The sequence below is a fragment of the Pleurodeles waltl genome, chromosome 1_1, assembly GCF_031143425.1.
Source record: "Pleurodeles waltl isolate 20211129_DDA chromosome 1_1, aPleWal1.hap1.20221129, whole genome shotgun sequence".
In the NCBI taxonomy this organism is placed as follows: domain Eukaryota; kingdom Metazoa; phylum Chordata; class Amphibia; order Caudata; family Salamandridae; genus Pleurodeles; species Pleurodeles waltl.
In genome coordinates, this window is record NC_090436.1 from 542,000,672 (window position 1) to 542,072,760 (window position 72,089).

Sequence of the window (72,089 nt, forward strand, 5' to 3'; positions counted from 1 at the left end):
GTTGCTTGTTTTTGCTAAGGGTCTACCCATAGGTCTCTGTGCCATACAATACACTGTGCTCAGCATCTTTGTGTTTAGAAAGAGGTAGTGATTTGGTGAAGTTTATGGAAGATAGAACCATCATTGCCCACTGCTTTATATTACCATCTTGGTTGTGGTGTAAATAATGTTCTGTGACTGAAGAGACACATTATTTTCTGGATAGATGAAGAGCAACCTTTTAGCAATGAATACATGTGCAACGAAATTATGAGCATCTATGAAAATATTATAGTATAATTAGTGCAGGAGCAACTGGGACATCCAGTTTACAAAAATGTATTTACTGGAAAGTCTTACCAACTCATCAATCCGACATCCTCGTGCTTAGGCCGAATGGATCTTTGTAGTTAGGTGGGACTAACCAAGAGTTGTACATAAATTAATTAATCATCACAGCTTCATTCTTTCTCAGTAAATAATGAGAGTTTGATGGGAGTTCAAAATATTTATTATAGTATTTCTTTATATAGTCTTCTTTATTATGGCAGTATTATTTTAATCAATATCCCATCAAATAATCAATAAGCAGAGTATACAATCAATATTTCATAAGCAATTCAAAAGTGCATTCCATGAAGGAAAGAATCCCTATTTTAAAAGTGAGGATGGTTTGAAGGACGGAATGGGGCATCAAGAAGGTGTTCTATATCGAGAGGTTAAGCATAAAGCTTACATTTAAAAAAAGAGAATAAATCAGAATACAACTTCCCATAAAGAGAGATTCAAGAAAAGTCAGTGGAGTCCCAGTCTGAGTTGTATTGACTCAGTCAGGATAAGAGGCAGGTGAGGATGGTTAGTCTTGAGTCATCTGAATGCAAAATGTTCTCTGCTCTCTGCTTTACTCTACAAACATGCGTTTTCATAAACAGTACAATCTTAAGCTTTTACAACATGTTTTTCTTTTACTCATCAGCCATCCAATCAGTTTGCAAGATGTCTTGGGAACAGAACACTCCTTTCTCTGTTCTCTGGGATAAAATACCACAGTCAACAGCAATATGTAATCACATGCATCTCTTATCATGAAGCGTCCTTATTATTCATGTTGAGCGAATCCATTTCTTCTTAGAAAAATACATTTTGCCTATGGGAACACTCAGCTAATCTGCTAAATAAATAACTTGTTTTATTCTTATTATCTATGACTGTTGTTGTCAGTTAAGATAACACACATTCTTTCTAATACACTGTATAACATTTGGTTAGCATCATTTATTCTCTTCGGGAGTTTGAATCATGAATTCAAGCTTCTACATTACGTCACCAATGAAGAGAAGACTCTATTCATAACTCTACAATGCTTGTTTAATCAGAAACATTTGCAAGGTTACATGTCAGCATTTTACTTCAAGGTAATACATTTTATTGAAACATATGCCTACGTAAACGTCAGGAACACTGCATTTTCACATTCTTGAACTAGTAAGTTGTCAGTAAAAAAATAGTGAAAGCTTTTAGCAAGTCAGGCTATATACATGTACCTGTGGTTATTTCATAGGAATTTTACATTTGCTTTCTAATGAGGTCTACCTGTTAATTCTACACATTAATATTTAATGCATTGTTTTCGTAATTATAAAATTTGCTCTTTCATTAGTGTTAGCTGAAATCAATGCTGCATCTGGGATGTATGCAGCTGAGACTTGCTCTCAAGAAGAGGCTATATTGATAGTGCACTTTGACGAGCAGCGACAAAATACAACAATTCAATTCAAACTAGAAAAATGAGTTTTAATTCCAGGTCACATCAACTCCTAATGGAAATTCTACATCTGCTGACATGCCAGGAGGTCCATTTGCTCAACTTGTGAAGCTACTTTGGAGCATCTTGTTGATACTCGAAGGTATGTACCAAGGCACATCCAGGGCCCTGTGCTGACGTAAACCCTCCTGACTGTGATTCACAAAAACCGTGTAATATTGTATCAACATTTACAAAAGGATGAGAACCAAGATATACCACTGACTAACGCCGCTGGTGGAGCTAATATGGGGGAGCATTCCCCTAAAGGACTGCAATGGTCATGTAAACACCTTTATAAGTACAAGATGTTCTTTTTTTAACACATCTTACCCATAATTTTGAGCAGTTCACTAAATTGAACACACTTGACCGATCTATGAAAGCCAGATGTGAAGATCCCCCTTTGGCCTTAACATATTTCCCTGCAATGAGGTAAAAGTTTAGGCAATGATCAGCAGTGACTATGTCTGGTCTAAAACCCATATTGTACTTCTGTTCAAATGTTATTTTCATTAACCCAGCTCTCCAAATGGGACAAGAGTACACAACACAAAATCTTAACACTGGAGTCCAATAATGACATTGGCCTATAGCAGGATGGGAGGGAACTAGTTCCCTTTTTTGAAATAGGGACAATCATAGGTGTCCTCCAAGTGTCTGGAATGGTGCCTGACACAGCGGATCTAAAAACATTTGTTAGCAAATTAATGTTTGATTTACAAATATCCACTGGGACACCATCAAGGCTAGGTGCCTTCCCAGGGACACAATTCTCAATTGCTAAAATCACTTCTTGGATGCCAATTGGTGTTGTGCGACTTCGTGGATTTTGTTAAATCAAAGTGTGGATCATTCCTGTAATAGTAAAATGTTCTTCAGATTGAAAAATCTTAGAAAAATGGCATACTCTGGAATCAACTGTGATTAAGTATTCAACTTCTGGTGCATCTAAGTCTGCATAAAAGGCTGGTTTATTAGTTCCCAAAACACTGAATTATCAGTTGTCCTCCCTTCCACTACATGGTTTTCCCGTGCTTTATTTACTATTTCACATTTCCTCCGCTCTAAGGTGGACTTCTAGAGTATTCTTGCATCCTTGACCTCTTGTATAGAGCACAGGCTGGATTTAAGAGCCACCTTCAACTGTTTATGGGCATCTGAACAGACCGCATGAAACCACCAATGGGGAGGGAATTCTCTGGGGAGGTAAATTTGTCTGATATAGATAGGCCTACAGATGTTCTTAAACTCAGATTATATGGTATCAGGCCTGATCTCCTCGGTTAGATAGGTTAGGATAGAGGCCATATTTTTACCCACAATATTTCAATTAAAAGCAATAGGCTCAATCTCACCCCATGTAATCCTTAATCATTTATTCTTGGAATAAACAACTCCATCTGTATTTTTGGGATCTTTTGATATGGTGTGATAATTCAGTGAAGTGGTTGGAGGATTATGGTCTCTTGTGCACTTACTATACACTTTCAGCCAATATCACAATGTAATTAGTACTTCTCCCTAAGTGGTTAGCCAAAAATGTTGGACTACAGGTATTTCCAACCCAAAGTATGCCACTAGCAAAAGTTAAGTTATACTTGGAATAAGGGTGTTAAGGGCCTCAGCATAGACTGTATGCTTGAAATGAGTGACATTATCTTTCTTTAAGTTCATAAAACCACACACTACTGTCAATATAGTGGTATGTGATAATCCTAAAATCCCCAACCCATAATATTTAAACAATACAATTTGTTTTCTGATAAAAGTCTTCTAAAAACCCATCAAATTGCTCTATTGCTTCACTCAAACTCTGACTGAAAATATTATGGTGAATGGTAAAAAATAATCAGCATAATATCAGTTTCAGTAGAAAATGATAAATGATTTATAAAAAAAATAGGGAAACTTGACAAGCAGTGATTGTGAACTGACACAAAAGTAACAAGCCCATCCTTTGCCCTTCCTGCCTTTGCCGGCAGGGCTGGCTGAAAGAAAGCATGGTGCGCATCAATATAAAACCTTACTATCATCCAAGCTTCTTGGCAGAAATGATTTTGAAGACATTAAAGAACATAACCCAATCAGGATTTGTGATTTTGGAGCAGGATCCCGCAATCTTCCAAGAGATAAGACTAAGACCATTTTGGGCAGGACAAGAATCTTCAGCTAAGGGGAGCTCTACTTCAATTAGAAATTGTGGAGTACCACAAAGTGAGGGACAGCTTCAAAATTGCTTAGAATTGAAACTAGTTTAAAATATCTAACACAGAGTGGTGGGTATCTTATAAAGTCCCATTCTGGCCTTTCCTTAATTTGGCCCCTTCCCACATAATATCCCCACTGTCTTTTCCATTTGCTTTACCTGACTCAGGGGCACTTTTCATAGAAGATTATTTCCTCAAAAATCTGTTTTTAGCATCCTATCACTTCCTTGGAGGAGGAGGAGGAGGGCTTGCAATTATTGATAATTTTTCTCCTTGTGCACTCTCCGGGCCGAGCCCAGCGTTCATTACTTCAGGTCTTGCCCTAGCAACCTTTGCTCTCACACTTTCCTGGGGCATGGAGGTTCTTGGTATAAGGCTTCCTTTTATTAGTCATAATGACTACTGGTTCTAACAAAATCTTCTTGGCTTGCTGTTAAGCAACATCAGTTGCTAGTAATTGTATGTTACAAATGAAACACAGAATTTAAAATTCCTCCAATTCCGGTAGCATAATTAAAAATTCTGCCCATCCCTAGAAATAAGATCTTGTAACTATCACTGTGCTAAATTTATTAAATGACACAAAAAGGTACACTGTTCCTAACTCTAGGGGGACAATTAAAGTTTCAGGAGCAAGAGCCCTCACACACCCAAATGGGTGTCATGCTTCATCATCGGGAAGCTCCTCGTCAGACCGGCTGGTGCAATATCTGACGGGCTCCCCTTTCGGGGGCTCTTTGCCGGAGATCTTTTTAAGTGTCACGGTGGCTGCCGTTAAGTTCATAGAGGTCAGACACTCTTTATGGCAGGAGAGTGAAAGAGTTTAAGATTGATTAGAAACCCCTAAACAAATCTTGGTTTAATGGTTATTCGAGAAAAGGGGTAACAATCAAGATTAAAAACATACAAAAGTGGAAAAAGAGGATAATGCTCAACCACTTTGGAAAAGCCTGGAGTACTGGGAAATATCACCTAACCCCTAAGGTGTGGTCAACATGTTTCGCTAATGCTTCATCAGGACCTTCATTATGCTAGACTTCTCCTGGCTATATACCAAAGGAAAAAAAGGGAAAAAAGGAAGACACTGTCTCACTTATATGTGTAAATCGGTAACAGTCACTTACATCAGTGTAAACTGTCTCGTCAAGGATCTGAATCAAAAAAGGTCACCCATTCCTCTTTGTGTGGGGGGCCCCTTGGGGAGTAACATGATCCGGCCTATTGCTTTTGTAGCAAGGCGTCCTCTTATGGAGTCACCTACCCATCGCGTACTAGCCCCGGAATACCGAAATAAATTTATTAAAGACACATAGCTGCAAAAACTATGTCCTGCTGAGACAGGCAACACACTTCACATCTTTAAGTACACAACATGTACATTATTTAAAGTGTGTAGTTAATTGTTCAGTCCCATAAACTGTCTTTGAGTACCCTAGTGGTATCGGGAATCCTGCAGCGCCTCAAAAATGATTTTTGCACTTGTGCCATAGTAACACTACAGGATTCAAATTTGTGTTCGGTTTATTTACTACAAAGGTGCTACTTGATCACTTTCTTTTTGTGACACTGGGCTGTGACAGTGATCTGACCACAACTGAATTAACACACATCTGTTCCTGTATTTTTCTCAGAGTGTATATGTTAGAAATGGGGTCTCTAGTTGGCAGTGGTTTCCACCCTGTCCAAGTAGGGACCCTCACACAAGTCAGGGCAAGGGAGCCACACAGCTGTTCAGCCCCTTCATAGCTGGCACGCTATCTCACAGGCAATGTGTAAAGTATTTGTTCAAACACACATGGTAACACAGTCAGTGAACTGCTCTGCCTTCCATAGCTCCACTGGCAAGTAGAGCCCTTCGTTCCTCTGAACTCCTGACCTCTGTCAGGAGTTCGAGGCCCTCCTCCACAAACAGGCTTCTGCCCGCACCTCATCCCTGGTGTCTAGTGGGAGAGCTCTGCTCTTCTACTAGGCTGCCCTCTGCCTCTCTTCTTCTTTTTTCCTACGTAGCCTCTGTTTCAGGCTTTGTGTGCTTTTCCTTCCGTGTTCTGTCCCTTTTGCGTTCCTTTTGCCTTTCGCATTCTGCGTTTCACCCTCTCCTCCCCGTTTCTTTCTCCTCTCAATCTGCTCTCTCTCACTCTCTCTCTCTCTCTCTCTCTCCCGCCGCCGCTGGCCCTGCAGCCCCGCCCCCTCCTCTCTCTTGCACTGCATTCCCGCTGGTGCTGCCCGCAGCCCACCCCTTTTTTTTGCACCGTTTTCCACCCCTGCTCCCGCCTCCCAACTGTCCTCTCCCCCCTCCCTACTTAATGGCAGCTGCTGTGCGGGCGTGCAGCGGGCACACCTAAGGCAAGCCCGGCTGCGTCTGGACCAGCCCAGCGCCGGAACCCCTGGTTCTCGCTCCCCCACCCCTGCAATGCACGATGCCGCTATAACGTCATCACCTTCCACGTGCTCAATGTCGGTCGCTCATCCTCCTGTCACCAGGCCACCCCGTGGCTCACCCGCGGACCCTTCTCAAGCCGGAACTGCACCTTCACCAGCCTCCATGCCAGCGACCTGCCCGCGAACTATGGAACCTACTCGACTCAGCCTCCCCAGACATTGTCTTCCTGACCGAGACCTGAAAGAACCCCTCCTCAGGGCCGACATCCCCATAGCCATCCTGGACGGCTACAACATCACCCGTATGGACCGCACCAACAGAGGCGTTGCCATTGTCAACAGGAATACCTTCAGAATCACAACCAGCACCCTCAGTGCCACCGAACACCTGCACTTCCAGATCCTCACCAATCCAAACACCACCATCAGAGAGATCCTCTTCTGCAGACCCGCCAGACCCTGACAGCAGTTCAGAGACTACATCACCGACGTCGTCAGCACGCATGCCCTCGCATCCACAGACTACATACTCCTTGGGGACCTGAACTTCCACCTCGAGAACACCAACGACAACAACTCCACTATCCTGCTCGCCAACCTCACCAACCTCGGACTCAAGCAGCTCGTCACGACACCCACCCACTCCACAGGACACACACTCCACCCCATCTTCTCCGCCAGCAAACATGTCTCCTTCAGCCACACCACTGAACTCCTCTGGATTGACCACCACTGCATCAACTTCACCTTCGAGAAACCCACAATGCACCAGCACCCGCAGCGGATTCTCCACTGCAGATGGAACAAGGTCACCGAAGACCAGCTGATCACCACCATCTCCCGGAACCCACCAATTGACACCACCAACACCGACACAGCCGCCCGCAACCTTAGGCAGTGGATCAACGACTGTTCCAACACCCTCACCCCATCAAGAAACCTTCAAACAGACGCACTGAGAGAAAGGCCTGGTTCACCGCTGACCTCCAAGAATCCAAGCAAACATGCTGAAGACTCGAGAAGAAGTGGCACCAAGAACAGACACAGGACAACCCCACAGCCTTCAAGAATGCCATCCACTCCAGCTCACCACCGCCTTCGACATCGTCTGCCACCACACCCTTCGCACACGCCTCAAAGATGCAGGGATCTGCGACAGAGCCCTGGACTGGATCACCTCCTTCCTCACTGGCAGAGCCCAGAGAGAGTCCACCAAAATCATCTGCGGTGTACCCCAGGGGTCGTCCCTCAGCCCGTCCCGCTTTAACATTTACATGGCTCCGCTCGCAAACATCGGCCGATCGCACGACCTCAACATCGTTTCATATGCCGATGACACCCAGCTGATCCTCTCCCTCACCAAGGACCCCGCCCCCGCCGTGACCAACCTCACGAAGGAAATAAGGCCATTGCCGAATGGATGAAGAACAGCGGAAATTTGTAATTGAAATCTGACAAGACTGAGGTCCTAATCCTTCGCTCTACCCTCTCCACCTGGAATGATTCCTAGTGGCCTGCCACACTGGGAACCGCACCGGTTATATTATATTATATTATAAATGTTAATGATTTGATTTGATTTTGATTTGACACCCACCAACCACGCATGCAACCTGGGGTTCATCCTGGACTCATCGCTCTAAATGACCCAGCAACTCAATGTCGTCTCCTCCTCCTGCTTCAACACCCTCCACATTCTTCAGAAGATCTATAAATGGATCCCCACTGGAACCAGATGGACAGTCACCCAAGCCCTCATAAGTCGCAGACTGGACAATGGCAACGTCCTCTACGCAGGAACCACGGCCAAGCTCCTGCAATGCATGCAGAACGCCTCTGCATGCCTCATCCTGTACATCCCCGCCACAGCCACATCACAGCCCACCTGAGAGACCTGCACTGGCTCCCCGTCAACAAGAGAATCACGTTCAAGCTCCTCACCCACACTCACAAGGCACAGCACAACACTGGACTAGAATACCTCAACAGACGACTCTCCTTCCACACCCCAACCCACCAGCTTCGCTCCCCTGACCTTGCCCTCACCACCATTCCTTGCATCCACAGAACAACTGCTGGTGGCAGATCGTTCTCCCACCTCGCCGCCAAGACATGGAATACTTTTCCTATCCATCTGCGACAGACACAGGACCTGCTAACCTTCAGGAGACACCTCAAGACCTGGCTGTTCGAGCAGTAGCATCATCCTCCCTCCCTCCCTCAGCGCCTTGAGACCATCACAGTTGAGAAGTGCGCTTTACAAAAGCTCTGATTGATTGAGTGAAAACACTACAAAAGGACTCCACACCAGTTTAGAAAAATAGCCAATATCTATCAGAATGAAAGAATACCAAAATGACAAAAATCCAACATACACAAGCAAAGATATACATTTTTAAAGGTTAAATCTAAAAAAAGTCCTTAGAAACACAATAGCTCCAACTGAGGCTATCACAACCTCATTGATGGAGTTATTCCCAACAGTCCAGCGCTACTTGCAATGGATTGTGGGCTGGTCATGGAGTCGCACAGACCCCAGGCACAGTACCTTTGGCAAACGATTAAGCAAAAATGTTGCACGGAGTCGGGGAGGTGAGGCGTCATTGGAGCTGGTGCACCATTGGTTCCTTACTGCTACCGGGAGTTCAGGCATCAGTTCCATACTGCCAGGCAGGGTCGATGAATCCACTAGGTCAAGATGAGAGGCAGTGACTTTGGGGTGTCGTGATCACACCATGGGGCCACAGGTGCTGCGGCAGAGTCGGTGTCCAGGTGTCAGTGGACACAGCACTCAGGACTCATTCTGTGGTGGTACTATGGAGGTGCTGCCGTGGCATCAGATCTGCGGCATTGGTCACAGTCATCGCACTCCGCAGGGACCATGGCTCCTGTTGCAGGCAGCGGCATGGAGTCAGACAGCAGCACCATTTCCAAAGTCACTCTGGAGTCGATGCCCTTGGTTTCTTCTTGGTTACACCAGAACTTATTCCTATGGGCCCAGGGACTGGATTTGGCACCACTTGGCGAGTCAGGACTTTCAGCAAGAAAGCTCAGGTGCTGGCAGACAAAGGGGGTCATTCTGACCCTGGCGGTCTTTGACCGCCAGGGCGGAGGACCGCGGGAGCACCGCCGACAGGCCGGCGGTGCTCCAATGGGGATTCCGACCGCGGCGGTAAAGCCGCGGTCGGACCGGCATCACTGGCGGGCTCCCGCCAGTGTACCGCGGCCCCATTGAATCCTCCACGGCGGCGCAGCTTGCTGCACCGCCGCGGGGATTCCGACCCCCCCTACCGCCATCCAGATCCCGGCGGTCCGACCGCCGGGATCCGGATGGCGGTAGGGGGGGTCGCGGGGCCCCTGGGGGCCCCTACATGTATTTCACTGTCTGCTGCGCAGACAGTGAAATACGCGACGGGTGCAACTGCACCCGTCGCACAGCTTCCACTCCGCCGGCTCGATTCCGAGCCGGCTTCATCGTGGAAGCCTCTTTCCCGCTGGGCTGGCGGGCGGTCTGAAGGCGACCGCCCGCCAGCCCAGCGGGAAAGTCAGAATTACCGCGGCGGTCTTTTGACCGCGGAACGGTAATCTGACGGCGGGACTTTGGCGGGCGGCCTCCGCCGCCCGCCAAGGTCAGAATGAGGGCCAAAGTCTTTGATATCCCTGAGACTTCTAACAGGAGGCAAGCTCAGTTCACCCCCTTGGAGAACCTTGTAATGCAGGAGGTAGAAAGCAAAGTCCAGTCCTTTCACTCCCAGGACAGATGCAGCAAGCAGAGTGGCAGTCCCTCCTACTGCATCTAGCTATTCTTTCTGAATGTCCTTAGTCCAGAAGTGTTCTGAAGTTGTAGTCTCAAAGGCCCAATACTTATACTCATTTCTGCCTTTGAATTAGGCAAACTTCAAAGGAAAGTCTTTGTAGTGCACAAAACCCTTCCTTCCCTGCCCTGGCCCAGACACACTACAGAGGGTTGGAGACAGCTTTGTGAAAGGACAGGCACAGCCCTATCCAGGCAAGTGTCAGCTCTTCCCTCCAGTCTAGCCCAGGTTATGCAGGACACACCTCAGCTCCTTTTGTGTGACTGTCTAGAGTGAATTCACAAACAGCCCAAATGCCATTCTGGCCCAGACATGTATTCCACAGCCAGGCAGGAGCACAGAATGGATAAGAAAGAAAATGCCTACTTTCGAAAAGTGGCATTTTCAAATGTACAATTTAAAAAACAACTTCACCGAAAGATGTATTTTTAAATTGTGAGTTCAGAGACCCCAAAATCCAAATCTTCTTCCAATGGCAAATTACACTTAAAAGATATTTCAGGGCAACCCCCATGTAAACCTCTGGGAGAGATAGTTCTTGTAATAATGAAAACAGAATGTAGCAGTATTTTATTATCAGGTCACGTAAAACACACCAGCACATGTCCTACCTTTTAAATACACTGCACCCTGCCCATGGCCTACCTTAGGGGTGACTTACATGTAGCGAAGGTTTGGGCCTGGCAAGTGGTTGGACGTACCAGGTTGAACTGGCAGTTACAACTGATAACACAGACACTGCAGTGGCACGTCTGGAATATGTTTACAGGGCTACTCATGTGGGTGGCACAATCAGTGCTGCAGGCCCACTAGTAGCATTTGATTTGCAGGCGCTGGGCACACCACACTGTGTGCTGTACTAGGGACTTACTAGTAAATCAAATATGCCAATCATGGATAAACCAATTACCGATACAATATAGAAAGAAAGCACTTGCACTTTAGCACTGGTCAGCAGCTGTAAAGTGCCCAGAGTCCTAAAGTCAGCAAAAACGAAAGTTAGCACAGGATAAAAAAACAGGAGGTCAGAAGAGGTCAGGGGCAAACAGGCAAGGGGAACCCTGCAGAAATGGCCACATCTAACAGTATATATTACTTTTTCCTAAATTTGCTGTAAATAAGTAGTAGTGAGTGTTATCGGCAGGGACCCAATCTTGGAGAGCCTGAAGCTGCGGACTTCATTGTGTTTTTCCATTTATTTCTGATGTGATTTAATGACTCTTAATATGACTAACCCAATGATAATTTAGTAGCCCTACTTGCCCTTCATGCTCAGACATACTGGCCACTGTATTTCAAACATTAAAGGTTTTGGGGCAACAACACTGATCCTCCCAAGATAGAGGAGATTACAACTCTTTTTGAACTGAGAGGTTGCCCCAGGAGGAAATCTCCTTTGAGGAAATCCTTGTTCTGAATCACCAGCTGTATTGCTTTCTGAGATATGAAGACAGAGTTAGAGGTGGCAAAATCAGTGCAAGGAACTCTTGTGTAGCTATTCTAGCCATGATTTAGACATGTTATTTTAGCAAACTTGGCCTGCTGTTGTGCACTTTAGCCCAGTTACATTTTGTTCAGTATCACTTTGTTTTTCTAGCATTGGCCACATTTGCGGTGTTGTTTATTTTCTCTATCTAGTTGTCCTTTCACTTAGGGAAGCACAGCATTCATTTCACTTTGTGCTTTCCTCAAGGCTGCAGTCAGATTGGGTGCTGGCAAAAGTGACACGCTGTGTCTCTGACATTCACAGTGCATCTCTGACATTCACAGAAACATACACATCCTTACGTGCGGACATTTTCTCACAGCATCAGTAGTTTTTTTATAAAAACATTTGTCTGTCCCATACATGTTAGAGGGAGATTCCAGCCAGATGACCATGACTGCATGCTGACTGTTGAACGTCTTCACAATAGCTGCTTGTTTAGACTGCTGAATCCTTGGCCGATATGGGGACTATGGGCCTCATTCTAACCGAGGCGGGCGGCGATTGCCGCCCGCCTGGCGGGAACCGCCATATGGCCGCTCCGCAATCGAAAGACCGCTGGGGCCATTCTGACTTTCCCGCAGGGCCGGCGGGCGCTAGCCAAAATAGCGCCCGCCGTCCCAGCGGGAAAGCGGCCTGCATCACTGAAGCCGGCTCCGAATGGAGCCAGCGGTGTTGCAGGTGTGCGACGGGTGCAGTTGCACCCGTCGCGCTTTTCTGGCAGACAGTGAAAAGCTTAATGGGGCCCTGTTAGGGGGCCCCTGCACTGCCCATGCCAGTGCCAGTGGCATGGGCAGTGCAGGGGCCCCAGGGGCCCCAGGACACCCGTTCCCGCCAGCCTGTTCCTGGCGGTAAAAACCGCCAGAAACAGGCTGGCGGGAAGGGGGTCAGAATCCCCATGGCGGCGCTGCTTGCAGCGCCGCCATGGCGGATTGGGCCAACCGGGGTTAATCTGGTGGGAAACCACCGGACCCGGTTTTCTGACCGCGGCTTTACCGCCACGGTCAGAATGGCCCAGGAAGCACCGCCAGCCTGTTGGCGGTGCTTTCCGTCATTCGCGGCCCTGGCGGTTTTTACCGCCAGGGTTGGAATGACCCCCTATGTCTTTTTAGACAACAGGCTTCCTTGCTCAGGTATGAGAGATGACGTCTTCCCGGGGGGGGGGGAAGCCTGAAGGGTAGATTAGGGCTTATCATGCTGTGCTCTAACATAGCTTAGGTAGGAAACAAATATATTATTCATAGTGACAGTATGTTGGGACTGTTTTGTGTTTCACTCTCCTCATCACAATTTTGCTCCTAGCGTGTTTTATCACCCAGTTATTGCAATACATGCCATTTTATCTGAGATGCAGTTACTTCAATAAACCTTATTGAACTATACTCGGTTTCTGTTTGTCTTTGCCTGTGTGAGACTAATGTAACTGAGAGAAAGGGATGAGATTTGATCGACCACGATTCCTCTGGGCAGTCCTCTGTATGATACGCCCAGTTGCCACATTCATCCCCGCTCTTGGGTGGAGATGGAGCACTGTTAGTTGGCCAGAAAACCCAGATTAGGTCGACAGGTGTCACGTGGTGTTAGATGGTACTCAGTATCCCACAATTCAGGTGATTCTGCCGCCCAAATCCATTAGTCTCATTAGGATAATGAGAACTTATGCGACAGAAAAGAGTGGCAACTCATCCTTATGGATGTTGGTTTGGGCTTCACTCTGCTTTCCCTCAACCTTTTTATTACACTAACAGTGAATAATGTTTCATTGTTCAGTGTTAGTGTATTTCAAAATCAAGTACAATTGCCTTTCGTGACAGCTGAGGTAAGTACAAATAGTGCTTATAAATGTTGGTTGTGTCCGTGCTTGCGGGTGAGTGCACGTTTAAGTGTGTGAGAGAGTATGTGTGTAAGTCTAAGTGTGGGTATGTGTAAGAATGTGCATGTGTGTGTGTGAAATTAAAGGTCAAAAGGTGTGGTGAATTGACATTCATGAAGGTGACATCAGGGAAAGAATAGAGCAAACCCCTCCCTCACTCAGCGTGGCTTGTGTGAGCAGTAGCTACTCAGCTCCACTCCTGTCTGAGTGCCTCGTCCTCTCCGCACAAGACGCAGATGAGAGAGAGGTCATATTTTACTGATATATTAGTAGCATAGATGTTAACATATGGTGATTAATTAACCTACATATAAAAGCCTAATAGAAAAAATAATGTGAACTGTAAAATGTGCATGTTTGAGTCATGGTGAACCATGTGACCACCACTTGTAGTGTGCACTGCGTTAAGATGAGTTTTGTAGTCATATTAAATGAAGTACTAATATGAATAAATATTAAAAGTGTTATTGAAAGCATTAAATTAATATGAATTAATCATACTTATATTGGTTTAGATGGATTTTATTATTATGAGCTACATGTGTGCAGAAAAATAAATGCACATTTAAAATTAGTTCTAACATGTCATGAATAACGTTTACAATTAAATAATTGATATGAATTGTAAGGTGCGCAATAGGTTTAATAATATATTAAACGTATTAATGTGTATTAAGGCTTCCTAGCTTGACTAGGACTGAAATAATTCATTTTGCTGCCGTAATGTAAAAACACTTGTTTATTCTTTCTCCTCTGACCTGAATTCTTTTCCTAGGCTGTTAATGTGAATGTTGAATGTCCTATTGTATTGTAGGCAAGAGACATGTTTTAGAGGCAACAATGTAACACTATTTGTTCTAGCTGTCAAACAGGACAGGAAACGTGTAGTTCTCATGTGAAAAGTATTGTTTTTGTTTATTGTGTGCCATGAGAAAGGATCGCAAGTAACAAATAACTATAGTATGTAATATTTTGGTAAAAAAGTATGAAATTATATAGCTGGCAATGCACTTTTGCTGAGAAGATTCAGAAAAGTAAAAGAATTCAGTGGTGCCATCTGCAGTGATTGGATGTTGAAATTGATGTCCGAAATGCGCCCACTTGAAGGACAAATGAAAAGATCATGCATCTCTCTAATTAGTGAGGAACTTTGGAAACTGACAGTTAGTTTGTGTTGGTGTGAGCTCAAGTCAGTCCTGACATGCTGAAGATGTCCAGCTGCTTTCTGCTTTTTCTGAATTCCTTCTAACTTTTAGTTGCTTCAAGAATATAATCATCGGATTACGACCCTGATCATGACCCTGGCGGTCTTAAGACTGCCAGGCCCCCAGTGGCAGTTGGACCACCGCCAATGTGGCGGTATGACAGCCACATTATAACAGTGATGCAACCGCTACTGTCAGACCACCAACACTGCCAGTTTTCTCCACAGGAAGGGTTGGGGCACTGGTGGTCCTAATCCGCCGGGGCAGCGCTGCATGCAGTGCTGCCCTGGTGATTATGAGTCCTTTTTCTGCTGGTGATTGAATGGCAGTAGCCTGGCCATGTGAGGGCTGGAGGAAACAGGGTGCAGGGAGCCCTGGGGGGGTCCCCTGCACTGCCCATGGACTTAGGGCACCACTAGCCAGCCCTGTTGCGATGGTCACTGTCTGCTTTGCAGACAATAAACATTGCACACCAGCATTGCCGCTGGCTCTATTATGAGAACATTGTTTCTGCCCACCTATTGACCTAGCAGTAAAGACTTAATGGGGCCCACGGGAAGGTGGCTGCACTGGCGGCAACCTGCCCGTCGGGACTTCAGCGGACAGGCTTTTCCATCCGCCGAGGTCATAATGACCCCCATAGCCCTAACTGCCCTATTCTGTTATATGTTTCAGTACGAATAAGGCCAACTAACCCTGAACTTCTGATTTGTCCTATATACAGCCCGTGTTGTGCACTGTCTTGATGTTGCTGTCAACTGACTCCGGAAGAAGGTGACTGTCCTGCCTGATGAATTACTACTGTCTGCTGTTCCATGAGGAGAGGTATAGCTAAATGTGGTTTTGTGTTTCCATTTCAGTTAGTTACTTACACCAACATATGTTATAGTGAGTTAATCTAGTTAGATGTTTTTTCAAATTAGTTTTGTCTTCTTTCATTTTGCTTTTGCCCACATGTGTTAGCCCATTCCCACACATGCAAGTTCTCATTCGTGTTAGTGATATGAATTGTCTAGCTCTGCAACCTGGTATGTGAAATTGAATGTTAAACTATATTTTGATGATTTACTGATGTCACCATCATCTTCTTTCAATTGTAACAATAATGTGCATATTGTATTTTTGCTAATCTACATTATCCATTTGGAATGTTTAACAGTATTGATGTTTAGTAGACTAAGGGCCATATGTACGAACACTTTTTCCCATAGACACAGAATGGGTAAAAACCTTTGCTACATCTGGCCCTAAATCCTTTCAGATGTTTTGGTCCGCTTATGGTTTTGATGTATGTTTATAACTTAGTTTTGCGCACCATATATGTGACATTGTTTTTGGGATTGTAATAAAGCTTTGAAACTTTGTTTGGTTTGGAGTCTGATTGAGTGTTAAATTGTTTATGGTGTTTAGTACTGTTTATGATATTGATTTGTGATTTAGTGATTCTGATTCCTACACTCTTTGCCAAGCCCAAAGATTCAGTCAACCTCTAAAAGTGAGATTCATAATGGTGTCTCACCCATGTACTAGTGATTGTTGAACCCGGAACCGGAGAATAGAGATTCTATTCCGGGGCCCCAGCAGCTCTCCCTCACAGAGTTTCATAGAAAGACACTGACACCCCCTATACGTTGGGGCTTTGGTTTGCACTGCCTTCTTTACAGCTTCTTTATGAATGAAAGTCTGAGAATTAAAAATATAAAAAAAATAGAAATTTGCACTGCCATATTTTTTTCATCTGCCTTTTTGATATATAGGTTGATTACTGTCTTCCCAGATATCTCCAGAATCAGAAGGCTGCATAAACTTTGTACTATTCATTTTTACCCTGGCACATTGGTTTGCGATTTATTTCACTCACGGAGACGAGCATTTCTGTCTTGAAACTGATTTTTGTTTGAAATGCATTTCTATCAAACTGCTCGACCCGGACTCCAGCTGACTAGTTTTTCTTGAAGAAGCTGCCCCGGGAACCCGTGCTGAGAGCATGACTGAGATGTAGCAGGATCTGAGCAGCAGACCGCATGGTGGGCTCAGAGGCTATCTGCTGGCATGACAGCTGTGCCTCAGCAGAAAATCTAACCATTGAAGTCTGCACATAGCATCAGAGCTGCAACGTGCAGAGACTAATAATAAGGCTTTCCACCCCAGCTTCCTCAAGAGGGGCTTAGCTTCATTTAGAGGGCCTCACTGAGCGGGCCCCACCCATCCTTACAGAGGGGTCCCTTCCTTATTCCTCTTTCTCTTCCCTATGCCTTCATCTTTTCCAGTGCATTCCTTATATGCAAATTAAATTATCTTACACCTCTTCTATTTTTAATGCCTTTCCCATTCTCTCTGCTCTTTTTTAACCTCTACCTCTTTGCACCACGCCTAATACTTCGCCTCTTCTGCATAACATTTTCCACCCACTTTAACCATAAAACCTCCTGATGAACGTCTCCCCTTTCTTCTCTAATCCTTTCTTTCTCCTTTGTCATTCTCTCTGCCTTGTGTCTGCTCCACCCATTTTTCACTCATATTTTCTCTACATTATTATCTTGTTTTTCTCTGTCTCCCTTCTCTCTACTACTCATGTTCTCCCTTCTTTTTAAACTGTTCGCCTCTTTTCCATTCAACTCTCTCTCCACTCTCTACATTCTTCTTTTCATCAATATTTATCCTCTGAAGAGTATTGACCAGCTATTGGGCAAGAACTTTTGTGTTTTATTTATCTATTAGGAGGTACCTACTGCCTGAAAAGGTGCCGCCATCTGTGCCCTTCTCTTCCGTCTTGCGTTCTGCTGCAACAGCAGGGGTGGCTCCTCTGCTAAGGCGGACAAACGTTGCCCCACTGGATTTGGAGAAAGGAAAATTAACATGATAATAGCTCACTGTTATTATAATCTTATTTTTTCTGGGAGGAAGGGGTAGGGTGGGACTGGACTGGAGGAAGGGCTGGTTACTTGGCCTCCAGATCTACAAACATTTTGACTCGGATTTGTGTCACAAAAATGAATGTGTTTTTGGATTTCAATGTCGTTATTGCATTTCACGTTTTACACTGGAAAGTTATCTCACAGTAATGTAATACTGTGAAAAGAGCTCGTTTGTGTTACTCTGAGTCAAGGGAGAGTTCCATGATTGGTACCTGAGCATCCCCAAGCAAGCACCCATAAGAGTGATATAAACCCCCAATTACAGGGCTTTGCACCCCAAAAACACACCACTTTGATGTAGGCATAACAATGAGAAATGCTTTATTTCTCCTAACTTTTCCCACTTTGGATGTGTACGGCACTGTACAGTGAAGTTGGAGAAGTTATAACATTAATCTAAGTGTAGTATTTTGTACTATTTTGTACTCCTCTAGTGCAAAACTTATGCTAGAGATGATGCAGACACTTTTGCTCCGAGATGCAAAGGTGTGTGTGTGGTGCTGGGGAACCTGTTTGTGCAGTATTGCTAGGCAGGGAGCAGGATAATGCCATATATTAGTAGATATGACACTTTCCTGCTCTCTCCCTCTCATGCAACGCAGAGCAGCAACTTCTGTTTGAGTTGTGTGACACCTTTGTAAATCTGGCACCATGTTTTTTTTATTAATCCTCTGGAAACACAGATAACTGGCATAAGCAAAGCTTACTGTACCTCTGTTTTCATGTATGTCATATGGAGCTTATGGGTGGCTCCTGGACACGTGCATCAATGGCTCTCTTTTCATTGAGGGCGTTTTTAATGCTGTAGTATTTTTCTTCATGGTCTGCAAGCCATTTTCAGTGTCAGGAAAGTAGTATGTCTCTCAATGCTCATGAGCAATGCCCTTAGGAATTTGTGGAGGGAAAGAGAGACATAAATCTGTGAAGTGTAACATAACATTTTCACAAGAGATGGCTAAGAGATAATGCAAGCAGATGCAGTCAAATGAGTATTTGCACATGTAAGATAGTGAATGCCTTCACTGTGATTCATTCTGCAATAGTGAATGTAGTTCCTGAATGAGCTCTAGTGAAACCTTTCTTGTGAGTCTGTTTGAGAGCTGGTCCATAACTTAGCTGATGTAAGGTGAAACTCAGCCTGTAAAGCCTCTCCTTTTTCCCCTTTTGTTCCTTCTCTTCAACCTGAAAGCAGAAGTGTCATAACATCTGGGACCATATTACATGAAGTGTCCTGAAAGAACAATGAGCGTGTGCACCCATTTTCTGCTCCCCCGAGGCACTTTGGTATTACAAAAGAGGCCACAGATGATTACACAGTATCTTCTCTAATACCGATTGTGCTAATTCACTTACTGCAGCAGCATGAGTCCAAGGAATTGCTCCCCACTTTAGACTAGGGGCATTTCCCCATGCCAATGAGGAAAAAACTTGCCTATGCACACGGGCCTTCTGAAGGCGCAGGGGTGAAGAGGCCATCGGAGTGCTTACTTGCATCTCAAAGAGGTGGCATACAGTCAGTGCACATCCGAGTGTGACCCGTGCAAAGGAGGAAAGAGAGTTCTCTTGGCCTACCAGATAATCCCATGTAGGAAGAGCAGTCATTCACTGCACCCGTCCACACAGGAATCTTTGTATCCCTTTGTAAAGCAGGCTGGGTTGCTGCCTCCACTGAGAAAAACAGACTGTCTGCTTTAAGCAGTCAGACTGCCTTTGTGCATTTCCGAAGTAGCTACGAGTTGACTTTTGACTTGTATGCAGCACAGTATCTACAATAGGGTGCTCTGCCTCTTTTTGTGCTTGTGCACCAAGTTAGAGGTGCAGCATGGTATAAACACACACAGTGCACCCTTTGTAAAATATGGCCCCTGGAGCATTGGTACATTGATGCAGCCTCATTAGGTGCACATGACGCAGAAAAGCAGCACATCACAAATTGTGCAGAAAAAATACTCTCCAATACAGTGCAAAGTAAGTGACAGAGCTGTAGGACCTCATAACACTTCCTCGAAGACACATTTACTGTTGTAAGATGGTGCATAGTTTTTGAACCTCACTCGAGTATGTGATCCTCATTATGACATTAGCACTAAATCCCGCTAACCGCTGTGGTGATGGCCGCCAACATACCGTTGTGGGAGTGGACATCTGTTCGCCATATTATGACACACACACACTAAACTGACAGAATACTTCCACAAATACAAATCTGCCAGATCAAAGGTAAGTGTTAAACTGTCCGAACACCCACAGCACCAGGCCAACAAAACAACGCCCTCCACACTATGACCCACGAATCACCATGGCGGACATTCAACGGTGGTAAACCATTGGCGGTACACACCGGCGCGGTCAGAATGGCCACCCAAATACAGAACAACAGAATATTGGCCAATACCAAAAGGATACACCTGACACAAATACACGCACCACACCCACCCACCAACAGCACTATAAAAACACACCCACATTACCTACATCCCTTTACGGACATGCAAAATAGCCATGAGACAGACACGCAAATCACAGACACAACAACACACACCACTAACACCTAGCCATCCGTTACACACCCCACCACATTTTTCAACACGCACTGCACAACACATACCACACAACACCCATGTCTCCACAAAGGCACCCCCATTTCACAGATGAGGAGTTGCGGGTCATGGTGGAGGAAATAGTTAGGGTAGAGCTACACCTGTTTGGAGCACAGGTACAGCAAGTATCCATTGCAAGGAAGATGGAGTTATGACGGAGAATTGTGGACCGGGTGAACGCCGTGGGACAGCATCCAAGAACAAGGGAAGACATCAGGAAGAGGTGGAACGACCTATGTGGGAAGGTACATTCCATGGCAGCAAGGCACCAGCTCGCCATCCAGAGAACTTGCAGTGGACCCCTACCTCCTCCCCCACAGCTGACAGCATGGGCGGAGCAAGTCTTGGCACTACTGCATCCTGAGGGATTCGCTGGAGTAGCCAGAGGACTGGACACAGGTGAGTCAAAATGTACTACCTATCACCCCCCCATACCTGCATGCCATCTCACCCCTCACCCTGACTCCCATCACTCCACTCCATCCCACACAATGTGTTGCGAAGCAATTTTAGTTATAGCTCCATGCACATTATTTTAGCACACTAGGCCTGCTGCTGTGCACTTTAACCTAGATATATTTTATTCCGCTTTGTTTATTATTTTAACAATGGCCACATTTGTGGTCTTGTTTTATTTCTTCTATCTAGCTGTTCTTTGCCTAGGTCAGCACTCTGTTCTTAAACAAGACATTTCTTTCACTCTGTGCTCTTTTCAAGGCTGCAGTAAGATAAGTTGCCGGTAAACGTAGTAACGCTTTGTCTCTGGTATTCATAGAAACATACACATTCTTATGTAAGGACATTTTCTCAAAACATCAGCTGTTTTATTATAAAAACACTACTTTGACCCATACATGTTAGAGGGAGATTCCAGCCAGATCACCACGACTGTATGCTGATTGCTGAATGCTTTGCTACAGCTGCTTATGCAGACTTCAGGCCTCTTGCTCTGAAATGAGGGATGATGTCTTCCCAGGAGAACCTGAAGGGCAGAACTAGAGTTTAACATGCTGTGCTCTAATATAGCCTAGGTAGGAATTATTTTAATAATTCTAGTGACAACATGGTAGCGTTATTTTTATGCTTCACTCTCCTTGTCACAGTTTTAATCCTGTCATGCTTCATCGTCCTGGTTATTGCAGTACATGCTTTATTATTTAAGATGCAGTTGCTTCATTAAAACCTTATTGAAACAAATATTGCCTCTGATTGTCCTTGTATATGTGAGACTAATGTAACTGAGAGAAACGAATGCGATCTGAGTGACCACAATTTCCCTGAGGAGTCAATTGTGTCATGCGCTCAGCTACCCAATCATCCCTACCCTTGGGTGAAGATAAGGCACTGCTAGTTAGCTGGAGCAAAACCCGGATTAAGCCGATAGGTGTCACCTGTAGTGGGTTGGACTCAGTCCCCCACACCGCATGCGATTCTGCCGCTCAAATGCAGTAGTATCATTAGAATAATGGGAGCCTACATGACAAGTGCACCTACATATATGACTAACCCCAATGCCAAGCCCTGCATGACATACCTACTGCATGTACAGCCCTCCCAGCCCTGCATGTACATTCACCATCTATGTATGCACAGCACTGAGAACTAACAATCACACAATACATAACCATACACAAACAAATGTGGCAGGGCAACAGCAACGATATAGGGGAAGCTAGGGATGTACAATATGTCACAGACATGATGCATAATACATCACTCACATCCCCACAGGTGCCCAAACCAATCCCAGCGGCGAGGAGGTGCCACAGCTATCCAGTCCCCCCAACAGAAGATGCCCCCAGTGATGACAATAACTCTGGACATCTGGATCTGGATGAACTTCCTGGCCCATCAGGGACCACTGGTCTGTCGGCCTCCCTAGCCCACTCCCAGTCCACCACAGAGTCTCCCCCCTCAGCTTCCAACTCCACAGCACCCACCCAATGCCCTCACACCTCTGTCCCCAGAACACGTCAATCAGCAGTGTGCCCACCTGTACAGGGACCTCAGTCCACACCTCACAGCCAAGACAATCAGGGTCCTGGGGTCAGTGGCAGTGGGCACACCTTTCAGGGGACACAGGACAGGCACAGGGGGACAGGGACACTGGGAGAACAGCTGTGCACCAGGGGGAGGACAGGCTCAGGAAACCGACTGTCCTGGAGGCACTTACTAATGTCCTGGTTTACCAACAATCCCAGGACAAGATGGGCAAGATTCTTGACACCATGCAGGAGAACCAGCAGCTGCAGGAGGTACACCATCAGGAGATCAGGAAAGATTTCAGGCCATCAACACCACCATGGTCTCCAAAGCAGAGGTGCTGGCTGACATGGCCAACATAATGAGTGAATATACAGCAAACCAGCGGGCCCACCGCATCTGCTACAGCTAGTGGACAGGATGCCCTGCCACGGGACCCACAGGACAACAGCACCCCTCCCCCTGCAGAAGGTGAACCACCCCGCAAACAGTTCCTGTGACCCAGACAGATACCAGAGACACTTGCCAAGACTACCAACAGGAAATGAGACCATCCTGAATGTCCCCCTTGTGTCCCACTCTGTCACCTTCTTCACTATGAACTGCCTCCCCTTCCTATGGCCCCTTGGACACTGGACCTGTGCTACAAACAGACTGGACCAATCCCCTGGACTTACCTCTACCGTCACCCATTTACATTCACTCTTCCATCTATAAATTTCACTACAATAAACACCCTTGAACACAACTTGAGTGATAGTGCTTTATGTGAAGAGAATGTGGAAATATGGCAACAGTTACATCTTTTACAAATTACCTGAACTCTGTGATAGCATACACATAATGACCTGTGGCTGTCTGTAGTCATCACATCAGTACACAGTAGTTATAACACCAACATCTGCAAAATGAGAAGGCTTAGGTGACAGTCAGTTGAGATGCAAAGGAAATGACTGCCATCATGCTACAGCCACACTGAAAGGACAAATATTCAGAGGACTGGTCAGTTCCACTGTCTCACCTGAGTGTCAATGGAAGTACTGCCGTATAACTGATTTTCTGTTGTCCACATCCTCATCCTCTGCCTCCTCATCCTCACTGTCCTCAGGGTTCACTGCTGCCACAGGGCCAATTCCAATATCCTCCTCCTGCAGATAAGGCACATGTCATCTGAGGGCCAGGTTGTGCAACATGCAGCATGCTACAACTATATGGCAAACCTTCTCAGGAGAGTGGCACAGGGATCCACCTCTCAGATGGAGGCATCTGAACCTGGCTTTTAGGAGCTGAAGGTACGTACTATGATCAGCCTGGTTCACCCATGTGCATCCTTATAACTTTTCTCAGCCCCTGTCCTGGCATTCCTCACATGGGTCAGGAGCCACAATAGGTTTCGGTAGCCAGAGTCACCTGCAAGTATTGAGGGACAAACATTAGCCTTACCTAATGGTATGGGGGATGACTCCTGAAGGCACACACTGACATACAGTAGGTGGTGACTCTGGCTCACCTATTAGCCACACCCTGTGCCTCTGTAGTTGTTCCATTACATTTGGGATTCTGCTATTCGTCAGTATACCTCTTCATTGTGCCGGGTGGGGGACAAATGCAATATGTGCTCCGTCAATTGCCCCAAAATTATTTGGTATTGTCCCATTGCATAGAAACCAGCCTTCACAGTGGCCAAATCTTCCACTTGGGGGGAAGCAATGTAGCTGTACATGTGTTTGGCCAAGGCAGACAACCCTTGCCAGCACTATTGAGAACATTGGCTGTGACATTCCTGCTGCCAAGCCCACTGTCACTTGGAAAGAACCAGTTGCCAGGAAATGGAGCACTGATAGTACTGCACAAGAAGGGGGATCCCAGTTGGATGAGGGATAACTGATATCGGATCAGGCTTCAATTGAGTACACAGCTCTGTGATTGTGGCCCTGTCCAGTCTATAGGTCAGTATTATGTGTCTGTCCTCCATTGTAGCCAAATCCACAAAGGGCCTGTACACTGGCTCTTGTCTCCTCTTATCTCCTCCAAGAGTGAGTAGGGTGTCACAGCCTGAACAATGGAACCGCCACCTCAGTGTACATAGAGCATGTATGTAATCTGACACTGTGAATGGCAATGTGTGTGCAATTTATAGCAATGATGCAGTTTACTATTTCTGAATGTTGTCCACCACCATAAAATGGCGACCGCCTGTCCTGTAAGTATGGACAGGTGGACGTGATGTAATTCCACCGGCATTGGGCATCATGGCGGAAGGCGGTCTTGCACCACTATGCTATTCCTCATTGGCTAAAATGGGGGTCTATGGAGTAAAGTGTCCACTGGGGATTACCAGCGGCAGTGACGGTGTACACCGCCGTGGACGTGAACGCCATTTTCTGTCTAAAAGCTCACTTTAGTGTGCTGCTGTGACCTGTGACTGGACTCTGCCATGGCCCGTGTGACAGGGGAAAAGGCCCCTACCTTCCCTTCGGAGGAGTTAGAGTGCCTGGTGGGTGGGTTCCTACCCCTGCATGGACAGCTGTAGGGGCCTCCAGACCAACAGGGGAGTACACCATGGGCATGATGCATATGACAAGGTTGCATGGAGATGTGTTTGCTAGCAGTGTGTAATCTGGTTGGGAGGTATGTCTGGTGGTAGTGTACATGCAGTGCTCCGGATGATGTGTGTGCCAATTGAGGGGAAATGGTATTTGTGGGTCATATGTGTGAGAGGCTGGATTGTATGGTTAATGGTGTCCTCCTGTCTGTGTTACCTCTGCAGGTCAGTGCCCATCAGAAGAAGGGATAGTGGTGTGCCATCGCCGAGGACGTGTGGATCCTGGGGGTCTATTGCAGGCAAGCACCCACTGTAGGAAAAGATGGGAGGACCTAAGACGCTGGGCCCAGAAAATCACAGATGCCCAGTTGAGGATGGCCTCCCAACGAGGGCAGAGTGCCCGTCGGAACCTGACCCCCCCGATGGCCCGCATTCTGGCAGTGGCCTACCCAGAGCTGGATGGGAGCTTGATGGCAGCACAGCAGCCACAAAAGGGTGAGTACAGTGAGTGTGACAACAGTTATATTTTTGGGTGGCATGGGATCCTGGTGGTGGGTTTCAGTTAGTGGGTGCCCCTTAAAGCCAGCACAGGCTTTGCTGTGTGATCCAGCTCAAGGTAAATGGGGGTATAGCACAATCTGGTAACCTAGATAGTTAGCATTCCATGTCTGACAGGGCTTAGTGGGTCCCATCCTGCTGTAGCACTTAGCCAATGTAATGCAATGTGATCTATAGTGCTCAATCCTTATCCCTGTGTGTGATGGTAATGTGTATGCCAACTGTGGTGTTGTTGCTGTCATTGACCCAGTGCTCCCTTTCTCTCTCCCCCTGTATTATCTTCTGTCATCCTGTCCATGTGTGCATTAGCATCTTCTGGTGGAGGAGCAGGGGCACCAGCAACTGAGGAAGCTGCATTCCACAGGGCCCAGGAGGCAGAGTCCACTGATGCCGAGAGGACAGTGGGATGGAGGTTGAGGGGAGCACCATGGCGGAGACAGGAGGTGACAACACTGACTCTGATTCCTCCTCTGATGGAAGCTCCCTGGTGGTGGAGGACACCTCTCGAACCACCCCAGCTACAGGTATAGCTGCCACCCCTGTACCAGCACCGCCCTCCCACTAGCCCCCTACCAAGTTGCCCGTGCTCGCTCACCCAGGAGGGTGGACATCTCCTTCGCCCCAGGCACCTCAGGCCCTGCCCCAGTCAGCCCTGCTGCCCTCAGTGAGGAGGCTATTGGCCTCCTGAGATCCATTTCTGTAAGGCAGTCAAGCATAATGAATGCCATCCAGGGGCTGGCATCCCAGATGGAGAAATGCAATGCAAACGTGGAGGGCATGCACAGTGGGTTGGCGGCCCTACAGAGATCGTTTCAGGCTTTGGCCTCCTCTCTGATGGCAGCCATTGTCCCTGTTCCTACCGTCCTCCCTCCAACTACCACTTCTCACTCCAGTCACCTCAACCCCAACCCATCCAAGGCACAGATATGGACAAGCATGCACACAAAACATCACACAAGATGCACTCACACAGACACTTGCACACACAACCACATCCACTGCCTCCACTGTCTCCCCCTCCTCCCTCACAGTCACATCCGCACTCACACCTGCATGCACTGCACCAGCAGCCTCCACCACCATCACCACATCATGCAGTACACACACCTCACTTGCAGACACCTCCACAACATCCATCCACACATCCCCTTTGTCCTCTCCCACCCTGTCTGCACCCCCCTCCTAAGAGACACAAATGCACACACAGACCCAACAGCCATCCAACTCACACGCTCACACTGTCCAAGCACCTGCACCCAAATCTAGCAGATGTACACCTCTGACAACCACTCCCTCGACTCCCATCCCTCCTCCCACATCCTGCCCCAACGCCCCTAAGAAGCTTTTCCACCCCCCCTGTCCTGCCCGTTAGAGCAGTGTCCCAATGACCCAGCCCAGAACCTCAGCCAGTCTGCCACTGCTCCCATCAAATCATCAGCCGCTGGCACAAAGGGGCCCCAGAGTATGGTGGCTACCACTCCTACTGAGAGCACACCTCTGGCTCAGAAAGGGAGGACTAGGGTAGTGAAAAGCAAGAGACATGAGAAGGGGACAGTGGAAGCACCTCCTAGTCCTGGAGACAAGGACACAAATGACATGTCTAAGGCCTAGGGAACCCGTCACAAGAGGGGACACATGGATCCCCCTCCACCAGCAAAGAAAGCGAAGGTTCACAATCAACCACCAATGAAAGTAAAGGTTCCCACTCAACCACCAATGAAAGGCAAGAGGCCCACTCAACCACCAATGAAAGGCAAGAGGCCCACTCCACAAGCAGAGGGCAAGGAGCCTCCACCTCCAGCAGAGACACAGAAGCCCTCACTTCCAGCAGAAACACAACAGCCTCACCTCCAGCAGAGACACAGCAGCCTGTACCTCCAGCAGAGACACAGCAGCCCTCACCTCCAGCAGAGACACAGCATCCGTCACCTTCAGCAGAGATACAGTAGCCCTCTCCTCCAGCAGAGGACAGGAACCCCCTACCTCCAGCAGAAACACAGCATTCTTCACTTCCAGCAGAGACACAGCAGCCCTCTCACCCAGCAGAGGGCATGTAGGCCACCCTCCAGTGACTGTTGTACAAGAAGCCCCCTCCAGAACCAGTGGGCAAGTTCCCCACTTCAGTGACTGTGGCCTTGCACTCCCCAGCAAAGCCAAATGGGCATGGAGCCCCCGCCAGAACCAGTGGGCCTGACCTGGTCAGTGAACTGCTCTGTCACCGCGTAGCTCCACCCCAAGTGAAGCCTTTCTGTACCTGAACTCTGACCTCTGTCAGTAGGTTGAGGCCCTCCTCCACCCACAGGCTTTTCCCTGAGCCTCATCCCTGGTGTCTAGTGGGAGAGCTCTGCTCTTCTGCTGGGCTGCTCTCTGCCTCTTTTCTCTTTTCTCCTCAATTTTGTTTTTGTGCCTTTTGCTTTCTGCGCTTTCCTCTATCTTTTCCTTGTTTTCTCCTCACTCCTCTCTTTCTCGCATCTCTCTCCTCCCTCTCACTCTCTCTGCCGCTGCTGCCCATGCAGCACCACCCTCCCTCCTCTCTCTCATTCTCTCTTCCCGTCGCTGCTGCCCCTGCAGACCTGCCCCCCTTTTTCATGCCATTTCCCTCTTCCACTCCTGCTCCCCACGACCCGACTGTGACCAGTGCCAGGACCCCTGGTCCTGCCACCCGCCGCCTCTACGCATCAGCATCACTCGTCGCACTCAACCAAGGACGTAACAACAACTGCAAACAAGCATCTCCAGCTAACACCCACGGTCCCTTCAGTTGCCTCCGTTGCCACCAAACTTACACCACCACCAAAACCTTGGACCCAGCACAACCTACCTGCAACAACACTCCAACCCCAAAAACTCTGAAGTGCATTCTCCTCAATGTCTGTTCCCTCCATAAACACGCTACAGAAATCTGGGACCTCCTTGACAGCACCACCCCAGGCATCGCGTTCCTCACCGAGACCTTGACCAACACTATTTCAGACCCGGACATCGCCATCCTCCATGGATACAAGATCACCCGGAAAGACCGCTGTAGCTGCCCTGGAGGGAATTGCCATCATCCAACCTCCGCCTGAATACATACTCTGAAGACTCTGAAGAATCCTCAAGCCTGATGGAACACTTCCACTTCAAGCCACATACCAGCCCGACATGCACCATCAGAGGAACCCTCATCTACCACCCTCCCGGATCACGTACACCCTTCGCCGACTCCATCATGGACTGCATCTCTGCACAAGCCATCGCATGTCACCAACTACACCCTGCTGGGAGACCTCAACTTCCACCTCGAAAACCTACAAGACCTCAACACCGCATCCCTCCTAGGCAACCTCCACAACATAGGAATTCGACAGATCGTGACGGAGCCAACACACTCAGCAGGACACACCCTCGATCTCATCTTCACAACAGGAACCTCCCCCTCCTTCAGTCACACCACAGAACTCCCATGGACAGATCACTGATGCATCCATTTCACCTTTAACACACCCACCGTCATGAGACCCCAACACCAACCATCACATAGAAACTGGACAAGAATAACCAACAATCAGCTCACCGCTGCTCTCGCCGCCCCACCATCCCACACAGCGATGACCCAAACACCGCAGCACGCACCTTCCACGAATGGATCACCGACTGCGCCAACACCATTGCCCCCTTCAAAAAGAACAATAGCACCCACGCAAAGAAAGCCAGCTGGTTCACTCCAGAACTCTGAGAATCTAGGCGCATTTGTCGCCGCCTCAAGAAAATCTAGAGAAACACCAAATCCACAGAAGCTCATAGCAGCTTCAGAGCCGTTTAGAAATGCCAGAAAGAAAACTATAAAAGACAGAGGCCCTGATTCTAACCCCGGCGGTCTTTGACCGCCAGGGCGAGGGTCGGCGGGAGCACCGCCGACAGGCCGGCGGTGCCCCGCAGGGCATTCTGACCGCGGCGCTTTGGCCGCGGTCAGAAAGGGTAAACCGGCGGTCTCCCGCCGGTTTACCGCTGCCCTCAGAATCCCCCATGGCGGCGCAGCTTGCTGCGCCGCCATGGGGGATTCTGACCCCCCCTACCGCCATCCTGTTCATGGCGGGAAAGCCGCCATGAACAGGATGGCGGTAGGGGGGGTCGCGGGGCCCCTGGGGGCCCCTGCCGTGCCCATGCCAATGGCATGGGCACGGCAGGGGCCCCCGTAAGAGGGCCCCGCAAGGTATTTCAGTGTCTGCCATGCAGACACTGAAATACGCGACGGGTGCTACTGCACCCGTCGCACCTTCCCACTCCGCCGGCTCGATTACGAGCCGGCATCCTCGTGGGAAGGGAGTTTTTCCCTGGGCTGGCGGGCGGTCTTTTGGAGACCGCCCGCCAGCCCAGGGAAAAACTCATAATACCCTCCGCGGTCTTCTGACCGCGGAGCGGTATTATGGGGGCGGAATTCTGGCGGGCGGCCTCCGCCGCCCGCCAGGATTAGAATCACCCCCAGAATCTCCTCATACGCACACAACAGCAAGGAACTCTTCAGCATCATCAAGGGGTTCGCCCAACCCAACAGTGAAACAATGGACATCCCATCCTCACAGGACCTGTGACAGACTCAACACCTCCTTCCACCTCAAAATCAAGACCATCTACAACAGTTTCAGCAAGGACAACCTTTGCGCAGAACCCCTTCCCTCAGAACCTGACATCAACAAACCAATAATCACCACCTCTACCCTCTCACCACTGAAGATACGCTGAGAACAATGAGGTCCATACACTCTGGGGCCCCCACGGACCCATGCCCCCACCACATTTTCCACAGAGCTGCAGACACCATCACCCCCAAGCTCCACCTCACCATCAGCCGCTCACTAGCTGCTGCCACCTTCCACGACGACTGGAAACACACTGAGATCAAACCCCTCCTCAAGAAACCCTTGGCAGACCCCACAACCTCAAAAACTTCTGGGCCATCTCCCTACTCTCATTTCCTGTGAAAGCCATCGAAAAAGCAGTCAATAGCCAACTCGCCACCTTCATAGAAGACCACAACATCCTCAACATCTCTTAATCTGGATTCAGGAAAAACCATAGCACCAAAACAATCCTCCTGGCCGCAACAGACAACATCCACTCCCTGCAGGACAAGGGAGAGGTGACAGCTCTCATCCTACTAGACCTCTCAGCGGCCTTCGACACAGTCTCCCATCACACCCTGATAAGAAGACTCCATGAAGCCGGCATCAGAGACAAGGCCTTCAACTGGATCCAATCCCTCCTCTCCAGCAAAACTCAATGAGTGAGACTTGTCCCCTTCCTCGCAGACCCCACACCCACCACCTGCGGAGTGCCCTAGGGATCCTCCCTCAGCACCACGTTATTTAACGTCTACATGGCCCCGCTAGCCACCCTTGTCAGAAGCTACTGAATCAACATAATCTCCTACACCAACAACACCCAACTGATCATCTCTCTCTCCAACAAACCCAACAAAGCCAGACACAATTTCCACAAAGTCATGGAAGCAGTCGCCAACTGGATGAGAAACAGCTGCCTTCAACTCAACGCAAACAAGACAGAAGTAATCATCATGGGCCCTTAACCTAACATGTTGAACGATTCCTGGTGGCCACCCACTCTCGGAAACCCACCCACCCCCACCAGCCAAGACTGCAACCTCGGACTCATTCTAGACTCCAACCTCAGCATGAACCATCAAATCAACTCAGTCACCTCCACCTGCTTCCGCACCCTCCGCCTCCTACGTAAGTCTTTCAAGTGGATCCCCCTCGAACATAGAAAGACCATCACACACGCCCTCATCACCAGCAGACTGGACTATAGCAACGCACTCAACGCCGGAATCAGCAAGAAACTCACCTGCAAACTACAAAACATCCAGAACACTGCCGCCAGATTGGTCCTTGACTTACCTCAACACTGTCACATCTCGCAACACCTGCGTACACTGCACTGGCTTCCCCTAGAGAAAGGAATCACCTTCAAGATCCTCACCCATGCACACAAAGCCCTCCACAACACCAGACCAGCCTACCTGAACCAGCGACTCAACCTCCATGTACCCCACAGGACCCCATGCTCAGCCCAGCTCTCTCTTCAGAAGTACCCCGCATCAGGAAAACCAGAACAGGAGGACGCTCCTTTTCCTACCTCACAGCCACCGCCTGGAATGCCCTCCCTCTCCATATCAGACAAACCACCTCCCTCCTCAGCTTCACGAAGGAATTGAAGACATGGCTTTTTTAAGATCCACCTCACCGGTAAACGCTACACTTCCCCCACTCAGCGCCTTGAGACCCTAACGGGTGAGTAGTTGCGCTATACAAGCACTGATTGATTGATTGAGTGGGCAAGTTCCCAACTTCAGTGTGTGTGGCCTTGCACTCCCCAGCAAAGACAACTGGGCATGGAGCCCCCGTCTGAACCAGTGGGCAAGTTCTCCACTTCAGTGACTGTCACTTTGCACTCCCCAGCAAAGACAAATGAGCATGGAGCCCCCTTCAGAACCAGTGGGCAAGCTCTCCACTTCAGGTGAGGTGCCTCCCAACCCCTACCCCTTCCCTCTGAGGTGCCTGCCCATTTCCAACATGATGCTCCTGAACAGTGGATTCCGGAAGTTGTCAGGATTCAAGTTGGGCCTCGGACTGTGCCCTGTGGCCATGTGGCCCTTTTGTTCTTTGGACTGGTCATTGGCCCATTCTGAACATTGTTGTCTGCATTTGGAATTGAATGGACAATATGGTGATTGTTGGCATCAAATTTCAGTGTTTGCTGATTCTCATAGCATCTGGTTCTGTGTATTGTGTGTGCGTGAATGGTGTGTGTTGTGCATGTGTGTGTCACTCTCCTTTCCTCCCTCCCTCCCTTGTGTGCTAGGTGGCTGTACTCACCATTATCGTCTTCGTCGATGTTGGTGTTTCATGATGGCCATGGTGTAGAATAGCATTCGGAAGATTCGAAGTTCCGGTTCCATGGCGGCGGCGGAGTCCTCTGTGTACCTGTTGGTGAGTCTTTTGTTTACTGTGTTTTGTTTCTGGAAGGCTTTTGATGGCAATGGTACCGCCCCGGAAATCGTGGCGGTTTGCTATCTCATAATATGGTAGGCGGTACCTTGGCTTCTGTCTGGTTGTTGATGGCTTCCGCCGTGGTCAGTGGTATTAACGCCCTGGCAGTTGGTGTGGTACATTGGCTGTCTATCAGAGGTATCACCTCCATGGTCATTATTTGGCAGTATTTACCCCCAGCCTGTTGGCGGTTTTACCACCACTTTAACAGTCACCACCAATGTCATAATGACCACCTGTTTGTCCCAGCAGCTGCATCAGTAATGCATCAGTAATGTGGCTAACCTATGCTGGGACTAATGAGTTCCTTTATTAGTAATTCACCACAGGCCATGGAAATTGGGGATAGTACTCTTCAGAATTCACTGAAGGGGCCAACAAAGTGTCTATGTCATCTTTTGTGATACCAAAGTGCTTTGGGGCACAACAAATGGGTCCAAGCATCCATGGCACACTTGTGTGATGAGACTATGGGATGAATGCTACCTGTTTGGGAACTAGGGGCATAATGTATCAAAGGTGTTGGAAATGGCTCTATCTACAGGGCCTCCACCAAACTTTTTTTGCCTTCCTCTTCCACATTTCTGACCTCATTTGTGCTCATTTGTGGCTCTGTGCACTTTACCACTGCGAAATCGCTTGTGCTCGCTCCATTAAAACCTGGTAACATTGGCTTATGCCCAATTGGCATATTCAGCTTACTTAGAAGTCTCTAGTACAGTGCACTGCATGTGCCCAGGGCCTGTAAATTAAATCCTGTAGCACTGATTGTGCCACCCTATTAAGTAGCCCTCTAACCATGTGTCAGGCCTACCACTGGAGAGCATGTGTGTGTAGCTTTACACTGCCATGTTGACCTGGAAAAGTAACCTTTTTGCCAGGTCCAAACTTTCCTTTTTAATACATATGTCACCTCTAAGATAGGCCTTAAGCAGTCCCAAGGGCTGGGTGCAGTGAAATAAAAAATGTGGACATGTACTTTTCAATTTTACATGTCCTGGTTGTGAAAAGCTCTTAAATTTGTTTTCCACAACTGCAATGCCTATCTCTTCCATGGGTTACCATTGGAATTACCTTATTGCAGTCTATAAGTGTAATTCACAATTTGGAGGAGATAGTTTTTCTAGTTTGATGTCTCTGGAATCACAATTTAAAATCACAACTTATGGTGAAGTGTGATTTTAAATTATAATTCTAAAGATGACACTTTTAGAAAGTTGTAATTTTCTTACTTTGCCATTTGATGCCTGCTGCCTGTCTCTGATCACTTGTCTGTGGTGGGTGACAGCTGAGCTTTGTGTATTCCCCCCAGACATCCACAGACAATGGGAGCTCAGGTATGACTAGATCGGCCATCCACATCCTGATGGGTCATCCTGGGCAGAATGGGAGGGAGAAGCTGGGCACAGCCTCACACGTACACCTGAATAGGCTGTGTCCTCTCCCCACACAAAAGGCTACATAACCTGTCAGCCTCCTAACTTTTCACAGGAGTAAAATGTCCACTAAAAATTCCCTACATTCTCTGCAAGCCAAGTAGACTGTCAAAGGATGATCAAGCCTGACCTACCGGGATGACGGGATGACAATCTGGTATATGTGGACACCAGGCCTCCACTTGATGGCCTTTGGAATACCTGTCATGTTCAGCTTTAGAAAATAACAACAGGATTCAGTGCTCAATGATATCAATTAAATAACCAATACCATATGGACCACACAGTGTGACCCAATAATAATTACCTAGTGTCCCTTCCTCCTTCATTTAATTTAATGGTTGTTTTCAATAAGGATTCACTAGTATCTGCAAAACAGAGCTACACACGTAAATCCTGGTTACTCCAAATGTGAAACACATATTTATCTTTCTGAGTTGTAAATTCCTAATTTCTCTAACACCTACCTAGGCTTACCTGTAGTGAACACCTTTAATTCTAATTTGTTACCTATCTATCTATCTATCTATCTATCTATCTATCTATCTATCTATCTATCTATCTATCTATCTATCTATCTATCTATCTATCTATCTATCTATCTATCTTTATGTATATATATAAATGGAGCAATCTAAATCTTTCTTGGAATAATGAAGAGGTCAGAAATACACTATAAATAATATGCAAGCTATTGTTCGTCTTTTCAGGGTGTTGTTGATGCATCCACGAGAAAAGCCAAGCTTGACGAACCTGACGCAAGAGATGAATCTGATGTACCAACTGGAGAGCTGGACAAGAAGCAGTTGGGGATTGAGCTCTACTGCAGAGGAACACTGGAGCAGACTGTTGGAGAAGGAGGCAATGGAACAGGTAAGGCACAGAGAAGGCTCTCAGAATGATGGGCAGTCGTTCTTGGTGCAGCACGCAGCCTTATAGGTTACGCACTCCACCCATTAACGGAGCGGCTTCAGTCGGGACATTGCACCTGCACCGCACCCGACGTAACCCCACATATTGATCCTGAAGCCAATGCAGGAAGGGAAGGACCTCTGTGCACTTCAGAGGTCTGTCTTTGACGTCTCCCCCACTTCAAAGGCCAAAATGGGTTTAGTTCCAGGACCTCTGACACCACCAAGACAGTACACTTCTGGACATGTGGATACTCTACCAGAATGAAGGACTGTTGTGCCTCTACAAGGACTGCCACTCTACCGGACTGCTGCTCTGCTGGTCTCCTGCTTTGCTGTGGTGACATGCTGCCCTCTTGCCTGGGAGGGAGAAGTACTGGCCCTACATCTCTCTAATACAGAACCTAGAGCAACTCCAAAGACAGCTGCCTGGTCTCCTGATTGAAGTCTCAGGATCATAAAAAGACTTTTAACTCACCTACATGTACAATTGGACACTGCTATCTGTGAGTATACCCTGCCAAGTGGTGCCACCCCAATCTTGGACCCTTGGAAGTATACTACCGTTAGACCAGGCATCTTGGTGTAGTTTCCCCTGACTTTTTGTCTTCTGACCTCCTGTTTTCCAACCTCAATTTTGCTGGCTTCAGTGTTCCAGGCACTTTACCACTGCTGACCATTGCTAAAGTGGAGGTGTTCTGTACTCTAAACATGGTAACATTCCAGTATAGTGCATTGTAAATGCTACTAGTGGGCCTGCAGCACTGATTGTGCAACCCACTACAGCAGCTCTTTAAACATGTCTCAGGCATGCCACTGGAGAGCCTATGTGCAGTTTTAAACTGCCATGTCGACCTTGCAAGAGTACCCACTTACCAAGCCCAAACCTTTATTTTTATTACATGTACGTCTCCCATAAGGTATTTATTTATGTATTTAGTTATTTATTTAAAACATTTGTAAAGTGCATATGACCAACAAGTATCAAAGCGCTGAGAGATAGAGATAAATCCAGAAAGGAAATAGCAGGCTGAGTTACCCTACCCCCATAAAAACATTAAAAAACAGAGCAATTGAAAACAGACAATACAAAGCGAGCCATCCCAAGTTGTGGGGATCTAATGACCTGGCCAACCAGTAAACAGCAAGGTCTTCAGCTGTTTCCAAAATCCAAAGTACTCCTCATTGCAATGAATGTCTTCCGGAAGGGAGTTCTATAGTCTACTGTCTGCTACCTTGAAGGCCATTTCACCCCTTCTAGTTTTCCTAAACCGGGGTATCCACATCAAGTAATAATCCGCTGATCTTAACTGTCTTCTAGGGACATACAATTTGACAGAAGCCATCAGGTACCCGAGCCGCATTCATGCAGGTTTTTGTGCATCAGACATTAGGCCTAGAAGGAAATTAGATTCCTCATGGGCAGCCAATGAAGTTGTTGTAATCCTTTCAAAATAGAGGCTTATTTGGGTAGCCCCAGGACTATTCAAGCAGCAGCATTTTGGATTACTTGCCATTTGTCCAATGAATGCTGATTAATATTCAGGTATAAGGTGTTAATAATAGTCCTGCGGGAAGAGATAAGGGCCAAGACCACAGACACACTAAGGCCCTCATTATGTCACTGACAGTAAATCCTGCTTACCGCCACGCCGACGGCCGCCAACTTACCGCGGCGGTGGATAGTGGTTCACCATATTATGACACACACTCACACCAATCTGACAGAATTCAGCCACAGACACAAATCCACCAGACCAAAGCTCAATGCTAAACTGGCGGTCCAAAAACCCACACCATTATGCCAACAGAACAACACCCACCACATTATGACCCACGAATCACCACGGCAGACATTCAACGGCGGTAAACCAATGGCGGTACATACCGCCGCGCTCACAATGGACACCCACAGACAAAACAACACCACATTGGACAATTCAAACAACACACACCTGACACACATACACACACCACACCCACACACCCACACCACTATAAAACACACACCCACAGTACCCACAATCCTTTACGAATACAAATCATTGGCACAAGACTGACACCAAGACCACTGACACAACTACATAGACATACCACATACACCCATGCAGCCCTCACGCACCCCACTTCACACACCACAACACATTACCCAACACACCCTCACCAACACACATCACATAACACCCATGACACCACAAAGGCACCCCCGTTTCACTGAGGAGGAGTTAAGGGTCACGGTGGAGGAAATTGTTAGGGTAGAGCCACAGCTATTTGGAGCACAGGTGCAGCAAACATCAATAGCCAGGAAGATGGAGCTATGGCAGAGAATCGAAGACAGGGTCAATCCCATGGGACAGCACCCCAGAACAAGGGATGACATCAGGAAGAGGTGGAACGACCTACGGGGGAAGGTACGTTCCATAGCAGCAAGACACCAGCTCGCTATACAGAGAACTGGCCGTGGACCCCCACCTCCTCCCTCACAACTCACAGCATGGGAGGGGCAAGTCTTGGCATTACTGCATCCTGAGGGCCTTCCTGGAGTGAGAGGAGGACTGGACTCTGGTAAGTCACCTTTCTACTATTATCACCCCCTACCTGCATGCCATCACATACCCTTACCCTCACTCCCATCACTCCACTACATCCCACACACTCCACCATCACATCTCTCTAATCCCAATGCCAAGCCATACATGCTGCAACAATGCATGGACTCCCCTCACAGCCCTGCATGGACTCTCATCACTAAAGCAAGTACAGCATAGAGAACTAACAATCCCACCATACACCAACATACACAAGTAAAAGCTGGCAGGGTAACTCCAACCGTAGAGGGGAAGGCAGGGATGTACAATATGTCATACACATTCACCATAACACATCATTTACATCCCCACAGGTACCCCAGGCAATGTCACCGGAGAGGAGGTGCCAGCACTATCCAGTCCCCCAAGTGAAGAGGCCCACAGTGATGACAGTAACTCTGGTCTTCAGGATCTGGATGATCTACCTGGCCCATCAGGGACCACTGGACAGCCAGTTACCTAAGCTCAGTCACTAACCACCACAGAGTGTCCCCCATCAGGAAACAACTCCACAGCATCCACCCAGCATACCCACACCTCTGTCCCCAGGACACCTCAATCAGCAGTGTTCCCACCTGTACAGGGACCCCAGGCCACAACATGCACACAAGACAATCAGGGACCTGGGGTCAGTGGCTGTGGGCACACCGTTCAGGGGACAGATGCACAGGCCAACAGGGACACTGGGAGGACAGGACCAGGGAACCGACTCTCCAGGAGGCACTTTCAGAGATCCTGGGAGCCTACCAACATTCTCAGGACACAATGGGCCAGATCCTTGACAACGTGAAGGAGAACAAGCTGCTGCAGGAGGGACAGTATCAGGGGATCAGGGAGGACTTGCAGGCCATCAACAACACCCTGGTCTTCATAGCAGGGGTGCTGGCAGACATGGCTAACATTTGAGGGAGGTAGTGTCACACCAGCGGCCCTCGTCACTAGCCAGTCATCTGAACAGCCTTCCACTTCTGCTGCCGCTAGTGGCCAAGAGACCCCGCCAAAGGACTCACAGGCCACCAGCATCCCTCCCCCTGCAGAAGGTGAACCACCACGCAAATGTTCCCTGCGATTCAGACAGAAGCCGGAGACACTTACCAAGACCTCGCCAGGAAATTAGACTCTCCTGATTGTCCCTCTTGTGTCCCACTCAGTCAACCTGTCCACCTTGAAATGCCATTGCTCCCCTTCCTATGTCCCTTTGGACAATGCACCTGTGCTACAAACAGGCTGGAACAATACCCTGGACTTTCCTCCATCATCTCCCCATCCCATTGCACTTCCCCCTCTATATATTAGCACTACAATAAACACCCATGGATAAAAATCAATTTCGAGTAAGTCATGTTTTTCAAATATGTATTGATTGAAACAAGTACAACCATTGCAAATGAACTGTACATAGAATGTGCATAGAATCAATGACCTGTAGCTGGCTGTTGTGATCACACCAGGAGTATTTGTCAAATCACCAACATTTGCAAAATGATTAGCCACAGGTAAAAGTAAGTGGGCATAAAAGTGGGAAATACCAGCATGCCAATGCCACACAGATTACAACCAAAATAATTGAAATGTAAAGTTGCAGTGTCTCACCTGTGTGTCATTGGAAGTACTGACAGATTACAGATGTTCTGTTGTCCACATCCTCATCCTCTGCCTCCTCATCCTCACTGTCCACAGGGTCCACTGCTGCTACAGGGGCATCTCCAGTCTCCTCCTCCTGCAGAAAAGGGAGATGCCGTCAGGGACTGGTTGTGCAACATGCAGCATGCCATCACTATCTGGCAGACCTTCTTGGGTGAGTAGCACAGGGATCCACCTGTTAGATGGACGCACCGGAACCTGGCATTAAGGAGGCCAAAGGTCCTTTCAATGATCCTTCTGGTTCGCTCATGTGCCTCATTATAACGTTCTTCTGCCCTTGTCCTGGCATTCCTCACAGGGATCAGCAGCCATGATAGGTTTGGGTAACCAGAGTCACATGCAGATATTGAGGGACAACATTTAGCCACACACTATCCCATATGGCCAACACCATAGGCATACACCAACATATACTGGGTGGGAACCATGGCTCACCTATCAGCCACACCCTGTGCCTCTGTAGTAGGGACATCACATTTGGGATGCTGCTATTTCCCAGGACAAAGGCATCATGCAATGACCCAGGATACTTAGCATTGACATGGGAGATATACTGGTTCGCCAAGCACACCATCTGCACATTCATAGAGTGGAAACTCTTATGATTCCTGAACACCTGTTCATTCTGGGTAGACGACAAATGCAATATGTGTTCCATCAATCACCCCTATTATATTGGGGATATGTCCCATTGCATAAAACCCGGCCTTCACAGTGGCCAAATCCTCAACCTGAGGTAATGCAATGTAGCTGCACATGTGTTTTATCAGGGCAGCCAACACTCTTGTCAACACATTTGAGAACATTGACTGTGACATTCCTGCTGCCAAGCCCACTTTCACTTGGAAAAAACTGTTGCCAGGAAATGGAGAACTGATAGTACTTGCACAAGAGGAGGGATCCCAGTGGGGTGACAGATACCAGATATCAGATCAGGCTCCAATTGGGCACACCGCTCTGTGATTGTGGCCCTGTCCAGTCTGTAGGTAAGGATAATGTGCCTGTTCTTCAGTGTAGCCAAGTCCACCAGAGGTCTGTACACAGAGGTATGTCTCCATCTCCTATTCACCCGCAGCAGTAGGTATCTAAGGGACAAAGAGTGAGGAGGCTGTCACAAATTGAACAATGGAGCCATAACAGTAGTCTGCAATCTGTAAACATGTTATGGGACATTGTGAGTTGTCAATTATGTGCCTATTTCTCCTGTGACGCAGCAATATTCCATAGGCCTGCCCCCCCTGAAATGGCGTCCATCTGTCCTGTGTGGAGGGACAGGTGGAAGTGAGGTACTGCCGCTGACGTTGTGCGCCATGGAGGGAGGTGGTCGGAAACCGCCATGCAATTCCTCATTGGTTAATATTGGGCCGTATGGGTTACAGTTCGCAATGGTGATCTATGCCGGCGGTGACGTTATGCACCACCGTGGAAGTGAATGCCATTTTCTATCTGATTCCTCACTTGTTTCCTTACCTTATAGAGGAGAGGACCTACACTGCATGTGCTGCTGTGACCTGTGTCTGGAACCTACCATGGCCTGTATGAATGGGGAAAGGGTCCCAGCCTTCACTTCAGAGGAATTGGAGAGACTGTACGGACTGCTGTATGGGCCTCCAGACCAACAGGTGAGTACACTGTGGGCACGATGCATGTGGCATTAAATGTATGGAGGCGTGTGTGAAGGCATCGTGAAAGAGGGGAGGGATGTCCTCTTGGATGGGCACTCTTTGAGTGCTGGGCTGTGTGTGTGCCAATAATGATGGAAACGGGTACGGTGGGTCATTCGTGTTACAGGCTGGACTGTTTCTCTAATGGTGTTCTCCTCTCTGTATTGCCTCTGCAGGTCAGCTCCCATCAAAAGAAGGATATTTGGCGCGCCATTGCCAAGGAGGTGCGGACCCTTGGGGTCTATGGCAGGCGGAGCACCCACTGTTGCAAACGGTGGGAGGACCTGAGATGCTGGCCACGGAAGACTGCGGTGGCCCAGCTGGGGATGGCCTCCAATGAGGAAGGGGTGCCCATCGAACCCTGACCCTCCTGATGGCCTGCATACTGGTGGTGGCCTATCCAGAGCTAGATGGGGGCTTGAGGGCATCACAGCAGCCACAAGGGGGTGAGTACAATGGCCATCATTGAAGGAAATGGCTGAAGGGGTGGTATCCGGGTGGTGAGTGTGTGTCAGTGGGTGCCCCTAGGCCACGCCAGACATAGCAGCTCTGGTGGCTAAGGGTCTGAAGGGGAATTACTGCCTACCTAGCTTGTTAGCATCCACTTCTGGTCAGGGCTGTGTGGGTCCCAGGTGTGCTGCAGTTGGCGGTGTGTGCTCCTCCTCATACCTTGGTGGCTATCAATATCACTGGTAGTGCAATGCATTGCGCGTAGGCCTGTTCCCTGTGTATGAGGGTGCTGTGTACGCCAATGTTGGTGTTGGTGCAGTCAATGACCCAGTGTATCCTTTGTTTCTCTTCCCTTCTTTCTTGTTTTGTCATCCTGTTCTTATGTGCATTAGCATCATCTGGCGGAGGATCAGAGGCACCAGCGACGGAGGGAGCTGCATCCCACATGACCCAGGAGGCAGAATCCACTGACGCTGAGGGCATCAGTGGGACGGAGGGTGACAGGAGCACCATGGCAGAGACTGGAGGGGACTATACAGACTGATACCTCCTCCGATGGGAGCTCCCTGGTGGTGGGGGACACCCCTGTGACCACCCCAGCTACAGGTACAGCCACCACCCCCCATACAAGCACCGCCCTCCCAACAGCCCTTCAGCGAGTTGCCCGTGCCTGCTCACCTAGGAGGGCGGGCATCTCCTTTGCCCCAGGCACCTCAAGGCCTGCCCCAGTGAGCCCTGCTGCCCTGAGTGAGGAGGCTATTGAGATCCATCTCTGTAGGGCAACCAACCATTGTGAATGCCATCCAGGGGCTGGCAGCCCAGATGCAGCAATCTAATGCATTCCTGGAGGGCATTCACAGTGGATTGGCAGTCCAACAGAGATCGATTCAGGCTCAGCCATTGTCCCTGTTTCAACCGCCCCCCTCCAACTACCAATTCCCAGTCCCATTCTCCTCAACCCCAACCAATCCCAAGCACACAGCCAGATGAGCATGCACACAGGACAACACCCAAGAGTGTCACAGGCAAACACAAGCGTCACACTTCATCCCACCGGCACTCACACAAACACCATTCATTTGCAGACACAACAACATCCACTATTTCCACTGTCTCCCCCTCCTCCTCCCCATCCCAGTGACGTCCACACTCACACCTGCATGCACTACATCATCAACCACTGCCTGCATCATCAGCACACCAAGCAGAACACACACCTCACTGCCAGACACCTCCACAACATCCATGCACATGTCCCCTGTGTCCTCTCCCACCATGTCTGTCCCCCCTCCTAAAGTACACAAATGCAAGCACTAAGACACCCAACAGCCATCCACCTCACAACAGCATACAACCCATGCACCTGCACCCAAATCCAGCAGACAAACACCTCCAACAACCACTCCCTCATCCTTTACTCCCATTACTTCTCCCTCTTCCCACCCCAATGTCCCTAAAAAGCTTTTCCTTTCTCAGATTGACCTCTTCCCTACCCCTCCCCCCATCCTGCACGTATGGCCAGGGTATCAAGGACCCAGCCAAGCACCTCAGCCAAATAGTCCACGAGCCCAGTTTCATCAGCACCTACCTGTGGTGGAAAGGATTCCAGGCCACAAATACTGAAGGGTAAGGAGCCTGCACCAGCCAGCAAGGAGGGGAAGGAGCCTGCAAGAGCCAGCAAGAAGGGGAAGGAGCCTGCACCAGCCAGCAAGAAGGGGAAGGAGCCGGCACCAGCAGCTGTCACTGAGCCCCCACCGCCAGCCGTGGTTGTGCAGCCATCAGTGAGTGCAGGGGCTGAGCAAGACCCTCCCACAACCACCATCACCACAGTGCAGCCATCAGAGGTTGCAGGGGCTGAGCAGGAGCCTCCCACAACCACCAACACCACAGTGCAGCCATCGGAGGGTGCAGGGGCTGAACAGGAGCCTCCCACAACCACCACCACCACAGTGCAGCCGTCACCGCCGGCGGATGCCATATGATCCAACCTCCATGGGCTGCTGTGCGGCCTGCCACCACCAGAACCAGTGGGCAAGTTACCCACCCGAGAGTCTGTGGCCTACCAATCCCCAGGACCAAGCACAGGGCGTGTTGCCCCCTCCAGAGCCAGTGGGCAAGTCACCCACTCCAGAGACTATGGCATTGCACTCCCCAGGACCAAGCACGGGGCATGTTGCCCCTCCAGAACCAGTGGTCTTGTTTCCGCAACCGGCTGAGGTGGCCCCCCCTCCCCCTGAGGTGCCTGCCTGTTTGCCAACTGATGCCACTGAAGTGTTCTCTCCATATTGGTGCAGGGATTGAGTGGGGCCTTGGACTTTTCTCTGTGGCCATGCAGCCCCTGCTAACTGTGGACTGGGCAGTGTCCCTTTTTTGTAAATTTTTTACATATCTGTTGCATTGCCAAATTGACTTATTATTTTTTATGTTGATCTTATTACAATCACCTTAGTCCATTCCTGATGTCCTTGCATTGTTCAGTCAATTTTCAGGGATAAACTTTTTTCTTGTGCAGCTGGTTGTGTGTATGGTGTGTGTGGTATGTGTTGTGCGTGTGTGTGTCACTGTCGTTTTCCTCCCCCCCTTGTGTGCTAGGCAGCTGTACTCACCATTGTCGTCTTTGACGGTATTGGTGTTTGTGGTGGAGCATAACTTAGAAGATCATCAGAAAGACTTGCAGTTCTGGTTCCATGGCAGCGTGATTCTTCCCTGTGTCTCCAGTGGTGAGTCTTTTGACTTCTGAGCTCTGTTTCTGCCAGGCTTTTGATGGCGTTGGTACCGCCCCAGAAAAGGTGGCGGATTGCAATATCATAATATGTTGGGCGGAAGTTTGTAGGTACATTGGCTGTCTTTCAGAGATATCACCGCCATGGTCATAATTACCGCCAGCCTGTTGTCAGTATTACCGCCACTTTACCACCGACCGCCAGGGTCGAAATGAGAGCCTAAGATCTTTGGGCAAGAAAGGCAAGCTCTTCTTCAGGATTCGGATTATCCAGAAGCAAGAGCTGATGGTTCTGTTCACCTGCGTGTGAAAATCAAACAACACTCCCATATTTTTGGCCACGCTAAAGGTAAAGGGAGAATTCTGTGATCTGTAGACGACTAGCATTCCAACCAAATGGAGCTATCTCTACCAAAACAACAGTCTCTGTTTCTATAATTCAGCTTCCGAAAGTTTCTGTTCATCCAACAATGAATTTCCTGCATGCAGGCCCGAAACCTATCCACAACCTCCTCCCAGTTATTCGTGCCAGACAATGATCTCAGTGTCATTAGCAGACAACACCTAGAATCCAAAAGATCTAACAAGCCTTGCTGGAGGGGCTACATATAGGTTGAATAATGTAGGACTTGGAGAGGACCCCTGAGGAACACCTCATAGGAGCTGAAAGGGAACAGCCCTATAATCACCACAGCTCACTGTAATCGTTCTAGCATATAGAAAGATTCAAGCAACCTCAGAGCCTCATCTCTCACCCCTACCTGCTACAGCCTTTGCACCATCTGAGCAGAAGCAATAGTGTCAAAAGCTGCAGAGAGATCTAGCAGAACCAGAATAGCAAAGCCACCCTGGTCCACTTGTCTCCAGATAAATTCTGCTTTGGCAAGAAGGGCAGATTCTGTACTATGATTCTTCCTGAATCCATTCTGAGAGGGATCCAGGAGGTCATTGGACTGGAGGGATACCTCCTGGTTAAGATGCCGTTCCAGGATCTTGGCTGGGGTGTAATAGAGAAATAGGACAAAGATTTTTCAAATTACTAGAGTCCCTTTCAGGCTTCTTCTTCAGCGGGATCACCACCGCTTCCTTCCAGATCTGGGGAAAAAGTTCTGTCTGTAGTACCTCTGAATAAGTTTCTTCCAGGACGTCCGCAACGAAGTCAGGAACTGCATGAACTTCCTTGGAGACTAACTTGGGGGGAAGATCGAGGAGCCTCAAATATCAGTCTGTTTTATTACAGAACTCTTTGGAGTTTTCCAAGTCCATCTGCACCTATGGGACATGAGGGAGCATACCGTATTAAACATTTCTTAGGGCCATTCAAAGATGTTCTAATCTTCTGGGCAAAGAAAACAGATTTGGCTTCTCTAATAGCCAATTTATATTTAATGGTGAGCTCTCTCTATCTAAGTTTCTGGTCAACCTCCATGTGCAACTTCCATTGCTTTCCTGCCTCCTGCATTGTCTTTGTAATTTCTTCAACTCCTCAGAGTATGCCCTAGTCCATCAATGTCTCGGAGTAGGCCCTAGTTAACCCTAAGGGCAGGGAGCAATGTATTTAAAGAGTTGGACATGTACTTTTAAGTTTAACATGTCCTGGTAGTGAAAAACTATCAAATTTGTTTTTCACTACTGCAAGGCTTATCCCTCTCATAGGTTAGCATTGTCTTAAAACATCTTTTAAGTGTAATTTCCCATTGGGATATGATAGGAATGTGGAGTTTGATGTCTCTGGACTCACATTTTAAAATCAAAACTTATGGTGCAGTAGGATTTTAAATTGTAAGCTTGAAAATGCCAAAAGAGCAGATGATGGACAGAATGCTGAAAAGTGTCAAACATTCACCCCCTGCTAGAGATCTGGGCCTAAATCCATAGTTTTTTTTGCTTGCCATGACATTTCAGTTTCAATCCAGCCATATGTAAATCAGTCTTGTGAGCATGCGTTTTGCAGTGTCATGTAAATGCTTTTATCATACAGAGAAGTTGTAGTGCCCCTTACTGATGCAATTGATAGGCAGAAACAAGAGTACTCTTTAGTGACAAAATGGAGGCATGAGATCCCTTTAGTGACCTGACAGCTGAGCATGTAATTCGCTGTGAAAATTCCACTAGCACACCCATCATTTTTGTTGGGTTTGAGGACAAGGAGTTTCTCCAAATTGAATGGGACAGATTTACAAGAAAGTGGTGCCTCAGCTGTGATGCACCACTTTTCTTGCCCCCCCCCAACGATACCATGTATTTCCAACACCGCGCACCATGGAGCACGTTAGAACAATAGCGTCTATGAAGCTACTGTGGTACTTTGCAGGAATTTTGCAGGTTTAGCGCTATAAATTGCGGCTCTAATCCTGCATAGTAAAGGGAGGTTCTTTAAAAATAATGAGCATGTCATTTTAACACCTGCACTGAGCAGGCATTAAAAATTACGGTAAAAATGGTGCAGTGAAATGTTGTACATTTCACTGTGCCATTTTTACGGGCCTCCCTGTGGGAGAACACCCCTTGCATACATTATGCCTGCCGCAGGCATAATGTGGTGCAACGGGGTGCAAGGTGGTATGGTCAAGGAAAATGGCCTCCTAAACGTTACATTAGCATAAAGAAATTGACACTAGTGTTATGCTAAGAGTTGCTAGGGCCTTGTAAATCTGGCCCTAAATATTTTTTCCACTGCAAAAGTGTTGAGGCGCATCTGGACATTATGTACGACTGTGAGCAATCACATGTTTTAGAACTGGGGTAAGTGGTAGGCATACTAACATAAACTTTTTATTTGAATAGATAAATGTGTAGTACCCAATTGGCACCTAGCCTTCTAAACACAAACCGGTATGTGGTTACTTGATTTCCCATTCAAAGGGGACATTGCCAGGCTGCCTGTGGTGGACTGGTCCTTCTGGGGGTGTGACATAGACCGATTTGCATGTAGTTACTCCTCATCGCTAGTGGTAGAGTGAGCAAAATATGTTGGACTGAAATGTGCTGACAACAATTCACAGAGGCTAAAACCTCTGCATGTATTCCCTATCACCTCTTTTTGTTTTAATTGGAAGGGAGTTGGAGTCAGTGGAACTATAGGAGAAAGGTGGATTTCCTGAAACAGTGGTAACACCATTACTGATGCATTTTTCAGCCTTCTCAGGAATCAAATGCTTCACAAAGGTCAACGGACCGTTGGACCCAGAAAGCACTGTGGTGAACCATCAACAAAATTTCAACCAAACCCCACGCAATTTAGACACAGTGACCAATGTGGCCATAGAAGGAAAACTCCAATCACGAATAAAGTTAAAAGATTTATTACAAACAAAAACTCAAAGTCATGTAGACAATGCACAAAACCGAATTACAAAGATACATAATCAGCAAAGATTAACAAACTAACATTAATGGAACTAAGCATTCAAGAAGAAGAATACATAAAGTCAATAAGAATATCTGAGACACTGAAATTACTTGTTATTCAGAAGTTACAATCATTAGTCAGTTCAAATTTCAGCAGTCAGTGATCTTTAGGTGGGCACAGATCAACCCTACAACTAACCAAATCAGGGAAATACATGTGTGAAGAGGAAGACATGCAGGAAAAATACAAAAAGTATAAAACGGCTACAAATTATTTGGAAAAAAATAATCTCGCAAAACACTAAGGTGCTTATTATTAGTTTGGCAGGAAAGACCACCAACTGCCATGCTGGCAGGCACCAAAAGATCTCCAGCACGATGGTTCTCAGACTTCCATATTACAACTGCGGATGGCTTTTCGACATTTTCCAGGTGGAAAACTGCCAACAGCCATACTGGTGGTCGGCGCTGTAGTGGCGGTTGCACTGCCGACATCGGTGTTGGCGGGGTGCTGGCAGCGGTGCAAGCACCAGGACCCGTTCCCTCCCGGTCGACTACCTCGATGACCAGGTAAGTTGACCGTCGGAAAGGGGGAGAGGGGTGTGGTGTGTGTGTGTGGGTGTGCGTCTGAGTGTGTATTTGGATTGGGGAGTGTTGTGTGTGTGTGTGTGGGAGTGTAGGGGTGTTGTGAGTGAGTGAGTGTCAGAGTGTGTGTGTCTGTGGGTGCGTGCGTGTATGCCGAGAGGTGGGGGGTTAATACTGGGAGCGGAGGGAGGGAATGTTCTAAGGGAAGGGTTTGGGGGGCTCTTGGGTGAACGGAGGGGTGGGGGAGTTACCTACCGGTGAGAGGAATGCAAATTCCTGTCGTCTGTAGCCTTTCCGCCAAAGATTTCGAGGCGGTGCTACCGCCGCAAAATCCCTGGCAGAAAGGGGACTCATAATACCGCCAGCGGTCTGTGGTGGACCGCCAGATCGGAGATGCTTATCTCTGGCTCCATGGTCCGACTGCCCTGGCGGTGGGAACGGGAAAGTGGCGGTTTGGCACAGGCCAAACCGCCACACTCATAATATGGTTGTCCACACAGCTGGCCAGTCAGACTCCCTAAGAGGGCCTAAGTTTGAAAAAAGATAAGGTAAAAGAGAAATCATCAGCATATCAGAAGCTCAGACATAAATCTTCTGAAAGGGCAAAAAGAATCACTAAATCTAAAAAGGACATTTCAGGGGTAAGGGCAGAGAGGAAGATTCCTCTACAAGGCATACAACATTCAGGGAATCTTCAACAGCAAAACATCAGGATCAGCAAAGCATCTGCAAGCATCAGGTGCTTTCTGCAAGCTCTGAGAACAAACTTCTCAAGACTAACTAAAATTCAAATGCTCATTGAGATTTCAAATTACAGAAACTGATTTTATCCGGCAAAAGTGTCAGTTCATGGTATGTTGAATAGACACCAACCGATCAAGAACTTTCGGAAGACTGCACATTTCAACAAGTGCGTCTCTTCACAAGAATGTCATGGGAACTTCTCATTTCTGTATGACTCCAAGCATATTTTAAACAAATGTATATGATCTCAGTCCATGTTCCTGCAATGCAATGTTTCCAAGGACAAATGGGTACATCTCTCCACATTTAAACACTAAACTTATTACAAGAGGAACTTGCTTCTCATGGGAACAAAGGGCCAGATGTATCATCACGGCCCTTTGCGATTCGGTAATAGCGATTTTTAAGAAATCGCTATTACCGAGTCGCAAAGTGCCATGTATCACATTTGCGATTCGGTAATAGCGATTTCTTAAATATCGCAAATGCTATTACCGAATCGAAAATTGTGATACTGGCCCCATTCGCAGCTATGGGCCCGTTGGCCCATAGCTGTGAATTTTTTGCATTTCCAAAATTGCGAGTTCTGAACCAGAAATCGCAATTTTGTAAATGCAAATCCCCAGGGTGCTGGGGGCCTATGGCCCCCTCTGCTGCACCCCAAAAATGTTTTATGGGACATGTAAGGTGCACACATGCCAAAAGGGCATGTGTGCTTTACATGTTCAATTTAAAAATGCATTGTAAATGCATTTTTACATTTTGCACCAGGTTACCACCTGGTTACAGTCCATGGTATTTTGCATGTGCAAAATGCCATTCTGAGAAAAATCACAATTTGAGATTTTTTGCAGCATCGCCTTGCAATGTGGTTTTGCGAATCGCAAATTGCGATTCGCAAAACCCAGGTCGCAACGCAAGAAATCGCTATTTTTGCGATTTCTGCTTTGTGGTCTGCGAATGCCTTTCATGCATTGCGGCCGAATTTTGCGATTCGCACTGTTTGCGAGTGCAAAACATTTTCATACATCTGGCCCAAAATCTGAAAGAAGACTTCATGTTATTAAATGTAATTCAATGTTTTTACATGACTGAAAATGCAAAGCTCTGTAGGCCATACATATGCTAACACAAAAATCATAACATTACATTCAAATAATATGTTTTAATAAAACACATATAAAATACATACTAATAAATTTAGCATTATTAAGGCGTCATTAATATGAATAATACATTTCAAGTTAAATGGGAAAGCTTGGTTATTGCAGTCCATTAAGTATAACAGAGAATTGCATTTTTCATTTCTACACATATTTTCAAACTCATTATTCTTTAATTAATCACAAGAAATTCAATATTGTGTCTATATGCACTGTTAGTTTAGAGTCTATGTTACATTTTAACATAAGTTTTATCATTCTAATGTGATTTAATTCAAGAGGCACCAAAATCAAACTGTGAAATATAAGCAATTGCACATTTAAAATGCGTGTCAGTGCAGCTTTCTATGCTAGTTGTTTCTCTCTTTACATCCATAAACTTAAACTTGTCAGACTCTGATGACTAAAATGTATGCTCTATCACCATGCCAAACCAGCTTTGCACCATTGCCTCAAGTTTTTTGTTAATATAGTCCTTATCAGCACTCCCTCTAAGTGAATAGAGCGAGGATGGGGCTGGTGCCTGTTAATAATGCTGTTAGATGATGAACAAAGGGCACATCTCTGCTAGGCACATGGTCAGGTCACCAGCAATTCAACTAATCTTTTTACTGATGCTAAATATTATGCATTGCTAACATTTTAACTGTATACTTGCACCTGGATCATCCCATAACTAATGAGGAGGAAGTGCAAATGAGTGCAGGTTCCTCTCCTGTATTGAGCCTACTAGTCAGCATGTTTTCTCCATACAGAGACATCAAAGCCACAACAAAGTGCCCCACTTTCCTCCACCTGCTATTCCTGTTCCTGCTCCACTGCTATTTCCTCTGACCGATCCAGCATAGGTAGAGAGTCATGCACTGGTCCCTCTATCAACAGATTGGAGCAACTTGTATGAGACTGATCTTTAGGCACAACACCAACCAATGTAAACTGAATGAGTGTTCAAACAATTCAGTAGGACATGCAACCACCATCCAGACTAGGTGTGAGGGGTCAGCCAGAAAACTGTAGAAAGTGTATGCCGCTTTTTTATCATTTTATATTGGGTCATGTTAGGTATATTTCTATTTTTTTTTTTGATGGAGGAGTGCTTTTTTGGATGTGAATTGTTAGGAATAAAATTTCTAACCAAGAAATAATTAAAAAATAAAGTTAAAAACGTACAAATAGTTTGAAAATTAAAAAAAAATGTGGAGCTGTAGGCCTGTATTTTGATGTAACTCAGCTTTGGCAGACACATTGAGAAGGTCGGAATTCGAAAGCATGTCCTACAGAGCTGTAGGTTGACAGTAGTATGAGACACAAAGCTCATGCTTCTACCATCTCATTTACAGGTTTGTAGCGGATCGAGGAAGCGTGTACTCCTACGGTGACTATTGTGGCCAACACAGGGCATGCACATTAATATTTCAAGTTGTAACGCAAAAGACATTGAAAGCACCATCAGCTGCAGTTATCCTTTTACAAAGCTGTCCAGACGTTAGCAATTTTGACTTCACTTTCCGCTTCTTTCTCCTTTGTGTCAAATATCTTGCTTTAGACCTGCCAGCCTTAGAGGGGGGTCTTCCCTCAACCTTTTTGAGTAATTGCCTCCAATTTGTGCTGGTGTTACTTTTGTTGGCCTTAGGATTCTGTGGAATTCAGCACTGCTAACCAGTGCTAAAGTGGTTGGTTTGATTTGCGTATTCCTAATTGGCATATTTAATTTACTTGTAATTCCCTTGTAGAGTGGTATACCATATACCCAGGACTTGTAAATTAAATGCAACCAGTGGGCCTGCATCACTTATTGCGCCACCCACCTTAGTAAACTCCAAAACATGTCCTAGGCCTGCCAATGCAGCCTGAATGAAAGGTTACACTGCCAGGTCGACTTTGCATTTAAACCCCTTTGCCAAGCCATTTTTATTGCATAAGTGGCAGCTCTAAGGTAGGCCCTAGGTAGTCTATAGGGCAGCACGATGTGTATTTGAAAGATAGAGCATAAATTTAAGTTTTACATGCCCTGCCAGTGAAAAACTCTCAAAATTGTTTTTCATTACTCTGAAGCCCACCCCTCCCATTGAAAACCATTGGGGATTCCTTATTACATGCAAAAAGCTATAATTTCTAATTGAGAGAAGGTAACTATGTCATGATAAACCTTCTTTAATGTCCGAGTTTTCATTACAATTCTGAAAATGTCTCTTTTAGAAAGTTGCAATTTTTCTGCCCTTAGCCCTTTGTGTCTGTAGCCTGTCTTCGGTCACATGATTGGGTGTAGCCCAGTAGTTTGTTCTGAATCCTTCCCAGACAGTCACCTCAATAGGCCATCAACTGACAGGATAGGGGGTAGGTGGTGCTGAGTAAGCCCCACTTGCCCTGAATACAGTATGTCCTGTCTCCTTGCAATAGGCCCAACAACCCCAACAACCCTGTATTGTTCAGCCAACTTGGAGCCAAAGCAGGAGAGTCAGTAAATTCTGAGAACTTCAAAGAACCTCTCCAAGACTTCTTCTACCTTCTAAGAGAAGGGCACCAGGGTATAAAAATAGGATGTTCAGACCCACTCTTGAGTTCACTACTGGAACTGTGGAATAACTCTCAGAGAACTGCCTGCTGCTGTGACCTGCTGTGCACTCTGCCAGACTGTTGCTATACCTGTAAGGACTGGTTTGCTGCCTGGATCCTCAGAGGCCAGCCCTGCTGTTGAGCCCTGTATCTGCACCTGCACCTGCACCCAGGACTACCAGAAGTCACTCTAAGGGCTAATTTGCTGTTCTCCTGTTTAGAGTCACAGGGACATAACAGGCTGCCACCATCTTGAACCCACACACGGACCCAGCTTGAGTGAATCATGAACAGCCTAGAGGTCACCATCCATACCTGTACCCTTGGTGGTGGTGCTGCAGGTGCCCAGATAGCCATTTTCCAAACTTGAGACACAACTTGGCAATTCTGAGAACCAGGAGGAGACCGGGACCAACCTGCTCGCCTATCCGCCTAAGGTCCATTGCAGATTGGATTGACTTTGCGGATTCTCCCACTATGTTCTCTGCAGCAGCAAATGTGTCTGTTTCAGTGTTCCTTCGCCAAAGGGGTATCCGATCTTGTAAAACTGTCTTTGACTAAAGCCCTCTGTTCTGTTCCACTGGAGAGGTTTGACTTCCATTTTGGCGACTAACTCCAAAGGTAAAAATTTCACTGAGGTTTCACTCCACCGCCATCTGACAATAATCCTCCCTCCTCAAACACTCCTGCAGCCTTGCTCCTCTAAACATCTACCTTCTCAGACATTTTTCTTTGAAAAGTTTTCCAAGTCCGAAGGTAAGTGCAGTCAAGGCCCAATCTACTTCTTGTATCTGAACCACACTCGCAGTCAGCCTTAACTTTCACCTTCGACCCGGTCTCACATGACTGGATGTCTGCAGTTGGCGCTTTGATCTTCTAGGTGCTATTTTGAACTTTAAACTTTAAAAATTCATAACTCCTATTCTACTGAATGGATTTTGGTCATTTTAGAGCAAGTCCCAGGCCAAGCTTTCTCTGTGCTGCTTATCGCTATTGCTCCTGTCTTCCCCTTGCTTTTTTTCCTGTTTTTTGAGTGCCTTTTCTTGCTTTTCCCCCTTTTTCACTGCTTTCTCTGCTTTTTCCCTCATAGATGCTCCTTCGTGCCGCCCTTTAGTTCTTGCCTCCCAGCCCCCTCCCCTCCAGACCTACTAAATGGAGGCTGCAGCCTGACCCAATTGAGTAGGTCCCAGGCCCAGCTCTCCCTGTGCTGCTACATTACTACTGCTCCTTTGTTCTTGCTGCTTTTCTCCTGTTTTGTGAGTGCCTCCTCTTTGTTTTTCCCTCATTTTCACTGCTTTCACCTTGCCTTCCCCTCGTTTTTGTGTGTCCGCTCCTTGCCGTTCCCCATTTTCACTGCTTTCTCCATGCGTTTCCCCTCATTCCTGCACCTGCATTCTGCCCATTATTTTCCACCTCCCGTCTAGCCATGCACACCACCTCCTAGCTCCCATCTCCGCTTGACTTACTTAATGGAGACCACAGCATGACCCCATGGAGCAGGTCCCTGGCCCAGCTCTTCCGGTGCTGTTACATCACTCTTACTCCTGTGTTCTTCCTGCTCCTTCCCCTGTTTTTGAGTGTCTTCTCCTTGCTTTTCCTTCGTTTTCACTTCTTTCTGCTTGCTTTTCCCCCTTTATTGTGCCCGCTCCTTGCTTTTCCCTCATTTTCGCTTCTTTCTCCTTGTGTTTTCCTGTTTTTTCAGTGCTTTCTCTGTGCTTTTCCCCCATTCTCACTGCTTCCTCCTTGCTTTTTCCCATTTCTTGTGTGCTTCTTCTTGCTTTTCCCTCATTTTCACTGCTTCACCCTTGCTTTTTCCTCTTTTTTCTGCCTTATCTTTGCTTTTCCATCATTTCCACTGCTTGCTCCTTGCTTTTTCACCTGTTTTTTTAAGCGCCTTCTCTTTGCTTTCCCTCATTTTCACTGCTTTCTCCTTGCTTTCCCCCGTTTTGTATGCCTTTGCCCTTGCTGTTTCCTCATTTTCACTACTTTCTCCTTGCTTGTCACCCCTTTTTTGTGTGACTTCTCCTTGCTTTTCCCTCGTTTTCACTGCTTTCTCCGTGCTTTTTCCTTCATTGCCACTCCTGCTTGCCGCCCGTTAATTCCCGCCTTTCAGTGTCCCTCCCCTCCAGACCTACTTAATGGAGGCAGCAGCACGACCCCATTGAGAAGGTCTGAGGCCAAGCTCTCCCTGTGCTGCTGCATCACTCTTGCTCCTGTGTTCTTTCTGCATTTCGCCCTCTTTTTCAAGTGCCTTCTCCCTGCTTTTCCCTCATTCTTACTGCTTCCTCCTTGCTTTTCCCTGGTTTTCACTGCCTTCTCATTGCATTTCCTGCCATTTTTGTGTGACTTCTCCTTGCTTTTCCCTAATTTTCACTGCTTTCTCCTTGCATTTCCCCTGTTCTTTTTGTGTCTTCTACTTTCGCCTTGTTTTTACCCTGTTTTTTGTGCAGCCTCCCCATGCCACTCCGGACCATCACCTAATTTCCGGAATTCTGAAGCGCCCTCAAGACCTGGCTGTTTGAATGAGCTTCCAGGATCTGCAAATGCCTAGATAACCTTTTGGGTGATTATCTGCGATTTACAAATTATGATTGATTGATTAATTGATTGATTGATTGAAATAAGTTTTTATTATTTACTCTATTTTTCTAAATTGGTTTGGGATTTTTCTTGTGTTGTTTTTTCACTTTATTACTGTTTATATGCTGCATAAATACTTTACACATTGCTTCTAAGTTAAGCCTGATTGCTTTTTGTGCCAAGCTACACAGGATAAAGCACAGGTTAATTTCAGTGACTTTTTGTGGTTCACCCTGCAAGGGATTATGGCTGTTGCTTGACTAGGGCTTACACCCCAGTCAACCAACAACCCAAAATCTCACACTTTGATTTTTATTCTCAGAGCTTTTTATGCGCAAAATTGCATCCTGATGATCATTTTGACACTAAACATGTGTGTAATCCCAGCTGATCACCACTGGTGTAACAATAGCACCTGCAGCCCTCGCAACCCTCTCCCAGCCCCCACAGTGTGGTTTGGGGCAGTCAGCTCCAGGGGGCTTCTCAGCACAGTACACTGTGGACAGGCGGCAGGCCCTGGGTCTGAAAGCTCCTCAATGGGTTCAGGGGGAATTCCTTCATTACTTTGCGTGGGGCGTTCTAAAGTTTCATTCTGCCACTGCTGACCACCTGTCAGAGACTAAGGGCCTCATCACAAGGCTGGCGGTCACAAGAAAGCCAGCCTTGCGGTGGCAGTTGGACTGCAGCGGCTGTGGCAGTCCAACCGCCACATTACAAGTTTGGCAGTCGGACTGTCATCCAACCGCCGTCTCCGCCAGGATCCTAGATACCAATGGGGTGACGGCAGTCTTGGTTGCAGTGAGCCAGGGCGGACCTGAACTCAGTGCCACCTTGCTGATTACAACCTTGTTCCCCACCAGCCTTTTACCACCATGAAACGGCTGGCAGAGAACAAGTGCAGGGGGCCATGCGCACTCTGCTTTGCAGACAGTGCACATTCCGATGGTGCTGGATGTCCCCCTCTGCGCTAAGAGATAGCACTCAGCTCCTTTAAGAGAGCGAAGTGCAATCTCGTAGCACTGTTCCTGCCAGTCAGACCATCAGGAACACTCTATTTCAAGGTTTCCGCCCGTCAGCCACGTCAGGTCAGTGGATTCCTTGTAATAGGGCGGGGCACCACCACCATGATGGCAGTGTCCTCCCTATGTGTTTGGTGGTCCCACATCGGTACCGCCACACTCGTAGAGAGCTCCTAAGGCTGTATGACTGGTAAATAGGTAAGCCAGTGAACTGTTACTGCCATATAGCCAGTGCTATGCCACCTGTCTACAAAGCCATGATCAACTGACATATACTGATCTTTGTCATGTGCCTTTCCCACTGCATTTCCCACATACTAATATAAGCCTGGTTCAGGACTGTGAAAGAGTAAAAGGAACTTTGAATGCCAAGAGGTGTTGTGTGAATGCCATCAGGTTCCTAAAACTAAGTGTTCTCATGAGTAGCTGTAGTGACACCGTTTTAAAGTTTAAATAATTTTTATTGTTTAAATAAATGCTATTGGTGGTGAGCACTCTAATCACAACACAATTTATAATGTATATTTAGGCAAGGCTGCTATCACATGATGCTTGTGACACCTTTGGTCATGTGTGAATATCTAAGTTACACCGGCCTAGTACAATGAAATCAATTTTTGTCACTGCATGAGATTGTAGCCCCTGATGCTGTATTACTGTGGAAGAGTATACTGCTAGCAGGCTGGCCACTGTTTGTGCTTATGAACAACATTCACTCAGGGATTAAAGGTACAAAATGGAGAATGCATGTTGCTACTTTGGAACTGCCAGATTTGTTTTCGGGACTGTTCATATTCAGCCCAACTATGTGGATCATGCTGATTCACATGATTAAAAATAGAGAATGTGTCTGATATGTTCCAAGTTTTGTGCAGTTCTTGAACACACTGAAAGAAGTCAATTCAACCTTTTATTCCACCTTGAATTAAAAATGTTCGACATCAACTATTTTTTGTTGTAGCATTATACAGAGAATGTATGATGAAATACGTATGCCTGAACAACGGGGTCGGAACAACGAACATATTGTTACCACAAATGCCTTTACTACGCATGCCTTTAAAATGATTTTGCATTGTAAAAGCATGCCCAGTAAAGGCAAGTGTGGGAATGGCATGCTTGGTTCTAGAATGTGACCCGCACCTGTCCTAAGGACCAGAAGTACCCCATCCCTAATACTAAAACTTCCCTAACCCCCACCCCTCAAACAAAACTACCCTGGATACCTCTCACCCACCCTGAGCCCTAAACCTTTCCCTGACCTCACCCTGCACCCTAAAAAAAAACGACCTCCCCACCCCACCCTAAAAACAAAACAACCTGATCCGCCACCCCCAAAACCCAAAGTACCCCGATTCCCCACCCCCAAAAACACTAACTACCCCAATCGCTCCACCCCCAAAAACAAAACTACCCCTAACCCCAACCCCCAAAATGAAACTACCCCGATCCCCCACCCCCAAAAACCTAACTACCCCGATCCCCCATCCCCAAAAAACAAACTACTCTACCCCCTCACCCTCAGAAACCAATCTACCCGACCTCCTACCTCCAAAACACCAAACTATCCCAACCCTCACTTCAAAAACCAAACTACCCTGAACCACCCACCCCCAAAAAACAAACTACCCCGATCCCCCACCCCAAAACAAAAGTACCCTGACCTCCACCACAAAACAAAACTACCCCGACCCCCCACCCTGCCCCTAAAAACCAAACTGCCCCGATCCCCCGCCCCTAAAAAACAGAACTACCCAATCCCACCACCCGCCCCCCCCAAAAAAAAAAACCACCCGACCTCTCCCCACCCCAAGCCCTTAATCCACCCCCTCCCCTAAAAACTACCCCCCAACCCTGCTCCTGCTCCACTTACCTGACCGCATCCTCTCCCGATGCACTCTCCCTTTTTCTCTGCCTGAACCACACATGTGCGTTGTTCAGCACATGCGTGGTTAAGGCAGAGAAAAGGGGAGTCATTGTTAGAGCAAGCGTGGTTCTGCTTGCGTGAACAATGTAGATCATTGTTCTGGAGTCGTTGTTTCGGATGTTCCTCTATACCTGGTCTTGTTGAATGTACAGGTGAAAAGCAGGGCTTGGAACTGGAACTGATGCTTTATTTTGCAGTGGCATTGGTGCATTCTATTAGGAAGGCACTAGTCGAACTAGCTTGTGTTTTGTCCTGAAATATTTTGGTCTTTGAAGATGGTTCTGTAACAGAGAAGACAATCAGCTGGGTTACACCATCCCTACATGCAACTAAGAGTGTTCAGGAGAAGCATGCAACTCTGAACCACTTTATGCCTTTTGCCTCTTCTTGCATTGTTTGTTTCTGTGAGTGTTGTTAGATTGTGGCGGTTGCACTGAGGTTTAACATGTCTTCCCTGCTGTTTGTAGGCAAAAGAAACATGATCAAAATCACAGTCAGTGTCAGATTCAGGGGCATATTTATACTTTTTCACTCAAAATTGTGCTAACCCCAGTTTTGCGTGAAAAAGTATACCACCGGCTAGCACCATTCCAAGACACTGGCCGGGCGTCATATTTATGGAATGAAGGTAGCCGGCAGTAAGGCCTGGCTAGTGGAATAAAAAAGGACGCTAGCCGGGTGGGGGAGGCACAAAAAACCTCAATGGACATGACTCCTTTCTTAGTAAAGAAAGGAGTCCTGCCCACCACCCCGATGGCTATGCCCAGGGGACGTGTGTCTTCTGGGCATGGCCATTGGGCCAAGTGCCATGTAGGGGGGCCCAAGTTAGGCCCCCCATGGCACTTTAAAAAAAATAAACAATACTTACCTGTACTTACCTTACTTACCTGGGATGGGGTTCCCCCATCCTCTGGCATCCCTCTGGTGTGGGTGGGGGTGTACTTGGGGCTAGGGAAGGGCACCTGTGGGCCCTTTCCATGGTCTCTGACCATAAAAATAGGCTTACATGTCCCCTAAAACGTATGCCCTCACTCAGGCGTTAAATAATGGTGCTAAGCAAGCTTAGCACCATTTTTTAAGGTCCCCTTTCCCCCGTGCTTGATTTTAGCATTGGGGATAAATATCGCACTAAGGCTATATCATCATGTTTTGCCTGGAACGCCTACCTTGCATCTCATTGACACAAGGTAGTTTCCTGCTAGCAAAAATGACTTTAACTCCAAAACTTTGGTGCTAGACGGGTCTAGCACCAAAGTATACATTTGGAGTTAGTTTTGCGCCGAATTTGCATAAAAAAAACAAATGATGCACATTCGGCACAAAGCAAGTATAAATCTGGACCTCAGTTTTTAGAATCGGAGTAGAAAGTTTGGAAGTCTGCCTATAAATTTCTGACACATCTTGCAATTAACACTGTCTATGACCTGTTGGCAACTTCATGGCTCCCCCTGCTTCTCTAGAGTAGCAATCTGATAACCACATGAGTGTATGATTTAATTTCATGAAAAGTCTGTAACAATCAGTCCTGGTGCATATACATTAGTTACACTTGGCTTCTAGATGAAGTTATATGTCCGCTTCACTTTGAGCTGGTGCTAGAGTGAAAGAGACACATTTATTTTTTCAGTAGTACAGGCATATTTGTGGGAATTGTGCACATTTTTGACTGTGTAAAATGAAGTGTTAGTGTGGAAGATTATGTTTTCTGCTGGAGGTATACTACATTCAACCTTCAGGATCATCTCTGGTGCATGCAGACCTATCACGCAGAGTCACTGTAGCACACACATGTCTGAACTTGACAAATGACCAAAATGATAATACTCTTTTTGTTTTTGACTGCAGTGTTTGATCCAGAAATTTTTTAGTGATCTGCATGTTGGCTAAGGTGTCAGAGCGGGTTGCTCTCTCACTAACTCAAGGTCAATTTGCACCTTAGAAATTGTTCTCCTAAATTGCAAGACGTTTAGCTTTCCCCCACATTAATAGGCACCGATCTTCAGTGTAACATCACAAATATGTCAGGCTTTTTCTGGCTAGCGAGCCTGTATCTCAGTAAGGAGAATATTTATACTCTGTTTGCTCCGAATTTGAGTCAAAAGTTTTGACACGAATTCGGCGCAAACCTAACACCATATTTATACTTTGACACCTGACCCAGCGAACGTCAAATTTCAGCAGTGTACGTCATTTTCTGGATGTGTGAAACCGCCTTACGTTAATGACATGCAAGGTAGGCGTTCCCGTTCAAAAATTACTTTAAGGCATGTGCGCCTTATTTATTCTCTGCGTCATTTTGAAGCACAGGAGGTGGCAGGCCTTAAAAAATGGCACTCAGCCTGATGTGCGCTGTTCTTTAACGCCTAGGTGAGGGCAGGCATTAAGGGACCTGTGGGCTCATTTCCATGGTCTCTGACCATGGAAGCAGTCCACAAGTGCCCTTTCCTGCCACCAGGGCCACCCCCGCCACCCTCGCCGAGCCCTGGAGGACACCCATGAATGGGCGACCCATCCCAGGTAAGTACAGGTAAGTCGAGGTAAGTATTATTTTTTTTTTTTAAGTGGCATAGGGGGTCCTAACTTGGGCCCCTCTACATGCCACTGTGCCCAATGACCATGCCCAGGAGACAGGCCATTGGGCAGGGGGGCATGACTCCTGTCTTTCCTGAGACAGGAGTCATTTCAATGCGGGTTGTGCGTCAGAAAATGGCGCAAATCTGGTTAGAGCGATGATTTTTTACTCTAACCTGACTTACATCATTTTTTGACGCACAACCCCCATTCTTCCCTACACCTGCGTTGCCCAGTTATAGTCATTTTTTTACTCTAACCAGGCGGCAGCGCCGGCTAAGGTCAATCCATAAATAAGGCGCTTTCCTGGCGTGTTGGAATGACGTTAGCCGACGGTAAATTTTTTGATGCAAACCAGCGCCGGCACTGGTTTGCGTCAAAAAGTAAAAATATGGGCCTAAGTATTCTAAATAATAGGGCCCATATTTATACTTTTTTAGCACCGCATTTGTGTCATTTTTTTACACAAATACAGCACGAACTTGCAAAATACTAATATATTTTGCAAATTTGCGCCACTTTTGCGTAAAAAAATGACGCAAAAGTGGCACTAAAAAAGTATAAATATAGGCCTAGGTGTGTGCAAAATTAATGTACTTTGCTGTTTGTGCTATTATGCAATATTTCAGCAAATGTGTACAAAACTACACATAACTATAAAAAAAGCAAAACTGCCATTTAGTGTTGTATTTTAATGCAAAATGTGTTGAGTCAATGTTGAACACAGGGAAGCATTTCGCTCTGACAAAAATGGTGCAAATGGTCAAAGGCACTGCAAACAATAGGCCCTAATGCTCGGTTGTTCATGTTGTTCCTGTGCGTTTGTGTTAACTATTTACCATGAAGAGTGAATTGATATTGTATGCTTACGTGATGTAGAATGATTTTGGACATTTTGCATAACACCAGCAATGCAAAATTACGCCAGTGTAATGCAAGTTTATCACAAGGCTACTATATAGTCTTCCCACTGACAATGTTATCCTGTATATGAATTATTTTTTTAACATGAAATCTGTGGTTCCGAGACATGTTTCAGTCAAAACAAATGCCTTAGGGTGGATGCAATTACTCTATTACCCAGAGTATTCCCTCTAACAAAATCTAAATCAGGCCAAATATGTATGTCAGTGTCTCTGAAAATGTTGTCCACAAAAAATAAGATAAGAATGTCAGTGTGTGGTAATCTTATAGGAATGCCTTTTTAAGAAACATTACAGGTTTTGCTACCATGACCTGGACACCCTATACAATATTTTTAAGAGTAGTTTTGTTTTTTGAAACACAGTGCCCACACCTCTAGGCACTGGGGTACTGGTGTAAAAAGAGAGAGGTGGGAAACAGTTGTTGAAAATTACTCACTGGTTGTTTGTGACTTGCCTTTGACTTTGGGATGAGAACTATGTTTTAACATGTCATGTTGCAAAATAAGCAGCTCAATGAACATTCATTGGGCAGGTCTCTATTTGCAACCCACGCAATTCACTGCAAACACAAGGGAAGGTGGCCTGCAAGGATTAAGGGCCAGATGTAGCAAAGGGTTTTTCCCATTCTGTCAATGGGAAAATGTGTTCGTACATATGGCCCTAAGAAACCACAATCTTTGCATTTGCATTCCAGGGTGAGATTTCTTTCAAGCTGCCTGTGTTCCTTAAAGAACTACTGGTGCTGCATTTTGTGAAACAATGGGCGCAGAAGGCAGTGGTGAGGGTTAGTCTGCTGATATCGTTCCCATGTACTTCTTCCCCTTTGCAAATTAGTTACCTGGGATGGGGTTCCCCCATCCTCTGGCATCCCTCTGGTGTGGGTGGGGGTGTTGCCCACACCAGTTGCCACCTCCTTTGAGGTGTTGGTAAATGATCAATGGTTTGCGACCACAATACAGTGATACATACCGTCCTGAAAAACAAGTAGAAAGGAGAACCCCCTTTCACTCTGCTTCCTAATTGCAATTCATTGAGGGTCTGTAAACTCATTTTGTGTGCAAGAAAATTATTTTCAACTCACAAAATAGATTTCATACATCTCAAACAAGAATTTTGCAGTCAGAAATTCTGTGAGTTTGCAAATCGAAAGGTTTATAAGGGAAAAGGGCTTTTTACATCAGGGCCTATATTATTTAAGTCTAGCTTGCCCCCTTGAAGCCCACATTAATAACTGTCGCATCCTGGAAAAGCACAAAAAAACAAAAACGATTTTTATGGTGGGAATTTTTTTTTTTTTAAATCACTGAACACCTGAAATGTTCATTTACCTGGCTTGCCCTTCGTGAAGAATAATACCAGCACAACAAGGACACCACTCACCCTTTTATGAAGCTTGTTCAATACTGGTGACAAACTTCAGCAGCTTCGCGGATTTACAACCTACCTTCAGTCTTAACCTCAACCTCAGACCTCGATTCCTGATTTTATTGTGAGCAACTAACCACTGTCTAATAATAAAGTACATGCTGATGATGGGATTCTACAAGACAGCACAATCCAAGTCTCCGCAACCTTATCCAGCTATGGATAGGCTACATTTATAACATTAACAATTAAATAAAATATTCCGACTTTTCGGTGGGGTTTAATGAATTGCACAGGTACAAAAGCATTGTCACTTCCACTCTTCCACGTGCCTAATATGGTACTACCTCATAAATATAAACGTTTATAAAGTTACTATTTTTTTCCTTTTCCCCATCTCCTTCCCATTTCTCTTACTTGATTTTCCAGATAGTCTTCTGAGAGAAATGTAATTGCTATTTTGTTATTTTCATGACTTTTCAATTAATTGCAATTTTGATCATCATAAAAGACCATATTGTATCCTCTATATATGAGTCCTGTGTTTCTACACCCGTGTAGATAAACGGCTCGAGGCATAGTAAAAGAGAGAGGTAAATATATTATATTTGCAACTTCTGTCGGAAATTACAATTGTGATTGAGCAAGGGTCCTCAGTTTAGGAATCGATGCTTCCAGCTTCCTTCCTCATCATCACTGGATTACTGCATGCGAGATGTCAATATCTGCAGCGGTATCACAAAAACCTTGCATCAGTGTACAACCGCCAAAACACAATTTCGTCATGTTGCTACATTTGCTGCAAAAACATCGAACAATCTGATTCCACACTTTTTTTCTAGTTTATCTTAAATAAAGATGGGGAAATTCCATTGTGAAATATGGGCCATGTTTGAGGGTAAATCGTTATGTTCTCTATTTTCTTATCTGAGTAGGTAAACTGATGTAAGACAAGTTGGCTCTAGTCTTTGAAGAAAGGGTTATTCCTAGATGAAGATGTATTTGTTAAAATCTGCATTATCTGAAGCATAATATTACCGGGGTATTTTGTTGTTAATTACTCTTTTACTGAATTTTATTTTAGAACATTGGAAAGTTTAGAGTAGCTCCAGGCTTATAATGGCTTGTAGAAGCCTTCTGCTCTAACGTTCCAATATTTATCTTTCAGTTTCTCCCTTTTTAATTTCCAATATTCTACACTTAATGGGTGTAATATTTTAATTGCCTCAGGCCATACCTGTTGTCACAGGCCTTTACTCTTGTTATATGCCTGCGACTCAGGAGTGTAACTTGGGTTCAGGTCCTTTAACAACTGATACAGCCATCAGCAAACTACATGTTTCAGAATCCATTTCCCCTTTCTTTGCCATAGAGCAAACATTTTTCTTCAGTTTCATTTGAAGGTGTGACGTCACAGTCTGTAAGGGAATTACTAGCTCTCATTCTTTCTCTTTTTCTCTTTTCTCAGAGGTTTCTAGACACCTGGAGAGACGCGGTGGACATGGGGGGAAGTGGTGCAGGCCCACCGTGACCATTCGTTTGGCTTCTTTGCATTATAGTGCAATAAGATGAGGCCCAGAGCACTTGCCTTTCCTTTACTTCATTGAGTTTACCTTTATAGAAGAACACACACAGAATATTGAGAGCATACACAAGTATACCGGGAGTACCCAGAAAGCCTGGGGAATCGACCCTCCTTGACCTATACTGGACACCCCTCATATCAAATAATCTTCCTCTGTATGTTGTAGTGAGAGAAGCATTGGCCCATCAAACTGGTATTTATGGATTTACAACTGACGAAAGAACAACTTAGGCCCTGGTGTCTATGCCCTCAGCAACGACATTGGCACTGGAAGGAGTAAGTATGAATTATGGTCCAGTATGATTCCATATGCTGTGAAGCACGATGCAGTTACCTGTGTAGTTGATCAATTTTAAGTTCGCTTCTTTCATCCTCTGGAAGTGCACTGGGGCCTTCTAAAGCCAACTGGCTTATCCCTGTACCCTAATGAATTCGAATATGTAGCTGAGGATAAAAGCACTTGTGATTTAAAGACGTTGTTGAAATGTTGGGTTCTTTGCGGCTTTAAAAATATTAGGAATGTGCCTTTTCTCTTGCATAATTATATGTCATAAAATTGAGTTGTTTCTCTAGGTGAGGCTTTCGAGAATTCTCTCACACCTTACTAAGAAGCCGCATGGCTCTGTAGCAGTGTTTATTTTCAGTATTTACTGTAAGTAAACAGCTGCCTCTTGTACAAACATGGCACCTACTCTCCGGCGCAGAGTCTGGGTCGAGCATACCTCCCTGGCTGACAGCTTTAAGTATGTGATAGCCTATAAACAGTTACAAAAGAGCCTTCAATGCTAATATTCACCATGTTGATGTGAATTTACGTTAGTTCAAACTGCTCATGTCAACGGTTAAGTTGTCTTGCTTTCTGCTGAATGGCTCCTTCATGAAGTAAAGGCATGGAGCTAGAGCTGGAAAGACATACATACACATTGGGTTCTCCATTAGCCGCCTCTTTAGAAACACAGCAACAACCAGACAATTAATATCATCTTTCTCGGTATAGGATTCAGCAAAAAGTAGAGTTAACATTTCTGCATTTGGCTCACTGCTTGCGTCGAAAGCGACTTTGTAAACTAAGACCCATATATTTATTTTCATACATTTAAATGCAGTTTAGTGATGCCAGGCCTCATGGCGTGTCAAAGCACTTTACAAAGCACTGTTAGCTTGATTTCCCACCGAATATGCGCACATCCATTGAGTAGAAAAGTTTTGAAGTTGAACAAATTCATATGGAGTTTTAGAACCCCAGCATGAATAAATATGGCAGACATTTAATTGATGATCTTTTTTATTCTTCTTTCTTCAGTTTCGAAAGATGCCTTTCTATCCTCATCTGAAAAATATGAGGATGTTTTGTTGTTTTCAGATCTAAGATCCTGATTACATTTTTTTCACGGAGATGAAAGAAACTGATTTAAGTATTTTCACTGAGGGAACTCCTTTGCAAATACAGTTCCCTTCCCACCAAGACTATGATCGTCTACACCATGGTCCACTAACGGAGAAATGTCTATATGTCCATCCAACTAATTTAGATGAGCAGACACCAGTGGCGGCTGCTGAGGTTTGTGAGTGGCGGGGCTGGGATTGGTAGTGGGGGTGCACTTTTTTGGGAGGTTAGTCACCATTTCTTTTGCAAATCCTATTTAACAAAATTAGGATACATTTAAAAAAAAGCAAAAATAACAAGAAGGAATAATTTTCATAGGCATGACTTGGTAGGCCAGCCTGACTTCCTTCTTTAGTGATGTGTGCAGCATCAAGAAGTTTTGAGATTAATATCTCCCTCACAACATGTTTGTAAAATGAGTTCTCTTATCTCCATGTAAATAAATGTCAGACTGATATATTGAGGATCATAGGATAGGTAGGGGCTAATAATCACAATTTTAATGATGTTGTTGTGGCATAAATAGGTTAGAGCTGTCTTTTGAGCCAGTGCATGCCAGAGATAAAATGGCATTCAGGATCGTCCAACTGAGTCAATGCCTCCTTAGTCCGTAGAATAATATATTGGTTAGCTTTCCCATACTGAAACTCAAGATCATGCATAAAGGCAAATCGGATAAACTAAAAACACATAGAAACATGCAGAGATAAAATATATACATGGAACACATAATGGCCCTCATTACAACCCTGGCGGTAAATTCCGCTTACCGCTGTGCAGAAGACCGCCAACATACCGCTGCAGCCGTGGAATTCCGCTACAGGTATTACGACCTACAGCTCCTAATCCGCCACACTACAGACACTCACACAAGTCCGCCACACCAAAGGTCAGTGATAAACTGGCGATAACAAAACCGACACCGTCACGCCAACTAGAATACGCCCACACTATCACGACCCATGAATCAACGCAGCGGTCTTTCAACCGCGGTATTCCATTGGCGGTACACACCGCCGCGCTCAAAATACACACACACTTACAAAACTACACCACATTGGACAATTCGAAATACACACACCTGATACACATACACACACCACACCCACACACCCACAACACTATAAAACACACATCACATTACCCACAAACCCTTACAACCAGAAATTTAAAGCAGGCCAGAGAGATACACTACCTTAAACAACAGCAGCATCCACAGACACACAACACCATGACTTACACAACATCCACGCACCTCAAACAACACACACCAACACATCCCCTCACACATCACAACAGACACCACCTCACACATCACCCACACCACATCATGGCACCTCAACGACACCCCAGGTTCTCTGAGGAGGAGCTCAGGGACCTGGTGGAGGAAATATTCTGGGTAGAGCCACAGCTATTCGGATCACAGGTGCAGCAGACTTCCATTGCAAGGAAGATGGAGCTATGGCGGAGAATTGTTGACAGGGTCAACGCAGTGGGACATCATCCAAGAACACGGGATGACATCCGGAAGAGGTGGAACGACCTACGGGGGAAGGTGTGTTCTGTGGTCTCCAGACAACAGATTGCAGTACAGAGGACTGGCTGTGGACCCCCATCTCCTCCCCCACAACTAACAACATGGGAGGATTTGCATCCTGAGGGTCTCGCAGGAGTAGCAGGAGGACTGGACTCTGGTAAGGCAAATCTTTACTACTTTATCCCCCACCCTACCTGCATACCATCACATACCTGACCTTTACCCTCACACCCATCACTCCAACAACCCACAGATACCCCACCAACACAACCAACACATCCCAAAAACAAGCCCTGCATGTAACAGCACTGCATGGACACCCATCATCAAAGCATGTCCAGTACAGATACCCACACAGACCCCCAATCAACTATCACACAAGGACCAAGCCAAGAATGCAAGCGCTGGAGTAGAGGGTCAATCATCCATTGCACACGATGGCACACACAGATGCAATAAATATGCTTTTACACCCCTACAGGACCCCAGCCAACGTCACCGGACAGGAGGTGCCAGACATATCCAGTCCCCCCACAGAAGAGGCCCACAGTGATGACAGCAGCTCTGCACAACTGGATCAAGATGACCAGCCCGGCCCATCAGGGACCTCAGGACAGTCTGTTCCCCTGAAACAGTCACAAGCCACCACAGAGCCTCCCCCCTCAGGAAACACCAGCACAGCACCCACCCAGCGGGCCCATTCCTCTGTCCCCAGGACACGTCAATCAGCAGTGTGTCCACCACTACAGGGAACCCAGGCAACCCCACTAACACAGGAAGATCAGGGACCTGGGGGCAGTGGACACACGGTTCAAGGGAGAGAGGCACAGGACAACAGGGAAGCTGGGAGGACTGCTGTGCGACAGGGGGAGGACAGGCCCAGGGAACCCACTCTCCACGAGGCCCTCTCCAACATCATGGGAGCTTACCATCATTTCCAGGAGATGATGGCAATGGTACTGGCCAAGTTTCAGGAGACCCAGCGGTGGCAGGAGGAACACTACTGTGGGATCAGGGAGGACTTGAAGTCCATTAACAACACCCTGGTCACCATTGCAGGGGTGCTGCAAGAACTTGTCAACACCAAGAGGGACACAGTGGTACAACAAGGGGCCCCTGACACTAGCCTGAACGATGAACAGCCCTCCACCTCTGCCGGCGCTAGTTGACGGGAGGCACCGCCACAGGAACACCACACCAGCACCCCACCCCCTGCAGATGGAGAACCACCCCGCAAACGGTCCCTGAGATCCAGGAACAAGACAGAGAACATTGCCAAGACCCCCGCCAGGAAATGAGGCCCCCCTGAAAGTCACCCTTCTGTCCCACTTTGTCATCCTGTCCATCCTTCAACTGCCATTGCTCCACTTCCTATGCCCCTTTGGACAATGCACCTATGAAACAAATAGACTGGACTCTGCCATGGACCTTCCTCCACCATCCCCCCAGCCCATTTTACAACCCCCTCCACTTATTTGCACATGAATAGACACACTTCAGTCACAAAACAATATGGAGTCAGTCTGTGCTTTCACAAATGTGTAATTGCAATAACCATGGAATATAGCAATGTCAATTTACTTGTGCACATACCAATGTAACACAGCTGTAGGCCAGGAGGAAACATAGCAGAGGGCACAAAGTGGGAGCCACATCTGTGAAATGGAAAGGCAAAGTGACAAGTCAGGGTCCATACACTGAGTGAAAATCACAGACTTATGCTAGCTCAAACAATAGTATGAGATGTGGGAGGCAGTGACATCTTCTTATCTGTGTCTCACTGGAAGTATTGCATGATGATGCTGTTTCGGTTGTCGGTATCCTCTTTTTTTGCCTCCTCTTCTTCACTGTCCACAGGCTCCACAGCTGCCACAAGGCCACCATCTGGACCATCCTCCTGCAGAAAAGACACCTGCCTTCACAAAGCCAGGTTGTGCAGCATACAGCAGGCCACGATGATCTGGCACACCTTCTTTGGTGAGTAGTATAGGGAACCACCTGTCATATGGAGGCACTGGAATCTGGCCCTTCAGGTTCAATCACCCTCCTAGTTCGCCCATGTGCCTCATTGTAGCGTTCCTCGGCCCTTGTCCTGGGATTCCTCACTGGGGTCAGTAGCCATGACAGGTTGGGGAAACCAGAGTCACCTGCAAATATCGAGGGACAACTGTTAGACACACACTAACCCGTAGGGACAACCCCAGACCCAGACAACTATTCACACTGTATTGGGTCCTTGGCCTCACCTTTTAGCCACACACGGTGACTCTGGAGTTGCCCATCACATAAGGGATGCTTCTATTCCTCAAAATGTATGCCCCTTGCACTGAGCCAGGAAACTTGGCCTTCACATGGGAAATGTACTGGTCTGCCAAACACATCATCTGCACATTCATCGAATGGTAGCTCTTCCGGTTTCTGTACACCTGTTCACTCCTGCGTGGGGGTACTAATGCCACATGTGTCCCGTCAATGGCACCAATGATGTTGGGGATAAGTCCCAGGGCATAGAAGTCACCTTTTACTGTGGGCAAATCCTCCACCTGAGGGAATACGATGTAGCTGCGCATGTGTTTCAGCAGGGCAGACAACACTCTGGACAGGAAATGGAGTACTGACAGGACCTGCAATAGAGGGGGTATCCCTGTGGGATGGCGGATAGCTGACATCAGGTCTGGCTCCAACTGGGCACACAGTTCCTGGATTGTTGCACGGTCAAGCCTGTATGTGACTATGATGTGTCCCTCTTTCATTGTCAACAGGTCCATCAGGGGTCTGTACACCGGAGGATGCCGCCATCTCATCACCTGCCCCAGCAGACGTACCCTATGGAGGAGAACAGCGACCAGAGAGTCAGCCAACACTGAGGTATCACAAAATGCAATTTGCTGAAAATGTATTAATCCGCAATGTGCCTGTAACTGTGTGTATTCCAGGCCTAGATAGGTGTGACGCAGTTATTAATAATGCCATGTGGCCCCCTGAAATGGCGGCTGCCTGACCTGTAAGGTGGGATATGAGGTAACTGCGCTGGCGTTGTACACCGTCGCGGTGGTGGGTCGAAGACCGCGGCGCAATTCAGCATTGGTTAACATTGGACCCTATGGGTCCGAGGAGCCAATGACGATGTACGCCGGCGGTGAGGTTATGCACCGCCGCGGACGTGACTGCCATTTTCTGTCTGTTTACTCACTTGATACCTGACCTTCAATAGGAGAGGACCTACACTGCAAGTGCTGCTGTGACCTGTGTCTGGAAGCGACAATGGCTTATGTGTCTGGGAAAAGGGCCCCTTCCTTCACTTCAGAGGAGTTGGAGAAACTAGTGGATGGGGTTCTCCCTCAGTACACGCAACTGTACAGTCCTCCAGACAAACAGGTGAGTACACTGTGAGCATGCTGAATGGGCAATGCCTGCTTTGAGTGGTGTGGCTGGATGTAACATGGGGGGGCTCAGGCCTACATGTGCTTATGCTGAGCGTATCTGCATCATGGCATGGGTGGGAACTGGTGGACAATGAGTATGACGGTCTGGCCGGGTGAGTAATATCCTTTCCCCCTGTACCATTCCAGTAGGTCAGCGCCCACCAGAAGAAGGCTATTTGGCGTGCCATCGCCAAGGACGTCCGGACCCTGGGGGTCTACCACAGACGAAGCACCCACTGATGTAAAAGATGGGAGGACCTGCGCCGCTGGAGCAAGAAGACGGCAGAGGCCCAGCTGGGGATGGCCTCCCAACGTGGAAGGAGTGCCCGTCGCACCATGACCCCTCTGATGTTCAGGATCCTGGCTGTGGCCTATCCGGAGTTGGATGGGTGGTTGAGGGCATCACAGCAGCCACAAGGGGGTGAGTACACTCTCCTTCAGCTGACTCTGCGCACATTACGAGGTGTCTGTGTGGGGGAGATGGGCAGTGGGTTCAGCTAGGTCAGGGCGATCTTGGTAGGCAAGGTCCCTTGTGAGGCAGGCTATGCGGCACCCCAACCCCACTAGTGTTAAGAGCCATCTCCACCTAGTCAGGCTCCTGTGACTCCCAGGTGTGCAGCAATGGGGCTTAGGCCTCGTACCCCATGGCCATGTGTAAAATCTAGGGATTATAAGTGCATGGCGTAGTGCAGAGGGCTGCTCACTGTCTGTTGTGTCTGCCAACGGTAGTGGTGTTGCATGCACTGAACATGTCTTTCTTCTGTCTCCCCCCCCTTTTTGTGGTCTCCCTGTTCTTGTGTGCAATAGCATCATCAGGCGGAAGAGCATTGGCACCAGAGGAGGAGGGAGCTGCATCTCACTTGGCCCTGGAGGGTGAAGCTACAGAGTCTGAAGCCACCAGTGAAACGGAGGGCGAGGAGAGCTCCACGACGGGGACAGGAGCAGAGACCAGTTACAGCGACTCCTCCTCTGATGGGAGCTCCCTTGCGGTGGCGGGCCCCTCTGTGCCCACCGCATCAACAGGTACACCCGCCACCCCCCCCTACCAGCACCGACCTCCCAGCAGCCCCTCAGTGACTGTCCCGTGCCCGCTCGCCCAGGAGGGTGGGCATCTCCTTTGCCCCAGGCACCTCAGGCCCTGCCCCAGTCAGCCCTGCTGCCCTCAATGAGGAGGCTATTGACCTCATGAGATCCTTCACTGGTGGCCAGTCTACCATTGTGAATACCATGCAGGGTGTTGAGAGGCATTTGCAACAAACAAATGCATACCTGGAGCGCATTCATTCTGGCCAGCAGCCCAACAGAGAGCATTTCAGGCTCTGGCCTCAGCACTTATGGCAGCCATTGTCCCTGTGTCCAGCCTCCCACCTCCAACCTCCTCCACCCAGACCCAATCCCCTGTACCTCTGCCTATCCCAAGCACACCATCAGACCGGCATGCACACACAAGAGTGGCTCAGGCAAACATAAGCACCATACATCCCACAGGCACTAACACAAGCACAATCCCCATGCCCACATAACAACATCCACTTCCTCCACTGTG